Source organism: Nuphar pumila, chromosome 1, assembly GCF_984573655.1.
Source record: "Nuphar pumila chromosome 1, dmNupPumi1.hap1.1, whole genome shotgun sequence".
Taxonomy (NCBI): Eukaryota; Viridiplantae; Streptophyta; class Magnoliopsida; order Nymphaeales; family Nymphaeaceae; genus Nuphar; species Nuphar pumila.
This window is the reverse complement of record NC_143249.1, coordinates 179,661,046-179,733,134: the sequence shown is the minus strand read 5'-3', so window position 1 is coordinate 179,733,134 and position 72,089 is coordinate 179,661,046. Positions and strand designations below refer to the sequence as shown.

The following is a 72,089-nucleotide window of genomic DNA, read 5'->3' as shown; positions in this document are numbered from 1 at the left end:
CCACTACAATAAACCAGTGGATTAGCGACGACCACATTCCGTCGCTAACCGGCTTAGCGACGACAAGGCGACGGTATGCTTACGTCGCAAATTTTTTGACGCTAACTGGCGACGAAATAAATTCGTCGTCAGGTCCGTCACTAATTGCGACGGACTAACGAGCGATGTATTCCGTCGCCAATCCGCCGGTACTAAACGACGACCTCAGCTTGGCGACGGATTTATGTCCGTCGCTAGATTTATATCCATAGGACAGATGTTTCCGTCGCTAATCTGTCGCAAACACGAAAAAAATAAAAAAATATTATTTGAAAATTAAATACTGAGAACAGTACAATTTATATTTCCTGTAAATAAAAAACAAACTACAAAAAAAAATCATATAAAAGGAATCTACAACAATTAATCGTTCCACCTTAAAATTAACAAGTTTAATTATTTACAATTCAACAATTATAATTAGGAAAAAAAAAAAAATAGAACTTCTTCAACACAGTTCTCTAATCATCGCCAAGATTTTGTGCGTCTTCTTGTTCATTGCCTTTATCTGTCCCTTCAGCTCCGCTACGCTGATTATCGCTAGCAGCCTACACAAGAAAAGAACAGTCAGTATTGATAAACAAAATATAATGAAATAAATTACACACTATATGTGATTCTATCATGTGCTCATATGTGTTCTAAGGCAATAAAAAAACTTTATATATGATTCTATCATGCTCATATGTGCTCTAAGGCAAACAAAAAACTGTATATGTGATTCTATTATGAATTATATGTGTTTTAAGGCATTAAAAAAATATATGCGATTATATCATGCTCAGATGAGTTCTAAGGCAGCTAGAAAAACTCTATATGTGATTCTACCATGCTCATATGTGCTTTAAGGCAGGCAAAAAGCTATATATGTGATTCGATCATGCTCGTATGTGTGCTAAGGCAGTCAAAAAATTGAATATGTGATTATAGCATGCTCATATGTGTTATAAGGCAGACATAAAAACTTTATATGTGATTCTATCATGCTCATATGTGCTATAAGGCAGGCAAAGCAAAAAAACTTTATATGTGATTCTATCATGAATGATATATGTTCTAAGGCAACAAAAAAACTCTATATGTGATTTTGGCATGCTCATATGTATTTTAAGGTAGTCAAAAAACTGAATATGTGATTATAACATGCTCATATGTGTTCTCAGGCAGTCAAAAAACTGAATATGTGATTATAGCATGCTCATATGTGTTCTAAGGCAGTCAAAAAAACTTTATATGTGATTTTATCATGCTCATATGTGCTCTAAGGTAGTCAAAAAACTTTATATGTGATTATAGCATGTCCATATATGCTCTAAGGAGGCAAAAAACTCTATATGTGATTCTATCATGCTCATATGTGTTCTAAGGCAGGCAAAAAGTTATATATGTGATTCGATTATGCTCATATGTGTTCTAAGGCAGACAAAAAACTGAATATGTGATTATACCTGAGAGAGACCTGCAATCAAAGATCTCCTGTTCAGCACAAGATTGTTGATCTCATCTCGGAGAAAGGAGGCGACAGTGTCATGGAAGTAGTCATTCATTGTGTCCTTAATGATCTGGCGTACATCATCACCGGAAAGAATAGACTGCTGCTTGGAGCTTATGTCGGTGAAAGAAGTCTGTGAGCCGTAACTGGAAGAAGCAATAACTGGTGAAGTGTTCAGATTACTCACAAACCTGAACACGCGGCCTTTTTTGGGTTCACCTGCTGCAGTCACCCATGCTGCAGGATCAAACGATGGATGCTGAGTAGCGTCATCGTCATATCGCTCTACCATCTGTTGCTCATATGCCTCCTACAAAATAATGTTTAAAGTATGCATTAATTATTAATGATAACATTATGATAACTTGTATATTGCAATGATTATTAATAGAATAAATACATATCGTTGTCGTTTTCGCCTTCTCTGATACGAATACTCTCATGGTCTTCTATTTATGTGTTTCAACAAACACATCCTTATATGGTACAATGTCTCCTTTTTCTGCTTCCTGCGAAGTTGAAGGACAAAAGATTTAGTTCACAATTTTGCAACAATACTTATAAAATTAATATTATATATTGATGAGTTACCATTTTCTTCAGGTGGCTCTCAAATGTCTTAGATCCACCTGTGTGTAGATGGGATTCAGGCATTTTCGCTCGATTTTGTGCAGCCTTCGCATAGCGATTTCGAAATGCATCTCTCGCCCACTTATCGCACATTTCATCCCAATAATCTCTCCTGATAGTAATAGGGCCATGACCCTTCCACTGTAGTGGATTATCTATTACGCCAGATGTTTTTTTTGCTGCAGTCTTCATATTGTGCGACATGTCTGCAAATCGATTGACACTCACCTTCTGCCACACCTTCTTTGCATCATTTTCTTCCACCGTAGTTGCGAAGCGATTCAAAGCCTATAAATATTTTCAGAAAGTTAATAGACATTACTTAAAAAAATTAAATATGAAACACATTAACTATGAGAAACAACTGTATATTGTGAATGATGACCACAATCTGTCTAACACCTCCTTTGGGTACTCTTTCTATTGAGCAACCGGTCTTGGTAGATGCTGAAGAAGTGAATTTCTAATCTCCCGTACTACTTCTTGTGGCTCAAACCTCGTGTTGCACATGAATTGGTACATAGTAAATATCAATATAAAATATTTATAAGATATGCAATAATTGAAAATGAAATACTTACGGTCGATTATCGATATACACTATTCAAATGAGTCTTCTTGTGTCAGACTGAGAAGACTCTGCTTCCTGTGTTGGCTTATGACTTGTGTGATCAATTGGTGTAGGTGAGTCGTGTACAGGCAAAACATCATCTGTAAAAAAATACGTTAAAAATTCTCAAAATGTGCATTTGAACTAATCAAGCATCCAATTAGTTAAATGATATACCTATCACAGGAGTCCGTGAAGATGAAGGTTGGGCCTGGCTACTACTGGATGAGGGACCACTGTAACCTCCATGAACCATATTCTAACAAATAACATATGTCATACAATACATTCAAATAATTCACATCAAGTATTACAATACATTCAAGTCATTCACATCAAATATTACAATAATTCAAATCATTCGCATCAAGTATTGCAATACATTCAAATGATTCGCAACAAGTATTGCAATACATTCAAATCATTCATATCAGGTACTGCAATGCATTCAAGTCATTCACATCAAGCATTGCAATGCATTCAAATCATTCGCATCAAGTATTCAAATCATTCACATCAAGTATTGCAATAATTCAAATCATTCGTTGCATAAATTATAATACATTCAAATAATTCAAATCATTCACATCAAGTATTGCAATGCATTTGAATCATTCGTATCAAGTATTACAATACATTCAAATAATTCAAATCATTCACAACAAGTATTATAATGCATTCAAATAATTCGTATCAAGTATTACAATATATTCAAATAAAATTCTTAATCATTCACATCAAGTATTGCAATACAACTCATTCATTCACATCAAGTATTACAATACATTCAAATAATTTAAATCATTCACATCAAGTATTACAATGCATTCGAATCATTTGTATCAAGTATTACAATACATTCAAATAATTCAAATCGTTTACATCAAGTATTGCAATACAACTCATTCATTCGCATCAAGTATTACAATATATTCAAATCATTCAAATCATTCACATCAAGTATTACAATGCATTCGAATAATTCGTATCAAGTATTACAATACATTCAAATAAATTTTTTAATCATTCACATCAAGTATTGTAATACAACTCATTCATTCATATCAAGTATTACAATACATTCAAATAATTCAAATAATTCAAATCATTCACATCAAGTATTGCAATGCATTTAAATAGAGGTTTGTATTACAAGATTTTGCTCACTAGCTTGAGAATTCTTCCTTGTCACTTGTTTGACTTTCTTTTTTTTGTTCTTCTTTTTCTTCATTGTTTACCCATCCACTTGGTACATCATTTGGATCACATTCCTCTATGAATGTTTCATCGGCCAATAGAGATATGACATGCATATCATGCGCAACATCGTGACCATAAGCAAAGTCATAGACATCATCTGATTGATAGTAATCGATGTCTTCAGCTAACTCATCTTTTTGTAATTGATCATACTCAGGGTATAATTTGGACTTCACCTTGCAAACTGCCCACCATTCATTTCTATCTGACTTTTTTTATACTCGGATATGAAGTATAATAAACTTGTTGAGCTTGCGAGGCTAATATGAATGGTTCATATGTTCCAAACCTGGATTTATGATTCACCTCCACAATGCCTGAAACTTTGTCGAGTCTTGTTGCAGTTGGATCAAACCAATGACACTTGAATAAAGTTACCCTGTTATTTATGCCTAAGTAAGTCAACTCCATTATTTCCTCTATAACACCGTAGTAATCATGTTCATTTTCACCGTAGCTGCTACCCTTGACACATACGCCACTATTCATCGTTGATTTATTTATACCATAATCTTTTGTATGGAATCGATAACCATTTACGATGTACCCGCTATAGCATTGCACAACTTTGGTCGGACCATTTTCTAAATCACATATTTCTTGATCTTTAACATCACCATGGCAGACATACGCACAGACATAAACAATGATTGTGATCACGATCAATTAAGTAACTTAGTGTTGTTTATAAGCACAAAATTTATGTTAGCTTCTTTACCAGCTGTTTCAACCACTCCACAAACTTAGTTTCACGTTCTTTTTGTACTTCTGCATCAGTGAGATGTGAAACTTCTTTTTGCAACTACAGATCAAATCGTCTGCAAACCACAAATACTTATATTACCGAGCCATGTACCCACATATAGAACATAAAATGAATTATAATTGTGTTGTGTCTACATATACTTACTCGATATATGGGTCGATTGTTGAGCAATTAAAAAGAATATACATGTGTGTTGCGTCTTGCTCTCGATCTGTCAAGAGCCTTGATCGGCAACTACCAAATGCATGCCCAAGTGGTTAAAATATCGACAGCTTGTCAGCTACAATTACTTGTTCTCCATCATCGTTACGGAGCGGGCGTGTGTAACATGTTGGAATATGAGGTTCGAAGTACACAAATGAGAAATTTAAAATCTCTTTTAAAGTGTACGCCTCACAAATAGAGTCTTCTACTCTTGCTTTATTACAAACCTTTTTTTTTGAGGTCGAACATGCATCTGACAAAAATATATATTTCAAATTTTAAATATCTGTCATTAAATAGTCAAATATAAAAAAACATATACCTTTCAAATGGGTACATACATCGATATTGCACAGGGCCACCAACCCTTAGTTCATATGGCAAATGTATGATCAAATGTTCCATAACATCGAAAAATGCTGGCGGAAATATCTTTTCTAGCAGACAAACAGTGGTGATGACAGAGTCCTCAAGATTCTTTACATCTGATACTACGACCTCCGATGCGCACAATGTTCTGAAAAATCCGCTTAACTCAGACAATACCCCCCATATAGGTTTGTCTAACATATCATAGAATGCTAGAGGTATCAATCGTTGCATAAAGATATGACAATCATGGTTCTTCAACCCATATAACTGTCCATCGTCAATCTTCACAGCCCGAACAATGTTAGAGACATATCCATCTGGAAATCTCAATTGTCTCAACCATTAACATACATGTTTTATTTGATCAGGTCCGAGCACGTACTTTGACTTTGGTTTCAGTACTTTGCCATTATACTCTTTGAGTTCCAATTCTGGTTTTTTACATATTAATTTTAAATCCATACGGGCCTTCGGATTATCTTTCGTTTTTCCTTTAACATTCATTACTGTATTAAACACATTATCAAACACATTTTTCTCCACATGCATCACATCCAAATTATGTCGTATTAATAGGGTCGGCCAATACGGTAGTTCCAAAAAAATATATTTCTTCATCCAATTGTGATCCTTCCCAAATCCACGAAAGGGTGTAGGACTGCGAGCATCTGTTAATACATCTAAAAAGTATTGCAACCTTTTTAAAAACTCTATGCCAGACAATCTTGAGGATGAACCTTCCGTTTTAGTTGTGCCTGCTTTAAACACATTCTTTTGTCGTCGGAATGGATGATCGTTGGGTATAAAACAACAATGGCCCTCAAACCAGCAAGGCTTCCTTACATGCCTCAATCTAAAAGCTTTTAAATCCTCCATGCAATACGAACATGCCAACCTCCCATGTGTGCTCCAACCAGATAGCATACCATATGCAGGGAAGTCACTGGTCGTCCATAGAACAATGACCTTCATGTTGAAATTTTGTTTTTTGTGGGCATCATACGTGGTAACACTGTCATCCCACAATACTTTTAGTTGATCAATCAATGGCCTTAAATATACAACAAGATTTTGGCCAGATGAGGTTAGAACATGGATCAACAGAGACAAAAAAAGATTTGGACATTTTATACACAAACTTGATGGAAGGTTGTATGAAGTTACAAATACTGTCCAGCATGAGTATGGAGTTGATCTACCCCCAAATGGATTAAATCCATCTGTACATAGACCGAGTCTAACACTTCGCACTTCCGTTGCGAAGTTCTGATGAGTACGATCAAAGTACTTCCAAGCTTCAGTGTCAACAAGATGCGTGATCTTGTTTTCATCGTGTCGAACTTTATTTGCATGCCATCTCATGTGTTTAGCTGTCCTTGAAGACATATACAATCGCTGCAATCTAGGAGTGATAGGAAAGTAGCAGAGCGACTTGTATGAAACTTCCTTTGATCTTGTGCTACTATTGCCTCTTATCTTTGGCTTGAACCGAGGATACCCACATGACAGACATGATATGTTGTTTTCCTGCTCCTTGAAATACAACATGCAGTGATTTGGACAAGCATCAATCTTTTTTTAACCCATACCTAGAGCGTTGACCATAACTTTCGCACGATAAAAATTTTGTGGCAAATTCTCATCTTTGGGCAACACACTCTTCACAATTCATGCACAAACGGTCAAAACATGATTGACTCAAATTATACTCGGACTTCAAATTCGTTAGTTGAAGAACTGCAGACAGGATAGTGTGACTCTCGCAACCGTTCCAAAGTGGCTCATCAACATCTCTAAGTAAATCATAAAATCTACTAGCTGTATTGTTTGGTGATTCTTCATCTACGACAATTCTTACATCACTAGAACTCATAGCAGAACCCAGTTATATTCCTGCGACATCAAATATCAAATCCGTATATGAATTATTGTGCACCACATTCACCCGTGCATCAAAATCGTTTCTAAATTCTTCTCCATGAAACGTTCAGTTCTGATAATCATTCACAAAACCCTTCCTATATAAGTGATGTCTAATGCTATGAGGTTCTACAAATCGATTATTCTTATAAATCTTGCAGGGACACCTAATCTGACCTGTGGGATCCACTGTACTGACACTTGCCGTTGCAAATTCAATAAAACTGTCAACACCATTCATATATTCATGCGATAACTCATTATCCACTATCCTACGGTACATCCATTCACGGTTTGCAGTCATTTTCTTATGATGTTACGAATAATAGCCTACCAAATTAAAAGAGAACAATCAGAATGCTACGATGAAGAAAATATCAAATTTATCATGCAATATATGATGTCATACAATAACAAGAATTTTGATGCATGCATTGATAACTTAATATTTTCATGTGCAAACTATTAATGACACAATACAATCATTTGAAACATGCTTTCATTATACAATTTCACATGAAAGTCATAATCAAATTGAAAGTAACTACATGCAAACATGGATACAATTACATCAAACATTGCAATACATCATAATCATTCATATTAAACAAATGACAAACATGTACCTGCAACAAACACACTTCAATATCTCACTAACTACTACCATGCCTAGCATGAACTCTGTACTCAAAAAATAAGAACACTTCCATATTCATAAATTAAAATCATGCTCAGATGATCTCCGAACTCCAACAAAGCAACCTTAAATATCAACAACTAAGTGAGTGTGTGAACAATAAAGTGTTACATCTAAAAAATTAAATAACATGTGATACACTTACATCACTTACTCACCACGGGTATTTACCCGATTTGCATTGTTTTTGTTACTTACTTACCACAGGTGGCTGAGCACGAGCTGGTTTCGTTGAAAAATCTGCATAAAAAAACACTTTTTAAAATGAAGTCACCATAAAAAAAAGAAACTGTTACGGCAAGGGGTCGACTCCTCTGCTGTTCCGGCAGAGGGTCGACCCCCTTACAGAACATAGGGGGTTAACTGACCCCGTGTTCGGGCAGGGGGTCGACCTCTAGCCTTTCTGCCAGTGAGTCGACCCCCTGCCGGTTCCGGTAGGGGGTTAACCCTCTGCCGGGGTCGACCCCCTGCCTTTTCGGTAGGGGGTTAACCCTCTGCCGAGGTCGACCCCCTGCCAGAAAATGCAGAGGGGGACATCGTTTACCTGTCTCCGGGCGGCGAGGTCTGCGGACGGTGGGACCAGCGAATGACGGGAGTGGGACCGACGAACGACAGGAGCGGCGAACGGCAGGAGCAACGAAAGAAGAAAAGGAAAAGCTGTTTGGGATTAGGGTTATTCGAAAATTAGCGACGGCTTAGCGACAGATTAATTCCGTCGCTAAGCCAACGTAAATCAAATTTACGAAACGAGCGATAGACTATATTCTGTCGCCAAGTCCGTCGTTAATTAACGACATAATAACTTTTGTCGCAAACGTCGTCGCCAAATGGTGTGACCGTAATGGCAAAACAATATGTCGCAAAAGCCGTCGCTAATTAGCGACGGACTATATTCCGTCGCTATTTTCGTAAACTTTGTTCATTATAGCGACGAATGTTTTTCGCTCGTTAAGTCGTCGCTAACTAGCGACGAAAATATTCCGTCGCTAAAGTCCGTCGCTAACAACGTATTTTCTTGTAGTGAACCTGCCTAACCCGTTTATTAAATGGGTCGGGTTCGTGTTAGGGGTATGCCAACCCGCCTAACCCGTTTAATATACGGGTTAGGCGGGTGGGCCAACCCGTCTGCCAACCCGCCAACCCGACCTGTCAACCTGACCCACCAACCTGACCCGCGAACCTAAGAACCCGTTTACCCGACCCAACCCATTTATTAAATGGGTTGGTGGGTCGTGTTGGGTTACCCGTTTATTAAACGTGGCGGGTTCGTGTTTGCCACAACCGACCCGTTTAATAAATGGGTCGAGTTCGGGTTGAGGTATGCTGACCCTTCAAACCGTCGGGTCGACCCGCCAACGAACATATCTTGTTGAACTGATTGGATCTCAGTCTGGTTTATATATATTTAAACCGGGTTCAGATTTAGTGGGTATATGGATCCTCTAAACGAACATATCTTGTTAAATTAGACATGCATGCTTGTGCCGATCCAACCATGATTAGTACTATTTGAGTATTGGATAGAGTCAGATAAAGCCCAGCCTACCCACAACCCAATCTGCCATAGGTGCAGAAAGTTTGGAATCTGTACCACGTCCAGAACTGACAAAATGATCCAGAAAAGTGGTTCTAGTACATATGAAGACCTCTCTCTCGAACACACCTTGTTGGTAGGAATGTCAATGGATTGGGTTTAGGTCAGATCTACAGTTGAAGCCCAACCCAATTAGACAGATTTGGTATGCATATTTGCATCCAAATGTGAACATAGATACAAACAAAATCTGAATCCGATGGATATTCTGACCTGATTACATATAAATATATTTGATTGGATAATAGGATCTGGATTGGGTATTTCCTTTTTTGAAGTGATTCTAAATCCAAATCCAATTAGGTTGGATTAGTAATGTCCCTACTTGTTGGCCGGGTGATGCAGAAATTAGGGCGAAACACTACCGAGTTTATAGGGCCCATTCGAATCCATTTTGGTTATTTGAGTTTTTTTAAATTATTTAAGTAAATACCTAACTCAGATCTGAAGTAGGATTAAAGTTTCTTCCTCGCTAGGGATGGCAGTGGACCGGGGGAAAGCGGGGCCCCGCCCTGTTTGGACCGGGGATGAAGGGTATGAAACGGGGATGGAGGCGGGGACGAAGGTTAAAATCCATCCCCGTCCGGGGGTGGAGGCGGGGATGGACTTGCACTTTTCCTCACCCTGCCCCGTCCCCGCCACGATCCCCGCCCGGACCACTTTTCCCCGCAATATCCCCGCCCCGCCCCGCCCCGCCTCATCCCCGTTTGAACCGGGGATGGAAGACATGAAACATGGATGAAGGCGGGGTGGAGGATAAAATCCATCCCCGCCAGGGAGGCGGGGCGGGGGTGGAGGATAAAATCTTGAGGCGGGGCAGGGGTGGAGACCTTGTCCCCCGCCCCACTGCCATCCCTAATTATAAATATTCATTATAGAGAGGCATATAGAGAGGGAACCTTGTTAGGGCTCAGTTATATATATATAGAAAGAGAGAGATGGGTCAGTGCCCCATGCCTATCACCGGTGGATATAGGTTTCCAGGTTGTTTTTCAAAAATCTAAGCTTGCAAATGTGTTCTGCATGATGAATTTGTTAGGAAATCACACTTGAATTATGTTTTTTTGGAGAAAAAAAGACAATTTTTAATCATTGAATATTTTTAAAAATTATAGACCGTTCATTTTTTGAATCTTATAAAACCCTAACTTGGTGCTCGAATTAGCCGATCCAAAAGTCCATTCCTCATAAAATCAAGCATGTAGAACACATATGTAGGGTCAGCTTTTTGAAAAACTAGAAACAATCTTTCCAAAGCTCGGTGGGCACAAAAAGGGTCATTACACTTAAGATATATATGTTTTATATGTTACACTTAATAGGACATATTTTATGCATATATTTTATATGTATCCTTCTTTTTGTATATATATTATGCATTTTTATTTTTATATGTTATACATAAAAAATATATATTTTATCTATATGAACTCTCCCAAGCCGAGCCGATTTGCTCATAGTTCAGCTCGCCAGCTATACAAGCTGATCACAAACGAGTTAGTAGCCTCTAATCATGCCCTAGTTTAGTTTAGGGGTGCAAATGGATCAGATACGGGTTGGATCTTGTCATATTCAATTTTGTATCCACAATGCAACCAATATATTTAAATCTGAGACTGGATCTGAATCATATCTGATGAGATAGGATTGAATCCAGATCTAAAATCTGTTTGATAACACTGATAGGGCTGTCAACAGGTTGGGCAGGTACCTGACCCAACCCGGAATTCTCAGATATGGGCATAAAAAGTGCCAACCCCAATAACATTCGGGTCCACCCAAACCTGAACTGAATAATGAAGGGCCAGGTTTGGGTTATGAATTTTACTGGGCACCGACCAGACCTGGCTTTTTTGTTGGGTACCTGATCAGACCCGAGTGTTTTATATGTATTTTAAGTAAAAGTAATCTTCTTAAATTATATGGATCCGAGATTGGGATTTCATTTTTGTGACTCGACAAAATCTGATCTCACTTTGTTATTTCAGCGGGTTTCAGGTACACCCTGTTGGGTCGGGTAACTGACCCGTTGATTGCCCTAAATACTGAACCTGCCAAAAGAAATTTTTTTTTAAAAACAAGCTCTTTAAAAGTAAAATAAATGCAACTGGATAGGATTTTAATTCAAATTCAAATTAGATCCGACCTATAAATTCTGATCCCATTCCAACCCAAATCCAGTTCGAGTGCACATCTGGACCCTATCTTAAGGTTCTAAATCTGGTATGAATATATCAGATTTGGATCGAGTAACTAAACTATATCCAGGAGTATGCAGGTATCTTTGATAAACGTGTTCGTGTCGGTTCAGTGTCGTGTCTTTTGAATTATACGACACGAGACACGCACGCGAGTGAAGTCCCACACGTTTTATTTAAAAAAAAAAAATTAAACCGGGAAAAATAAAGTCGCCCGGACGACTTTGTTTTTACTCTGTAGTCTGTACCACAGGTTTACTGATTTTCGTAAGAGAATGGGGAAAATGGGGAGAAAATTAAGGGGGAGGACGGAACTTCGCTACGGCGTCGGTGGTGATCGATCTGTTAGGTTTTGGCACGCAGAAGATTAGGGTTTCTTTTTGCTCTCTCTCTCTCTCTGATGGGGAATTGTTGGGAGAAACCGACGATGGAGGAGAATTCCGTGCAGGATAGCGTTCAATCTTCTGGTAATTGTTTTTCTTATTATGATTCTTCTGGCCTTCGTGTTCTCTGTGCTTCTCTCTCTCTCTCGATCTTCTTTTGGTTTGGTTAGTTGTGATTGTTTTTTTTGAAAGAAAGTTGTGATTGTTGTTCAGCGGTGTGTGAGATTTTTTCTTCGTCTATGGTTATGTGGATTTTTCTGCTTTCATTCGGGGTGTATATCTCTTTGTTCTGCTTTCGTTCGGGTCTTTTTTAGTTCCTGATCGCCGTCGTCATAATCATATGATGATCGTCCTTCTTTATCGGCTATCCTTTTGTGTTTCTTTTTCTCGTGTTTTGAAGCGTGAAGTTTGTTGATAAAGAGGGAAAATTAATGAATGATTACAAAACCAGGTAGGAAATGGATTGATAAATTCTAATTGTTTCTTTACTGTTTATCTTTTGCTTTTGCATTCATCGGATTAAAGCAAGAGATCATGAATTAGGGCATCTATTAACTATGCAAATAAGAAATCCCTCGGGTTATGCTAAAAAAAAGCCTCGGATTTTTCTATGAAACAAGAAAAAAACATTCTGGAAACTTATGAATACATGATCTTGAGTAGGACTGATGCTAAAGATAAAACTCTTCTGATTATCACATGTCATCCTTTTGCTCCTTATCAACGTTATCATCATTGTCGTCATCATCATTGCCATTATCTTGATCTCTGTTGATTAAGGTGAGAACCTTTTGTATATGCACCATTGCAATAGTGCCAATTTTCGAAAGACATTGTCAATCTCTCTCTCTCCAGGCAACTTTATGAATATGTCAATTTGTTTTTTGTTTTATGAAAAGCCAGTGAATTGTACTTTGTATGTTTTAGTGGTTTATGTGAAGATATTATAGTGTGCATTTCTTAGTTTCGGGCTTAGGCTATAAAATATTTCTATAACAAAAAACTTTTTCTGCAGGGCTTCCAAGGTCAGGCAGTACTGAAGTGAAGTCTTCTGCTACCTCTACCCAAACGTTATCGTCTCTTAGTGACAGCACTTCGTCCACTAACATTTCAGAAGGACAGATACTCCATTCAAACAATTTGAGGGTTTTCAGTTATAATGAGCTGAGAACCGCGACTAGAAACTTCCGTCCTGATAGTCTTCTTGGAGAGGGCGGTTTTGGGTGTGTATTCAAAGGATGGATAGAAAAACATGGACTGATTGCTGCCAAGCCTGGATCGGGCATGGTAGTGGCTGTAAAGAAGATGAGCAATGAGGGACTGCAAGGGCATAAAGAATGGTTGGTAAGAAACTAGTTTAGAATTTTGAGTACCAGTTATAGGCATCTGGCATCCTGTTGTGTTGGTTGATAGCCTAAGGATGTCCCTTCTTTATATTTTTCTGATAAGGTATCCAAGTGTGAAGAAAGCAACTTCATGGAACTCCTGTAACTTTTGCTTCACATTTGGATAGGCTGAAGTTAATTATTTGGGTCAACTTCACCATCCAAATCTGGTAAAGCTGTTGGGTTATTGCTTTGAAGATGATCACTACCTACTGGTCTATGAGTACATGGCAAAAGGCAGCCTGGAAAACCATCTTTTCAGAAGTGAGTGCATTGGCTTATTCTACCTGCCTTATGCTTGGGATAACTAATTTTATGTGGTTTTGAGCTCTTTTCTTGTTTTCAAAGGCGTTAAATGCTGTGGGTTTTTTCTCTCTGTGAAACCAAAACTCAGTGAGAACTACTGGCTGGTTCTGTCACTACACTTTTATCATGCTCTTCATGTGCTTCCTTATTTGATTTTAGCTGCTCATGAGTTATAAAATAATCATGATCATGAAAAACCTGACCTAGATCATGCTTATGCTTTTGATCAAGATTTTTTAGCAACCTGCAAAATTTTGTTATTATCTTTAGTTGTTAGTTTGTTACAGGTCCTGCCACACCCTGCCTATGCATTCTTCTGATTTGTTTAGCTTTTTCTTTCTTAAATTTCTTACAGAAAATTAATGTTAATTTTTATCTAGATTAAGCTGTTAGGCAATGTCAGTTTGATGGTTATTTCTGTGAGAAATCAGATGTGGGAGTCACCTTACTATCGTAGCAAGAGATATAGAGAGAGGTAAGAGGGAAGAGAGAAAAAAAAAATGTTGGGCGGCAATGGGATCTTCTCCCCTTTCCATTGATATTTATATGCTGTACAAGTGGTACAATACAGTACAGTGGTACAATACAGTACAGTATGCTGTACAAGTGGTACAATACAGTACATGAAATATATCCATTTACATATACATATTTAACAGCCTCCCTCAAGTTGAGGATGATCTTCAATCATGCTCAACTTGCCCTTAAGTAACCAAAATTGATGACTAACCAATCCTTTGGTGAAGATGTCTGCCACTTGGTCTTCTGATCTGACATACGAAGCCTCAATTTCTTCTGTTTCAATCTTTTGTCTAACAAAATGCTGATCAATCTCAATGTGCTTCGTGCGACAATGATGAATAGGGTTAAAAGAAATATTAATGGCACTTTGATTATCACATAAAAGCAGAGAGGAAGAGATGGGTTCATTCAACTCTTGAAGAAGATGCCGTACCCAAGTGACATCAGCTGTCCCTGCTGCCATTACCCTGTACTCTGCCTCAGTGCTGGATTTAGCAATGGCCTTTTGTTTCTTACTACTCCAAGTGACAATATTTGGGCCAATGAAAACACAATATCCTGAAACCGACCTACGCTCATCAGGGTCCCCACCCCAATCTGCATCACAATATATAAGTAAACGGTGTCCTGTAGTGAAGCTTTCATCTTTGTGATAGAGCAATCCATCTCCAATAGTCCCTTTCAGATATCTGAGAATACGCTTAATACATTCCATATGACAATCAGTGGGAGCATGCATAAACTGAGATGCTTGATTTACAACATAAGCAATGTCAGGTCTTGTAAATGTAAGATATTGCAACATACCAACAATGCGGCGATATAAAGTGGAATCATGATATAATTGGCCTTCTTTTGCACTAAACTTATGATTTAAGACAGATGGGGTGCTGAGAGGTTTACAATTAATCATACCAGTGGTGTGAAGAATGTCAAGAGTATACTTGTGTTGACTTAGAGTGAGTCGATCATCTTGCCTATCGACTTCAACTCCCAAGAAGTATCGCAATGGGCCTAAGTCCTTCATCTTAAATTTGGCCATGAGTAAAGACTTGACCAAGGCAATATGTGCATCATCACTCCCAGTGATAATGATGTCATCAACATATATAAGAACCCAAGTAGTAACATGATCATTCTTATACATAAATAAAGAATGATCAAGTATACTCTTAGAAAAGCCATGCTGCTGAATTTCCATGGAGAAACTCTCAAACCAAGACCGAGATGCCTGTTTTAAACCATAAAGAGACCTTCTCAATTTACAAACCCATGTAGCCGCATCATGTTCACTATATCCAGGAGGTTGCTCCATATACACCTCTTCCTTCAAGTCCCCATGTAGGAACGCATTCTTGACATCCAACTGGCTAAGAGACCAACCATGCTGAAGTGCCAAAGTGAGGATCACACGAATGGTGCCAATTTTGACAACAGGGCTAAAAGTTTCCTCATAATCTTGCCCATATTGTTGTGTGAATCCGCGTGCAACAAGGCGAGCTTTATATCTTTCAATGCTACCATCTGGTTTACGCTTGATCTTGTAAACCCATTTAGAACCAACAACATTTCTATCAACAGGTCGAGGAACAATATCCCATGTATGACATTCATGAAGTGCTGCCATTTCTTCGTTCATATCTTCAACCCAAGCTCGAGAATGGGCTGCCTGATGGAAAGTAGACGGCTCTTTCTCTTTGGCCACATTGGTTAGAAACAACTGAAAGTCAAGAGAAAAATTGTTGTAACTAACCCAACGATGGATAGGATGCCTTTCACGTGTGGATCGTCGAAGAGGGGGAGCCTCGTGAGATGGAGTTGGAGGGGCTCCTCGACGAGCATAAACCAAACCTGAAAACCGTGAAGGTGCATCCTGGATGATGGAGTTGTCTGCTTCAAACTGAATTGGTTCATCAACAACAGGATCTCTGATAGAGTCATATAGCAAAGTATCACAAAGCCATGGATCATAAGTAGTTTGCTCATATACCTGAGAAGTATCACAAGTGCTGAAATGGTCATCATCAAAAACAACATTTCTAGACACCTTAATCTTACCCAAAATAGGATCATAACATCTATATCCTTTATACCCATCGGCATATCCCAGAAATTTGCACTGAACTGCTCTGTCCTGAAACTTGTTACGTAAAGAATGATCCACATGGGCATAACAAATGCATCCGAAAGCATGCAAATCATCATAAGAAGGGTGAGAACCGTGAAGCAAATAATAAGGAGACTGATCTCCTAATAATTCCATAGGCAACCTGTTAATGATATGCACTGCAGTGTGAAAGGCCTCAGTCCAAAGAGAAAGAAATATCAATATTGTGCATCATACTTAACGCGGTTTCAACAATATGCCGATGCTTACGTTCTGCTACTCCATTCTGTTGTGGAGTGTAAGGACAAGAGGAGTTACGTGTGATGCCATGGTCCTTTAAATATTCACTAAAATCATGAGATATGTATTCTCCACCACCATCACACTGGAAATAAGTGATATTTGAATTGAAAAGGTTCTGAACAAGAGCATGGAATTGTTTGAAAAGTTTGAACACTTCAGATTTAGATTTCATAAAGTAAATCCAAGTGTAACGAGTGAAAGAGTCAAGAAATAACACATAATAACGAGAGCCAGATAGAGATGAAACAGGAGCTGGGCCCCAAACATCAGAGTGAATAATTTCAAATGGCTTGGAAGCTCTTTTATTGATACTTTGAAAGGGAAGTACATGACTCTTGCAGACATTACAACTAGGACACTTATGATCTAATTTGACTTTGGGAATAAAACCCTGAGAAGACAATTTGTCAAGGAACCCTTGACTACAATGACCTAACCGACGATGCCAAGAAACTGGCTTATTACATTGCATAACAGAAGAAGACTGACTCAAATAAGCAGGAAAAGATGGAGTCACGGTAGATGACGTCTTCAAAGTCCCGGGGGCTGCTTCGAAGACGTACATGTTTCCGCGTCGTTCACCCTTAGCGAGCATCTTCTTGGTTCGAAGGTCCTTAAGACAAACAGAAGACGAAGTAAATTCCATGGATGAATTTGTTTCATCAACCAATTTAGAAACAGATAAAATGTTTTTCTCTATGGCAGGAGTGAGTAAGACATTTTTCAATGGTAGTGTAGATTGTGACAAAGAGAGAGATGCATTTCCAGTATGAGAAATAGGGTGGTGGGAACCATCTCCCGTGACAATAGTGCCAGTGCCAATATAAGGAACCATGTTGGAAAGTTTACCTGCATCAGAAGTAACATGTGCGGCTGCTCCAGAATCAATATACCAAACTCCATCATCATTCTGACGCAAATTCATGTTGTTAAATGCAGTCATCAGAATTTGTTGCACATCATGTGGCAACCCTGCACTCTGTCCCTGATCAGTACCCTGATGTGCTCGAAAATTTCCCTGCGGCTGTCCCTGAAACTGTCTAACATTCATCTGTCCAGCTCTTGGTCCTGGCCTCCCTGCCTTGTTGCGATTCTGTGGGTTGTGCCAATAATCTGCTTTCACATGGCCACACTTGTTGCAATGGAAGCAAGTAGGGACACGGGTACCTCTAGTGGCAAGTGGAGCAGTAGGAGTAGGAAGGAGTCCTCCACGGCCCATATGAGCAGCAGGTGGACGAAATGAGGTAGACCCAGATGTAAACATGACAGGATGAGGATCATCAATAAGATGATCTTGAGTCAAACTAACTTCATACTGTAGGAGTTTGGCCTGTAAATCCTCAAAACATGGAAGTGTAGAGGCAACCTGTAATGCAGTGCAACACATACGATATTGGGGCCCAAGGCTTCCCAATACCTGCTGAACAACATCTCTGTCAGAAACAGGATATCCAATAGCGGCCAACTGATCAATGATAATTTTGATATCCCCTAGAAATTCAGTAATGGTCTTAGTTCCCTTTCGCATAGATTGGAACTGCCATTTCAGTTGAAGTGCACGTGATTCAGAAACCTGTGAATAAGAGTGAGCAAGATGTCTCCATAGTTCTGCAGCAGTAAAATGGTCAGAGATAGTTTGTAATATACGATCAGATAACGTGGCAGTCAAATAGGCAACCACAGATTGGTCCTTCTGAAACCAAACATCATACGCAGGATTTGGAATAGCAATGCAACTCACCTTCCCATCATTACCAGTTAGAATCCATAAGGAAGAAGATCAAGGATGAATCAAACAGCACGACAAAAATTCGTAGGTTGTACGGACAGAACCGTACGGACATAAATTTTTGAGTTTTGGAAATCACGATTTTTCAGTTAATCGTGCAGAATGTACGATTTATCAACTATATTGCAAGAAATAGATAAGAAATCACAAGAAGTTTGAGAAAAGAGGCACTTTTGAGAAATGAGGGTTCCCAAATTTGGGGAAAACAGAAATTAAGGTTGATAAAATTGGGGATAACAGAATATGTAAGAAGGAAAAGATGCACGATATGAGGAAATGAAGAAACGACGTCGAAATATAGTGATTCAACGGAGAAACAACAGAGAAAAGATGGAAAAAACACTTTCCTTGAGAACGCCCAAAAACGCACGTCAAGGTCCTTAGGGGCCTTCCAGATGATCGTGATTACCACGCCCTTGGCTCTGATACCATGTGAGAAATCAGATGTGGGAGTCACCTTACTATCGTAGCAAGAGATATAGAGAGAGGTAAGAGGGAAGAGAGAAAAAAAAATGTTGGGCGGCAATGGGATCTTCTCCCCTTTCCATTGATATTTATATGCTGTACAAGTGGTACAATACAGTACAGTGGTACAATACAGTACAGTATGCTGTACAAGTGGTACAATACAGTACAGTGGTACAATACAGTACATGAAATATATCCATTTACATATACATATTTAACAATTTCCATACTCTAGGATTTATTTTTGTAGGATATGTCAAATCTCACAGCCAGTTGCTACTGACACCAATCTCTTTTTTTTATTTAGTCTTGGGATTAACACTAAGAGGGTAAATGTAAAGCCTTACTAACAGCTGAGTTATTCTTAGGGCTTATATGCAAGATAATTTTACTAACTCCCTGTTTGGATCGCTTCATAAGTTGCTCCTTGTCATTTATGGTTATTTTAAATAGCAAGTTTTGGTGTTTGGATATTTTACTTTTATTTTTTAATGACTTCTTTTATAAATTTCACCCTTTTTTTTAAAAGTAGGGGGCGACCTTTTTTTTTTACAACTAATTTTCTTCCATTCCACCCCCATCATCCTCATTTACCACCACTTCTCTACCATTACTATCATCACCACCTTTACCACCATTACTATTATCACCATTGCCACCACCGTCATCGCCATTACCACCATCACCATTACCACCATCACCATTGCCATCACCAATATTACCATCACCACCACCACCCTTATCACCATTGGCACGACCTTCATCCACCATTACCACCACCATCATCATCATCATCACCACCACTACTACCACTACCACCATTGTCATCATCACCGTTACCGCCACCACCATCATCCTCCACTGCCATGAGGTCCAGGACCACCACCATCTACTGTCACCATCATCATCATTACCCACTAATCTTCTTTTTTTCTTCATTACAATTTAAACAGCTGGTGATCCAAAGATTCACTTAATTAAAAGTAAAGGTAAGATTCTACTTTATAAAATGTGCTTAAATTTATATATGTACTCAATAAATAAAAATAGATCCAAACAAGGCCTAAGAGATTGGATTTTATTACTTGTTTATTATCTAAATATTGATCATTTTTCTTGCAGGAGTGAGCAGGCATCAACCACTCCAATGGGTGATAAGAATGAAAATAGCTGTTGGAGCTGCTAAAGGTCTTGCTTTTCTGCACAATGCTGAGAATCCAATAATATATCGTGATTTTAAGGCATCTAATATCTTGCTTGACTCGGTATGTCCCTTTCATATGCTTGATGATGGTTCTTGAGTACTTAGTGTTACTTGTTTTCTTTAGTGATTTATCTTTATATTAGCAGTTGTTTTCAAGTTCCCTTTACAAGAAGCAAACGGAAAAAAACTGATTATTGTGCTTTTACCTTTCACATGTTTTATACTGATTGCACATTTATTGTTGGTGTATACAAATTTGTTCATGTATATCATGTCTGGCAGTTTAACATTACGTATTTGTTTTGGTGATATAATAGTTTTATTTCAATGGATAGTGAATCTTTTGATTATGCAACCTAGTGTGCAAATTTCACATTCTTTTCATTGAACTTCATGTCATGAAAATTCACACTTGGAAATTGGCTTTTAACTCAGAGTATTAGGGTATTAATCAAATTTCTTGCTCACAGTTTGCGTTGACTTTGCATCTAAGAGTTGAGTTCACATGCTGACTCATACTTGACCAAGTTGCACGAGACTTGGACAAGCATCATCTTCTTGAGTTTGATCATAATGTCTCAAGACTTTAATCTTCATTCAAACTTGTGTTGTTGATGTCACGTGTTAAAATATATGGTTATCATATATATATATATATATGTGTGTGTGTGTGTGTGTTTATATATAGCTTATGTCTTTTGTAATGCCCACTAGGGGCAATTTAGTCTTTTTGTTCTCATATAAATAGTCATGTCTACTAGGGACATTTTTGACTTGTTTTTCTTTTTTTCCTTTTTTTTCCATATGACCATTGGGGAGCTGCCAACGACTCTTTGGGAGCCATCCTTGGTCCTCATGGGTTGTATAAATAGGGGCCTTTGCCCCCTTCATTTTTAATTCTTCTAAAAGCATTTCAATACATTATTTTTATATTTTAAGTTATCTCTCTCTCACATTGTGTGTGTTTGGTGCCTAGCCCTTTGTGGCTTATTATATTTTGCTCATTAGTGGCTTCTTGTTTAAGTGCTGCTGTATTCTTTGTAGTCACTTTGAGACATTGTTCTTTGCACTAGTGTTTCATTACATGGTATCAGAGCCCCTAAGTATTTGAGCCATAGTCACAAATATCAATATCGGCTATATCATGGTGAGGCTATTTCTCACGATATTATTGGTTTGGTGATAAATCTCGAGAATATCGAGAAAATTTCGGGTCTTAAAAAATAAAAAATAACATAAGTAAAAAATTTTCATGTTTAGACATAAAAGAGCATAAATAATAAAAGAAATAAGTAAAATATGTAAAATAATTAAGAAAAACATATTTAAAATGTAAAACTAATTGATAATATCACGATATATATAAATTTTTGATATTTTGAAAATATCATGATATTTTACCTTTAATGTCATTTTTTCATCATATCCCGATAATATCACGATATTTTCAAAATATCGCCGATATCTGTGACTATGTTTTGAACACTCTTGAGACTCTCGTATTGTTTTTTGTGTGTTTGTGTTCTGCACACTTATTCTTGTCCTCCCTTCTTCCTTTTTTTCATAATGGTCGATAAAAATGCAAAGATTGATCTCTTATTCAAATTGAATGGGACTAATTATTAGAATGTGGGTGGATGCTATGGAAAACAACCTCAAAGGTAAGAAACTTTGGGGATATGTATGTGGCACAGTTCCGAAACCTCAACTAAAGCTCACCAAAAAGGAAGAAAATGAAGAAAAAACCTTTAATGATAAAGAAAAGGCCAAGGTCATTCAAGAATATCAATCTAAAGTTGAAGATTGAGAAAGTGAGCATTTCAAAATATTAGCATGGTTCATGAATAATGTGGATCTCAAAATTTATGCTAATATAGCCAAATTTAAGAAGGTAAATGAAGCATGGCCTTTCATGAAATGTATGCATACTCAAAGAGACCTTACTAGGCATTTCTTTTTGCAAGAAAAAGTGAGAGAAACCAAGAAAGGAGATATGAGTATTAGAGATTCTTATAGCACTTTATCCCCTTTATGGGATAAACTTGCTCTCCTTGAACCTCGTTGGGAAGGAAGTGTTATTGCCATGAGACAAGTGCAAATGGAGAAAGAAATATTTTTTCAATTCATTTATGGGCTTCAACCCGAATTTTGGCAAGAGGATCTCTACTTCATAGGTCATCAACTCCTCTTAGTAAAATTCTAGGCGATCTATGCCAAGAAGAAACTCTCTTGGTTCTAAGAAAGGATGTTGATGAAGTTCATGCAGTATCCAAATTGGAGAATAATATGAGGACATACAAACCTCCTCACTTTTGAAAAAACAACTATAACAACAATGGTGGAGAATGAGAGATTGTGTGTCATTTTTGTAATTAACTGTGTCACCTTAGACCCGATTGTCCCAAGCTTAAAAGAAAGTGGCTTCTGTTGTAGATAACCCAAGCAATTCAAATGAAGAACCAAAAGGGATAGAGACATCAAAGACTCCATTGCTCATCTTACAAAAGTATTTGAACAATTTATAAGAAATGACTCTTCTACACCTTCTACTTTTGGTGTCATGGTTTCATCAACTCTCGGTATGTCTTCTTGGATTCTTGATTCAGGTGCTTCCTTTCATATGACATCAAATGAACCAAACACTAACTCTTTTAAATTTTTTGTTTCTACAACCGATAGTACATCCTTAGATATTGAAAGAATAGCAAATCTTGAAAAGACTTTGAGCAATGATAAAGAATTTTATGTTAAAAAAATTAGAAGTATTTCAAAACTTAAATCTTTTTTCGATTTCTCAAATATCCAATTTCGGTTATAGTGTTTATTTTTCATCTTCAAATTGCTATGTGCAAGGTCTCCAGTCCGAGAAGTGGATTGGGCAAGGCTATAGAAAAGAAGACTATATTATATGGATTTTTTGTCATTACCATCTGAATCCTTTTGCAATCATGTTCAAACTAAGGATGTTGTCACTTGGCACAAAAGGCTTGGTCATCCTAGTCTCTCTAAGTTTTATCTTTTTCTTTTTCTTTTAAGAAATTTTGTAATGAAAAAGAATTTCATGCAATGATTGTATTCTTGAAAAAATGCATTCTCTTCCTTTTCAACATAACAAATTCATTTTGAAAAGTCCTTTTGAGCTAGTGCATTCGGATGTATGGGGACCAACACTCGTTATGTCTAAAAGAGAATATTCATATTATGTTGTTTTTATTTATGATTTCACTATATACACTTGGGTTGACTTTCTTAAAAACAGATCTGATGTTTTTTCTATTTTTAAAGAATTTCATATCCTTATTCAAAATTAATTTCAAAATAATATAGTTATCTTTAGATTCGATTCCGGAGGAGAATACATGTCAAATGAGTTTCAAAATTATCTTAAACAAAATGACATTATTCATCAAAGATCTTGTTCCAAAACTCTCCAACAAAATGGCCTTGCCGAAAGAAAGCATAAGCATCTTATTGAAACCATAAGAACTCTTCTCATTTCTAAAATTGTTCCAAAGAATTTTTAGGCCGAAGTCGCTCTTTTCGCAATATATCTTGTAAACAGGATGCCATCCTCATCTTTAAAAAATGTTTCTCCCTTTAAAAACTTATTCAAAATATCTCCGGATTTCAAAAGATTAAGAATTTTTTGTTGCAAATGTTTTGTTCTTTTTCAAGGAAAAGTCAAACTCTCATCGAAAGCTTTTGAATGTGTTTTTATTGGCTATGGTGAAAATAAAAAAGGATATAGGTGTTATGATGTTAAAAATAACAAACTTTATACTTCAAGAAATGTGACTTTTTTTGAAACCAAAATGGATTTGAACATTAAAAACCCAAGAAAGATGTTGCTTATTCCTTTTTATTTGACTTATTACCTAAAAATGACTCTAAAATTTTAATGATACAATTTGTGATGATGAAATTGTTTACGATAAACAATTCTCATCAAAGAAATGATTATCCTAATGATATTTATGTGTATATTCGACGTGAGGGAAATGAGAGCATCAAAATGCTTTTGACATATATTCACAAAATCTTTCTTTAGATGACCAAATAGAGGAATCCCTACCTAGACGATCCTCTAGAAGTATTAAACCTCTTAAAAATTGTTATATGATTCATTTTCCCCAATTTATAGAGCTTATCTAATGATGATCCATTTCCATCATGAGCCTTTAAACTTTAAAGAAGCTAAGCAACATTCACATTGGGTAGATGCAGTGAAACTAGAATTAGAAGCACTCAACATTGGGTAGATGCAGTGATATTTATGTGTATATTCGACATAAGGGAAATGAGAGCATCAAAATGCTTTTGACATATATTCACAAAATCTTTCTTTAGATGACCAAATAGAGGAATCCCTACCTAGACGATCCTCTAGAAGTATTAAACCTCTTAAAAATTGTTATATGATTCATTTTCCCCAATTTATAGAGCTTATCTAATGATGATCCATTTCCATCATGAGCCTTCAAACTTTAAAGAAGCTAAGCAACATTCACATTGGGTAGATGCAGTGAAACTAGAATTAGAAGCACTCAACAAAGCTAACATTTAGAAAACTGTAAATCTAAAAGTGATGGGTCATTGAAAAAATATAAATCTAGGTTAGTTGGTAAGGGGTATGCACAAGAATATGACATTGATTATGAGGAAACTTTTGCTCAGGTTGCTAGGATGACTAGTGTAAAGACTTTAATAGCCTTAACATCTATCAAACAATGGTCTATCTACCAATTAGATGTCAAAAATGCTTTTTAAATGAGGATCTTTATGAAAAGTCTATATGGATCCCTCGTCGGGTCTTGAGATAGAGAAAAAAAAAATCCTTAAGCTTAATAAAGCTCTTTATGGTCTTAAACAAGCTCCAAAAGCTTGGTATGACCACTTTAGCAAAATTGTTCTTGATAGTGGATTTACTTGTTATACTGATACTGCTATTTTTGTTATTGTATGTTGATAATATGATCATCACTTGGAATTATAAAAGGGGAATTGAATCTATTAAAAATGTTTTTAAAAATAATTTTGATACGTCTGACCTTAAATTTCTAAAGTATTTTTAGGAAAAACACATCTGCAGGGTTGGATTCACACAATAAAAAGTGCCAAAAAATACCTCATTCACACTCGGTAAACATATTCTAGTGACTTGTAAGTAAATAATATATTGATTGAGCATTATTACTGTCTCTAAAATTTGATTTCTTGGTTCACCGGCGCCTCTTTGCTTAATTTATCTGAAACCAAATGCAGAAAACGATGAGGGTGCCACTTAGCATGGGAAAGGCGAGCATTATACAGTGAATATAAAAAGGAACATCCCCTCCCAATGGAAGTCACTTTCCCTTGAAAGGGAGGCCCATGAGGAAAAGTGATTCTCTAGTGTAAACCCATTTTGATAGAAAACTTTTTTTATTATTTTTGGCATTTATTATGTAGACTCCACAACATATTTCTCATGAAAATGTTTGTTGCACCCTCTTTAAGACAGACGGTCTCTTTCATGGGAAAGGGCATGAAAGTTGCATATTCTCCTAGAAGATGTGTTTTTTCTCAAATGAAGCTTGCATTAGATATTACTGGATTAACTAACGAAAAGAAATTTGGAGATTCTAAAAGTTATAAATGCTAAGATGAAGGCAATGATGGAACTTCTTTAGAAAACCGCACTTCTTATCGTCAATTGATTGGATCTCTAACATATTTATCTATTACCAGGCCAGGCATTGCTCGTACTGTTCACAATGCAAGTCAATTTCAAAATGCTCTTACTACTATTCACATGGCTGTTGTTGTGCGAATTATTAGATATCTTAAGGAAACAATAACAAAAGACTTCTTATCTTCTTTTTCATATGCAAATTTAATTGCTTATATTGACTCTGATTGGGGTGGTAACCCCAATGATCGTATTTCTACCACAGGTTATTGTATTTTTCTTGGAGAATCATTAATTTCTTAGAGATGCAAGAAACAACAAAATGTTTCACTATCTTTCACAGAAGCTGAGTATAGGGTGATGATCACAACTACAACTGAACTTGTCTGGTTAAGAAGGCTAAAAAATATAGGAATCATCATATCTATTCCTTTGAAACTATGTTGCGAAAACAAAAGTGCAATCTATATTGCCAACAATCATACCTTTCTTGGACGAACAAAGAACATCGAGATAAACTGCCATTATGTTCGAGATGAATTTTTGCGAGGCACTATTTAACTACCATATGTCACTTCAGAGTATCAGCTTGTAGATTTTTTTACCAAAGCTTTGTCATTTCCTCGGTTTTCCTTTTAAGCAAGCTTTCAGTGATCTCACCATCAGTTTGAGGGAGACTGTTAAAATATATGGTTATATATATATATATGTGTGTGTGTGTGTTTATATAAAAGGGTCCATCCCCTAAGAGTCATTGGGACCCTCTCCAACGGTCATAAATATGACTGTTGGAGAGCTCCCAACGACTCTTTGGGAGCCCTCCTTGGTCCGCATGAGTTGTATAAATAAGGGCCTTTGCCCCATTCATTCTTAATTCTTCTAAAAGCATTTCAATACATTATTTTTAAAAAGATGTCATTCACGATTGGGTTTGGATCTCAGGATCCAGACCCAACTCGGTTTTATTTTAACACATGTTCATTAATGGCATGATGTAATTTTATGTTATTGTGTAATGGGTATTTTTGTACCCTAATAGTTGTATCACCATATATTTAATGCAAAGCCAATACCGCGGACCCTAATTGGGTTTTCTGCAGCCACCGATGCCTCTCTCCCTCTCTACTCCTCTTCCTCTTGTGATTGACAGTGGAATACCATTTTCTAACATGGTATCAGAGCTTGAGATCCTTCCTTGAAGATCATGTTCTCCTATGAGCATTCAGTCCAGCCTCTTTGTCCTCTTTTAATGTATTTTTCTCTATGTTCATATTGTTTCTTCTTTTCCTTCATAATCCAAAATATTTGATTTATTCTTCTCCTCTTGTTTCTTCTCTCACTGTTCTTTCTTTCATACTGCTGCATCTGATTTCACCCATACAATAATCTTGCCCAATCACATAATATCAGAGTTCATGTTTGCGTGATTTCAAAGATTGAAATCACGTCAAACTTGTTCTTTTCAATCTTCCATATTGACGTCAGAACAGAATCTGACCTGAATACGATCTCTGTTCTGCCTTGATTGATTAATATCATTCTATCTTCCTCTCTACTTTGGAATTTCCCCTTTTTAGAAAGAAAACATGTTAAGGAAAGCACATTATTTTCATATTAACGTGTTTTCTTACTGATTGAATACTTATTTTTCTTTAGAGCAGGTTATTATTATTTAAAAAAAGAAGGAAAAGGCAGCCGAGTTCTCTGAAATTCAATTATCTGTTCTAAATTTTATTTTGTTTGCTCTAAAGTGACTTCTCTTTACGGTCTCTTAATCCTCCTTGTTTTTCGCTTCCCATTGACTATGGATTCATTTTCTTCTTCGCAATCTGGCCTTTCTTCCAACTTTCTCAGTCAGCTTGTGTCTGAGAAACTGAACAATTTCAATTTTCTAACCTGGAGGAGACAAGACATCCCATTCATAAGGAGTCAGGATCTTTCTGGACATCTGGATGACTCTGTTCCTGTTCCTCAAGAGTTCATATCACAAGAAGGCAAGAATGGGGAGAGTGACACTTCAATTACTTTCGTTAGAAATCCAGAGTATGTATCCTGGATGAAGCGAGATCAGGCTTTGATTGCCTACATCACTTTCACTCTGTCATAGAAGGTGCTTGTGGCAATTCCAGATGACTGCCCAGCTATGCAGTTATGGCATCGTCTTGTTCAGACATATTCTCAAGTTTCTTTGGCTAGAATTTTATTTTTAAAGAAAGAGTTTCAAATGATAAGGAAGGACTCCATGACTGTCATGGAGTACTTAAACAAAATGAAGACTATCACAGATCAGTTGGCCATCGTGGGTTGCGCGGTCAGTGACAAAGATATGGTGCAACAGACTTTGAGCGGGCTGGGGCCCGATTATCACATGCTGGTTACTTCTTTGCTGTGTTTGCCAGACTTACCTACATTGGAAGACCTTCGTGCTAAGCTCTTACAGTATGAGATGACCTTGAAGGGATTCTCCGAAGGTATTCACAACCCCATTGGAGCACACGATGTTCTTGCCACAGGAGTTACCTATGGTCGAGGACGTGACAGGTATGAATCTCGGGAAAGTGGAGGTCAAGAGAAGAATGGACAAGGAGCCCGTGGAATATTACCTACTCCCAGTATGTCTCCCAATCTGCAAAGGCAAAGGACAATACCTACATGCTTTTTTTGTAACAATAGGGGGCACATCAAAGCAAATTGCTGGTACAACCCGTAAAATAGAGGAAAACAATTGGAGACAAGAAAGAAAACAAATACATTGAAGAATACCGGAGAAGTCAAAGAGTTGTTATTATCTGCCTTGGCTAAATTGAATATCAAACAAAATGATCAAGGTACTTGGTATGTTGATTCTGGTGCAACCACTCATGTCACTGGTGATGCTGGTAAGCTTCTAAATCTTGTTTCTTGTGTTGGTAGAAATATTATTGTCACTGGAGATGGGTCTCATCACTATATTTCGCACATTGAAAATTCTGTAATTCCTATGTTCAACTCTTCCATTGCTCTTTCAAATGTAATTCATGCTCCTAATATCAAGAAAAATATTGTTTCAGTCTTTAAGCTTGTCGATGACATTAATGCTTCAGTTGAGTTTACTCATTTTTCGGTTCATGTTAAGGACCTTCACACGAGGAAAACGTTCGCTGAAGGAAAACGACAAGAGAATATGTACGTGTTCCAAGAGAATCCTTTCTCTCGTGTTTAACCTGTTGATTCTATCTTGAAGCTCAGATCATCGTCTTCAGTTCCTCCTAAGAGTGTTCTTAATATTTCTGAATGTATTGAGTCGAATCTTTGGCATAGTCGTTTGGGTCATTGTAGTAGTCGTTTTATTGATAAGCTTGTTTGAAGCAGTCTTATTCCCAAGTCAAGTCTGAATTTAAGTGTCGATAATGAAAAATGTTCTAGTTGTCTTCAGTGTAAGAGTCATGTTCTTCCATTTCATTTCATTAATAAAAGATCTTCAAGTCCATTTGAAATTATATGTTCTGATGTTTGGGGTCCAACTCCAGTTCCTTCCATGTCTGACACCCGATATTATCTCATTTTTTATAGCTATTCTCGATATACATGGATCTTCTTTATGAAAAGTAAATATGAAACCTTCAAATTGTTTCAGAATTTTCATTCCTTTGTTCAAAATAAATTCTCTGAGAATATTACTTGTTTCCAATGTGATGGAGGAGGTGAGTTCTCTTCAAATGACTTTATTAATTTCCTTCAGACAAATGGAATGAGTAGGCAGGTGTCTTGCTCTCATACACCTCAACAGGATGGGATTGCTGAACGGAAGCATCGCCATATAGTCGAGAGTGCAATGAACATGATGCATGATAGTAATCTTCCAGTTACTTTCTGGGCAGAGGCTTTTCATACAACAGTCTATGTCATAAATCGATTGCCCATGAATATCTTGGAAAACAAATCACCCCATTTTTCTTTGCATGGTGTGCATCCAAATTATCATGATTTGCGTGTATTCGGGTGTGTATGTTATGTTCATGTTGACAGTTCAATGCGACACAAGTTTCAAGATAAGGCCTTACAATGCAGATTTGTGGGATATGCTGATGATTACAAAGTATACAGATATTATGATCCCGTGAGCAAGCACATCAAGATATCCAAAAATGTTGTGTTTGATGAATCAAATTTTGGTCATAATGTTGACACTCCTGAAATTGAAATTTATCACCCTTGGTTGAACTCAGATCTCTTTTCCAGTATTGACGGTGTTTGTTCTTCAGACTGTAATTAAAGAGATGAGGAAAACGTGTCTACTGCTGCGCAAAGAACTCAGGAAAGTGTGATCTCTGAACCGTCATTGGCCCTCGAAAGGTATAAAGGCATTGTTTACTCTCGACGTGAGAAGGAGATATTCCCCAGCTCTAATCAGGAGTTGAATTCTCCTTCTGTTTCTATTCAATCACCTGTTCACGGAAGGTCTACCCGGCCTTGACATCCTATTGATAGGTGGGTTAGTTATCAGAACTTCACAGTGGATTTTCAACTTTTTTTAACCTCTTTGGGCAAGGAAGATCAACCCAGCACATTTTATCAAGCAATAAATTCTAAAAGATGGATTGAAGCTATGAAAGATGAAATGAAGGCTCTTCATGAATGTGGCACTTGGGATATTGTTCTCATACCACACAATCTAAATATGGTTGGGTCAAAGTGGGTGTATAAGATAAAATATAAGCTGGATGGTACTATCGAGCGATACAATGCTAGATTGGTTGTCAAAGGCTTTACACAAGAGCAAGGACAAAACTATGACGAGACCTTCAGTCCGGTGGTGAAAATGGGCACTATCATAGTCATACTGTCATTGGCTGTTGAGAACCTGTAGTGTAACGCCCCAAAATTTTAACCCAAATTTAAGAGGATTTTTTTTTTTTAGCGAAAACAATTAATAATATAGGGTTAAGTATTTCGAGACATTACGGTGGAGAGAAAACCCAACACATTTATTTCATTTCATTTATCAATGAAAATCATCAGAGTTTAAGTGATATGAACAGTTAAAATTTGCAATAAACTCAAGCAATCCCTGAAACAATAAATCCAAAAATCTCGATCCGACGCCTCATCCCGCAGCCGCTCATAAACCCTATTCTTTACCTGAAAAATAGTAAATTGATTGGAATTAGACTACCACGTCTAAGTAGGAAAACTGTAACACTTAATGCAGGTATATCATGAGTCCAGTATGAGATGTGGGTGGCATGAGTGATTTTCAACATATACATAAGCAAGTAAGCAACAACAGAAATCGACAGTAATATACAGGAGCAGGTAAACAATTATGCAATAACAATAACTGAGCAGGTAAACAATTATGCAATAATAATAACTGAGCAGGTAAACAATTATGCAATAATAATAACTGAGCAGGTAAACAATTATGCAATAATAATAACTGAGCAGGTAAACAATTATGCAATAATAATAACTGAGCGGGTAAGGCATAGTATGCAACATTAATAAGCAAGTGAGGTAGGCGATGCAACAGCAATAACAATAACCTGCATAACTTTCATGTAATAGTTCAATCACCTCGTATTTACCCATTTCAGGATTTCAGATCATTACAATTTCACAATATAAAACATGCTGAAAAATATGCAAATGTCTCTTTAATGACTCCATCACAGTGATACCTATCTGTTCTAATTGATGTTTATCTTTTCTTATCCCACGGGTACACGTGGGCCAAGGCAACCATCTCAGAAGAAAACGTTCGGGGGTATATTATTCAAGGGTATTTTATTAACCCGAACATTTTAACTGAGACTGAAATCCCAAGGGAGCGGTCAGTGACCGAGAGAACCTCCCAAAGGCCAAAACCAAAATAGGATGCATCCCTAACTTCTGCAGAAGAACAAAGAGCTACCACCTAGGACATATTGGTAGTCCGGGTCTCCCCCCCCCAACTCCGAGGACTGGGGACCAACGAGTCGCTTTACGCTCGAACAAATAAACGCGTCCCGAAGTTTTGTACCACCTACCCTCTCCAAGGTAAGCCCGAATCTGAGTGGGTTAATCTTTTTATTTAATTATTTTCCCGAAGTATAAGGCATTTACCCAACTTCCTTCTACTACCTTAGCAGTAGATCCCAACCTTAATCATTTTACCAAGGTGAATAAACCATCAAAATCCTTTTTCCATATTGATTGCTTAAACCCACTCAAAGTGCTCTGGTGCCTTTAAACCAGTCAAGCACACAAGCCTCGGTACCTTTAAACCAGTCAGGCCATACAAATTAAATTTAAGTTTCTCATAAATGTTCTGGTTATTACCCAAAGTGCTTCGGTGCCTTTAAACCAGTTGAGCACGATTGCCCCGGTGCCTTTAAACCAGTCGGGCAACAACCTTTATGATTAAGTTTTCATCATTTTTATTGCCATAGCACACAGGCTAATAGCCCAAATACCCGTATCGGGTAATCCATTCATATTGCCCATTAGGCAAAGCACAAATCCATATGTCACTAAGTACATCATCATACGTTTGGAACCAAACTAACAACCTCATTCCTCAAACACAGTTAACATACCGCATATAAGCAATTCAACTCATACACTTTCTGACGAGAAGCAATGCAATTTAAGCATGTGGTATTTCATGTAAATCAGTCACAGTACTAGAGAAAAACGCAACTTAAAGAACTCTATAAAGTCCAACCCACAAGAGGGTACAACGCATTGAACCGCACATGTTTACAGGAGAAAAATTGAATTGGCTAGAGAATAGAGAACCGTACATTTAAAGGAGGCAAGCATATCGTAGCATCTCATTAGTAAGCACAAAAAGAAACAGCATACATCAAATTAATAAAATCTACACATAAACCATTTGGCATAATATAGTGTGCAGCATATAAGTAGGATATCTTTTCCTTTTTCTTCAGGCTAACATAAGAAAAATTAGATCCATCAGTATCATCAAACATACTTGCTAGTTTGCCAACAACATGAATTAAAAAAAAACAGAATCAACTTAACTTTGCATACACATGGATCAATGTAGCTCCTACACATGACATGTATATAAAGAGACAAATTATGAAGGTCCAGCAAACCAAATCCTTTGCAACAATGATATTAATAAAGAAAGCCAACCAAGTACTACACAACTGTGATATTACACAAATACACAGTAGCATAGGAAGGTCCTAACCTTGCATAGGAAAAAAAATGGGGTTCTACAATATCGTGCTATTATGTAAAACATGACTGTTTAATACAGAATGTAGATCAAACATAGACTAACTTCAAAATTTGTTTTAACAAATATCTATTTCTAATGCAAGATTTAAACTATTCTTAAAGAAAGTAACTGAAATCTGATAACAGCAGAAATATATATAAATATCCTTGACTCTTCCATGAGCTGGAGTAGCTTCTTACACAGGAATATTATCGACCAACAAGAACCGTCAATATAAAAAGAAACTACAGACCAATCAAGGAAGTATGCGTATTACAGATTCTTTATACGTATATATGTATATATATATATATATATATATATATATATATATATATATATATATATATTGTAAAGCAAATCAGAGATTACCAATCCACATTATGTTTCATGAAGCTAATCAAGAAAACCTGCTTGATATAGTATCATTATATGTTTTTTTTCTTTTAAATAAAAATAAAACAAAACCAAAATCTGAAGTTAACATTTCCTGCTAGCTATTTGAGGAATCTAGAATCTGATATAAGTTTACATAAGGTAGAAAGAACAAGTGCGGGCTCAAGAAATGGGATTTATCAAGAAACTCCCAAACTTCCAAGAATGATTATTTCTATTAGTTTTGAGCTTAAGGAATCTCTTAACTTCAAATAATTAGTGCAACCAATAACAGGACAATGCATGAACAAGACAGGTAGGAGAAGTATTCATACAGCTTACATCCTGACCCATGTTTAAAACCCCAGATTATAGATCATTGATACCTTTACGTGCACTTTAAAACTTTACGCACTAAGCCATCATGAAAGCAGCAATTCCAGGCCAGATCATTTCAATCAATATGGAGTTGAAACATAAAATCATAAAGCACACAATATTTTTTTTTTCAAGAAGCAAAAAGAACACACCCTGTGCATTAATCGTTCACCAATTTTCTCTAGTTAAAACAAAACTCAGTCCAAACAACATGACAGGTCTAGAAAAGCCAATGAAAGTTGAAACATGGATAATTCTACCAACTAATGGCATCAGATGTGATTTTTGCTAGCTAAAAGGTAATTCAGAGAATACCCTAATTCAGCATCAGCTATCAAAAGCAAGTAAAACACAGCAGCCATCCACATAATCAAGGTTAAGGCCAGTTCACAGAAAGATCACAAGGTTCAATAAGTAAATAAAAATGGCATAAATCCCAGACGCAATCAATACCACATAAAAACAAAAATGCAGAAACTCTACACCCCATGTTCGACTCAAGACCCACCAACCAAGAACTCCCTCAACATACCCTTTGCTCATATGTCACAGTTACCGGAAACCCCTACTCACGGACTTGGGTTTTTTTTTTTTTCTGCGTGACTAACCCAACCACACCTGGACTCAATCCATGGCCTAGCAAGAAGAAATTACAAAATCCCTACCTGTTTCGGCGCTCATAGGTTGCTGTCGTAGAAGGAGGGCCGCCGGCTCCGGTGAGGGTGACTGTTGCAGCGAGAAATCGAGAGTCGAGGAAGTATGCGAGGGAAGGGGAATCGGCAGCGACACTGCTGGTTGCTGGAAAGGAAACAAGAGAGAAAGTGGCAGCGGCGTTGCTGGCAGCTGGAAAGGAAACGGGAGAGGAAGCGAGGGTGTTGGCTGAGGCCATCGGTGAGCAAGAGGGCAGAGAGGGGTGGGGCTGCAGTGAGAAGAGAAAAGGGGTTAAGTAGGAGGGTGTGCCCCCGAAAAGGAAGGAGGTTACCTCCTTCACTCCTCTTGGCTGCGCACCTACGTTCCCCAGCCACCCCTCACGACGAGTTAGGGTTAAAAAATGAACCCTAACACTTGATTTATCGGGTAGGGGCCCTTACTTAACGCACGGTAAGGTGCGGGGCGCGGATCGACCGGATCCAGGACCCGCGATCTTGCCCCGTTTTGAATATGCAGCCCATCGATGGTTTGGGTCCGATACTGGGACCCATACGGATCCATATATTTTTATACTTGGTATTATTATTACTATCTTATTTATATATATATATATATATTACATTCAATTGGGTACGGTTTCGGTCTGGCCACCACCGAGACCCGCGACCCAAAGCTTTTAATGAAACCCCCTAGTTGGGAAATTTGGATCCGTCTAAGGATTCAAAATGTTACAAGCTTTGAAATACCCTATTCTTAATACAATTGGTTTATTCTTCGATACGATCTTGTGGGTCTTTCATAGGTTAATATAGATCCATTTACGTTATCCAAAAATTAACATAAATTAATATGGATCCAAGATCCATTGTGCTTCATCAATTCTTTTAATAAATTCGGATCCAGAAATCCGAAGTTTTGATCATACTCTGGTTTAGAACTATGGATCCAAATGAATTATTATGGATCCAGCTAAATGTACATTGATCTTTATGGTTTCAATACAAGGATCTAGATTAATATTGAAATTCTGATATCGAAGATCCAAATGAAATTTTGTGGATCCGAACATCGCCTTAAGCTATACCAATTCCCACTAAAGTGTTGTAGAAATTTTCCCATTAAATCCGATTTTCTTCAAGGATCCAAATAGGTTATCCAAGATCCAATTACGAATAAATAATTAAAACAATAAAATATTCGTGTATCACCTTAATGACTTAAAATCTAAATTTATTTATCTGATAAAAATCATGGGTATTACATGTAGACTCTCAGTCAACTGGATGTGAAAAATGTGTTTCTACATGGAACTCCGAATGAGGAAGTATACATGGAGCAACCCATTGGGTATGCAGAAGGAAACTCCAAAGAATGCGTGTGCAAGTTAAAGAGAGCTATATATGGCCTGAAGCAGGCTTCTCGATCTTGGTTTGACAGTTTCCCTCTTGAAGTGGAAAAATGTGGTTTTAGTCGGTCTCTTCTTAATCATTCTCTTTTCATATTCAAATGTAAAGATATAGTTACCCTGTTAATGATACATGTTGATGACATTATCATTACAGGTAACTCTAATGAACATATTGATCAGGTTAAAGAACTCTTGAATCATAGGTTCTTGGTAAACTGCGATATTTTCTTGGAGTAGTAGTAGACAAGACTACTGAAGGCATGACACTTACCCAACATAAGTATACCATTGATGTTCTTAGCAAGACAGATATGACAGATTGCAAGCCCCTGCGCACACCTAGTGTACTTCATCAGAAACTCAGTTTACAAGATGGAGATTTGTATGATGACCCTACAGGATATCGCAGGATAGTAGGAATGCTTCAGTACCTTACCTTCACTCGGCCTGATATTGTCTATTATGTCAATCAAGTATCTCAGTTCATGCATGAACCACATATTGGGCACATTGGAAGCTGTTAAACACATTCTTCGATATTTGAAGGGAACTATTGGAGATGGTATTGTGTACAAAAAGAGTATGCGTGGCCATCACATGCATGAACTTCTTACTTACACAGATGCAGATTGGGCAGGAGATCCAGATGAGCGTAGGTCTGTCTCAGGATAGTGTGTTTGCATTGGCCTGAATCTTGTCTCCTGGAGCAGTAGGAAACAAAAGGCCATAGTCAGGTGTGACAATCAAAGTGCCATCAACATGTCATTTAATCCTATTTATCACAGTCATGCCAAGCATATTGAAATTAATCAACATTTTGTACGACAGAAGGTTGAAGAGAAGGAAATTTGATGCAGAGCAGGACCGGATCGGGCCTGTACCGCGTGACCCAGGCACGACCAAGGAACCCGACCCAAAGGGGATGGACGATCGAACACAGAAGTTGGATCCGATCGCGGGCAAGGTGCCTCGATGCAGGGACGTGACCCTGCGTACCTACTCCAGACGAGGGAAGGCCCAGGGTGTCCCAGATCCATCAACAGAGTGAAGACGTCTCGGGTCCAGGACCGGACTCGAGACCCGAGTCCACTTGCATTCTTTAAATACCCTATTCTAGGGTTGCGTGGGTAGACGTGATTGAAGTTTCAACAACCACCTTTGATATTTTTTTCTGCAGTTTTTCCTTTGGACTCTAGTTTCCTTCATTGTTATTTCCCTTTCATGAGTGTCATTCTATTGTTGCTTAAAGTGTTACGGAAATAAAGCAAGCACCGTCATTTTACAGTGATTATTCTTTTGGTTTTCTGCACTTCGCACGACCGTGGGAGCTGTGCCATCATCTTCTGAAATCGAGTACGTTTGAAGCCGATCCTCCTACTGCATCAAGTGGTATCAGAGCACCAACCCTCCTCTTTGGTCAACGCTATGGCGCAAGAAGCGAGGAACGATCCTACGAGCGAGAAAGAACAGGAGAAAACCAACAACGAGGATCCGATGATGCGGATGATAAACATGATCACCAAGATCCAAGAAAATCTGCTACGCATAAGCAAAGACATAGCCGGCATGTCAAAACGTATGGACTAGGTCGAAGGCCAGATTGTCGCCCTTGAGTTGCCGATGGAGCAACGCGCGACTTCAATGCAAAGAACGGGAGCAGAGCTGGATGACGGCGCAACCGATCGTGTGAATGCAATACTCGCGGAATCAATCCAGCTGATGCACCCTCATTATGTCCGCGCCACCATTTTGCATATGGTATCCTCTCTCCATCCAGAATCGGTAGCGGCTGTGAATCACACAGTCGGTACCTTCCAGCCGAACCAGGGGATCACGACAGGACCCCCCATGCCTCGGGTGCGCTACAACCCTGGCCTCAAGCCACGGTGGTTGTGTAGCAGGCCGGGCCTGGTCTGTAGGACACCAGCGTCACGCTGGACCCTGATGCAGGCCCGGGTTCATCAGCCCGACCCGGTAAGAACTCCCCTTCCCTCCTGAGCCCGTGCGTGGAGGCCCTGTGGCCGCACACCCGCGAGCGAGAGCAGGGGGATCCCTGTGGATGGGTCCGGACCGGAGTTTGTGACAACAAGACCCAGACCCGGATCTTGAGGACCATCCTTTGGGTCCCAAGGAGCGGGTCCGAGTCTTGAACCCCCATACCCGACCAACCCTGTTGGGTTCGGTTCGCGGTTCGCCCCGAATCAGACCCAACCCCCTAGTCTTAAGCCCCAAAATAGATTCAATACCAACTGAAACCTATATCGGACCCGGATGGAGCTCCAGTTTGAATTTGAGTCGGGTCAAAACCAGACCCATCCTATTATGGATCACGGATCGAGTTCTAACCAAGCCTTTTCGCACCATAACTCAATCCATGATCCTACCTACCCCATTTTGGGTCCGACGAATAATTTAGGACTTGACCCGATCCAGATCCAATCGGGTGAATCATCCCAGTATTACACCAACCAAACCCAATACCCATACCAGACCCAATCCGTTAACCCGTCCCCGATCCAGAACCCGGTACCCTACCCGACACACTACCTCTACCCTGACCCAACCCATAACCTGAACCCATATTATCCCATTTCCACCAACCTAGAACCCATAAACCGACCAACCCTTCCACCTTTAGTAGTACCTCTTGTTATACCGGTGCCTCAACGCCGACCGCAAATGGCTCCCACCCACGGGCGGGCCAGACCGAGACAGATTCAGTAAGGACCGGTGCGGCCTGAGCGCCGACCACACATCATGGGAGTTTGCCAACACCAGCCTCCAGTCGAGCAGTACCGTGACGAAAATGATGCTGCCGTGATGGACGATGAAGCCTTCTGGAACGAGCACCCTGCAGGAATGGTAGAACCTCGTCAACAAAGAGCGCCAGAGCACCCCTCCACCTACGGGGTGAAGCTGGACCTTCCAGAGTTCGCAGGACGATTCGACGCCGAGCAGTTCTTCGACTGGGCTTACGCCGTGCTGTTTTTCTTCGACTACCACATTGTGGCTGAGCCTCGCCATATCTCTCTAGCATCCACTCGATTGAGGGGCCTAGCGCAAACATGGTGGGTTGAGCTGCAAAGGTCGAGGGAACAACAGGGGCAAGAGCGAGTGCAGACATGGGAAGAGATGCAAAGGTTGATGCAGTCCAAGTTCGTGCCTTCAGACCATGCCAAGAGAGTCTACAAGGAGTACCTGACCCTGCGTCAAGGCACCCGTACCGTGGCGGAATACACTGCTGAGTTCCATCGTCTATCTGTGCGAGTGCAGATCGAGGAGACCGCCCGCCAGCAGGTCGCGATGTATATTTCTGGCTATGTCACATAGGTGCGGGTGCGACACGGGTGCGGCGCAATTTCAAAAATTTTGGACACGGAGACTCAACTATATATATATATAAGACTCGGTCAAAGTTGTGCCCCTTAGGGGACATGTGATGAGTTGTGAAGCCTGATTCAGGGTTTTTTTCCTTACAGGAGGGGGGGGGGGGTTCCCCCCGGCGCGGGTCCCGCTGGACCAAAATGACCCTGGGTGCGTTGACCACACCCAGGGTCGGGTTGACCGAGTCCGAGCCGCACTCGTGTCGGTGCGTGTCGACGCGGGTGCGTCGACCTTGGAGCCGAGTCCATGTGACATAGATTTCTGGTCTTCGTCCTGCTATTTCTGATGATTTCAGTTGTGTCACAGTCGAGTCGTTGGATCAGGCCAGCAATTATGCAATAAATGTGGAGGAAAAATTGAAAAGGAGGCAGGAGTATAGAGTCTCTCAGAGTGACCAGTCCAGTCGACCCAAGTTGAGTTTATCAACCAGGGGAGCGAGCTCCCCAAGGAAGGAAGACTCAAAGTTTACCCCAAGAGCAGACTCTAGCAAGCCTGACTAGTCTGGACCAGCCTACCATACCAGGTCCAAGTCCAAACCTAGTGAGTCAATCATCCGTTGTTTTAGGTGTTAGGAGTTAGGACACGTAGCGTCCAAGTGCCCCACCGTGAACAAGAACGCCCATTTCATCAAGGGTATTGTTGAGTCCGCATCCGATAGCGACACTGAGGGTGAGTCATCGGTTGAGGGAGAGAATGAGAAGGAAGTCGTAGAGTTCGACGGTAACATCGAAAAATTGTTGTCCATCCGTCATGTTTTGACCGCACCCCGAAAGTCGACCCCTGCAAGATGGTTGCAGAATAACATTTATAGGACCGGTGCAACTGTGAGGGGCATGCGTGCGATGTTATCATTGATACTGGGGCTTGTGAGAATATGGTTTATGAGAGTGTTGTGTCCACCCTGAACCTGAAAATGGAGAAATTGTCCCAACCATACAAGATGGCATGGTTCAAGAGGGGAAACGTGGTGCCCATCACCCAACATTGTCTCGTTTAGTTTTCTATGGGGGAGCATTACCACAATGAGGTGTGGTGTGATGTAGCTCCTGTGAGTGCGTGTCATATTCTTTTGGGACGTCCCTGGCAGTTTGATCGTAAAACCATTAACGATGGCCACAGGAACACGTACTCATTTAATTTTAAGGGTCATAAAATAATCCTTCCTATCAAGGAAACAAGTTTTCCCACTGTGGATAAGCCTGAACGAGTTCCCCTGCTCGCGGGCCTATCATACCGGACTTTCTTGAGCTGTTGTAGGGAGGATGGTTATTGTTATGCCCTGGTGGTTAAGCCGTCTATGAGTATGTCGTCGCTCGTTGCCGCGGACATCGTGCCCCTTGTTGAGGAGTTTCGCGACATTATGCCAGACGACCTTCCTTCGATGAGGGTGGTGTAACATGCCATTGATTTTGTCCCAGGGTCGAGTTTGCCTAACCTCCATGCCTATCGCATGAACCCATTCGAGCATGCCGAGTTGTTGAGGCAAGTGCAATAGTTACTACGAAAGGGTTTTATTGGTGAGAGTGTGAGCCCTTGCGCAGTGCCCGCCCTGCTCACTCCTAAGAAAGATGGTTCCATGCGAATGTGTGTCGACAATAGAGCGATCAATCTAATTACTGTTAAGTACCGTTTTCCCATTCCTCGGTTGGATGACATGTTTGATATGTTGGCCAGTGCCTCTATTTTTTTTCAAAATTGATTTAAAGAGTGGGTACCACCAAATCCGTATCCGAGAGGGGAATGAGTGGAAGATGACATTCAAGACACGTGATGGATTGTATGAGTGGTTAGTCATGCCATTCGGGTTATCAAATGCCCCGAGTACTTTCATGAACATGATGACCCAAGTGTTGCGTCCTTGTATAGGAAAGTTTGTCGTTGTATATTTTGATGACATTTTGATTTATAGTTCTTCTTTGTCTGATTATTTGAGTCATTTGCGTCAGGTCCTAGAGATTTTAAGGAGGGAGAAGTTGTATGTCACTTAAAAAAAGTGCGAGTTTATGACGTCAAGTGTTGTATTTTTGGGTTTTATCGTGTCGTCTGATGGAGTTAAGGCGGATCCCGCCAAAGTCCGTGCGATTGTAAAATGGCCTACCCCAAAGACTATAGGAGAGATCCATAATTTCCACGGGTTAGCCACTTTCTACCGTTGTTTTGTGAGAAACTTCAGTACCATCATGACCCCTATCACAGAGTGCTTAAAGGGTACTAGTTTCCATTGGACGACTACCGCGGGAAAGGCCTTCATGCTCATTAAAGAGAAAATGACTAGTGCCTTAGTCCTAGCCCTTCCTAATTTTAGCGCAGTCTTTGAGGTTGAGTGCGACGCCTCTAAAGTGGGAATTGGTGCCGTCTTAAGTCAGAACCGTAGGCCCATTGCTTTCTTTAGCGAAAAGCTGACTCAGGCAAGGTGACCGTACTCCACTTATGATGTCGAGTTCTACGCCGTTGTACAAGCCCTTCGTTATTGGAGACATTATCTCATTTATAAGGAGTTCGTCTTATACACGGATCACGAGGCGTTGAAGTACTTGAATAGTCAAAAGAAGTTGAGTGTTAGACATGCCAAGTGGGTCAACTTCTTGCAAGAGTATACCTTCACTGTTCGCCATTAATCAGGTACTCTGAACAAGGTAGCTGACACACTTAGCATGAAAAATAGTCTTTTGATGACTATGTCCGTGCAGGTCATTGGGTTTGAGCAGTGCAAGGAATTGTACCTGACAGATCCTGATTTCCAGCAGGTCTGGGAAGAGTGTCTTTCCTCTACTAGCATGATAGACCCACGATTTGTCATACATAACGGTTACCTCTTTCACGGTAATAAGTTATGTGTGCTGGCATTCTCTCTTCGACTTCAATTGATTTTCGAGTTACATGAAGGGGGACTAGCTGAGCATTTTGGACATGATAAGACGTTCGCACTGCTAGATGAACAATACTTTTGGCCCAAAATGCGCAAAGATGTTGTCAAGTTTGTTCAAAGTTGTCGAGTGTGTCAAGTGTCCAAGGGTCGACGTCGGAATAGTGGTTTGTATACTCCGTTGCCCATCCCTGAGCGACCTTGGAAACATGTTTCCATGGATTTTATTGTGGGTCTTCCCAGAACCTTGCGTCGTTTTGATTCCATCTTAGTTGTGGTTGACCGGTTTTTCAAAATGACTATTTTTGTCCCGTGTAAGCGGACCACTGACGCCTCGTTACTAACTTCATACTACTTCAAGGATGTGTCTCGCTTTCATGGATTGCCTCACACGCTCACCTCAGATCGTGACACTCGCTTCATGAATCATTTTTGAAAATCATTGTGGGCCTTATTGAGAACCAAACTCCAGTTTAGCAGTGCATACCACCCACAAACCGATGGCCAAACCAAAGTTGTGAACCGTACCTTAGGGAACCTACTACGGAGTCTAGTTGGTGAAAATTTAAAAATTTGGGATCTAGTCTTGCCGCAAGCCGAGTTCGCCTACAATAGTTCCATCAACCGATCCACGGGCAAGTCTCCTTTTTGAGTGGTTTATGGGCGGTCACCAACCCATGTAGTAGATCTAGCACCTGTGTTGAGTCTTTCAGACCCTGCCCTGGATGCGTTTGATGCCGTTGAGTACATGCGTGATATACATAGGCAGGTCCGAGCCAAACTTGTTGAGAGTTATAAAGCTTACAAAGCTTTCGTGGATCAGGGTCGTCGAGATGTCCAGTTTCAAGTTGGTCAGTTAGTTTAGGCTTACCTGCGTCCAGAGCGTTTCCCAGTGGGTACTTATGGTAAATTGAGTCCTAGGAAATATGACCCTTTCAAGATCCTCCAGCGATTGGGTCCAAATGCCTACCTCCTTGAACTGCCTGAAGATTGACACATTTCGCCTATGTTACATGGGTGCGGGTGCGGGGATGCGGTACTTTCAAAAAACCTGGGTGCGGGGGTGCGGCAAAAATATAAAAATATATATATTTATATATATTTATAAAGTCCAAAAGTTGGACATAAATGACTCTGGGTGCGTTGATTGCACCCAGGGTCAGGTTGACTGCATCGGGTGCGGGTGCGGCACCTAGTTGGAGAATCCCTATGACATATAGGGCAAAAAAAAAATTCTTGGCAATTTTTTTTAAGTCCAAAAAATTGGACCAAAATGACCCTGGGTGCGTAGCGTCGCGTTGACGTGGGTGCGACACCCTGCTAGCCGAATCCCTGTGACATAGCATTTCGCCTATCTTCAATGTATCTGATCTATATGGTTACTGTGGAGACAACAAGTCGTCAGAGTCGACTTCTTCCCAACCGGAGGAGAATGATGCAGAGCAAGACCGGATTGGGCCTGTACCGCTTGACCCAGGCACGACCAAGGAACCTGACCCAGAGGGGATGGACGATCGAACCCAGGAGTTGGATCCGATCGCGGGCAAGGTGCCTCGATGCAGGGACATGACCCTGCGTACCTACTCCAGATGAGGAAAGGCCCAGGGCATCCCAAATCCATCAACAGAGTGAAGACATCTCGGGTCCAAGATCGGACTCGAGACCCGGGTCCATTTGCATTCTTTAAATACCCTATTCTAGGGTTGCGTGGGTAGACGTGATTGAAGTTTCAACAGCCACCTCGGATATTTTTTTCTGCAGTTTTTCCTTTGGACTCTAGTTTCCTTCATTGTTATTTCCCTTTCATTAGTGTCATTCTATTGTTGCTTAAAGTGTTACAGAAATAAAGCAAGCATCGTCATTTTATGTGATTATTCTTTTGGTTTTCTGTACTTCGCACGACCGTGGGAGCTATGCCATCATCTTCTGAAATCGAGTACGTTTGAAGCCTATCCCCACGCTGCATCAAAATTGAACCAGAATTCGTTTGGATTGTTGATCAAGTTGCTGACTTGTTTACAAAGGGGCTTATCAAAGACAAATTCTGGATGTTAAAAGGCAAGTTGTCCATGGTTCAAAACCATGTACAACTTGAGGGAGGGTGAAGAGATGTCATTCACGGCTGAGTTTGGATCTCAGGATCCAGACCCAACTCGGTTTTATTTTAACACATGTTCATTAATGGCATGATGTAGTTTTATGTTATTGTGTAATGGGTATTTTCGTACCCTAATAGTTGTATCAGCATATATTTAATGGAAAGCCGATACCGCAGACCCTAATTGGGTTTTCTGCAGCCACCGACGCCTCTCTCCCTCTCTACTCCTCTTCCTCTTGTGATTGACGGTGGAATACAATTTTCTAACAATTTTTATATTTTAAGTTTTCTCTCTCTCACATTGTGTGTGTTTGGTGCCTAGCCCTTTGTGGCTTATTGTATTTTGCCCATTAGTGGCTTCTTGTTTATGTGCTTGTGCATTCTTTGTAGTAACTTTGTGACATTGTTCTTTGCACTAGTGTTTCATTACAACATGGACACTAGACTTAGCATGCATGTCTTGTGCCAACCTGACATACACACTATGTCACATTAGCACTTCACTTAGCATGGGTATCACGTGTCAGACACAATACCACACTCAAAAACACCAGGACACTTCATGGATATTGTGAAACTTGTGTTGGACAAAGTTAACATTGTGTCATTAATTTTATCTATTCTCTTTTACGGTCTTGATTATTTATTTTGTATTTACTTGCATTTTTTTCTTTCAAAAATTCTCATCAATTACATCACATTTCACTTTCAACGGTTTTATTATTTGTTGTTATTAATTATACTGATTTACAATCGCCTACTGAAGAACTTGCATTTGAGATAATATTCATGTTTTATTGCTTTAGGATATATATATATATACATATATATATATGTATATGTATATATATATGTATGTATATGTACGTATTTTAATAAATTTTGGTCAACTGGGGTCTTTGGCCCTCATTTGACCATTCTCTGTAAGTGGCATGTGTCATGCCTTTGAGGCACGTCTGACAGTGAGGCATGCACCCCAGGGCATGTGAGACGCACACATCTTGAGGCAAGGTGTGTTTTGCACTTCAAGACACATTTTCAATAACATTGGTTGCTTCCTGATCTGGAGATGGATCAACCTAATCACTTGGTAAGTCTTGGTTTTTATGGTGTGAGCATTGGGTAGGGTGCTAGGTGGTTTTAATGAGGGGAAGGATGGAGGAGAGCCACTCTTGGATACAATGAGAGAATATGCTGACATCTTTATCATCTTCCTTTGTCTTTTCTTTTCTCATAGTGAAGAAAGATTGATCTTTTTAATAAACGTTAAGAGAATTTCTGCAGTCCTTTTGATCTTCATGAAAAGTGAAATGAGGACTACGCAAGAATGGGTACAGAGAGGAGAATCCAGTAAGGATGAGATCTGCCAGATGATGATGTCTTGCAGTATGTTTCGCTGTAGGAAGAGCACACCATGTAAAAATGGTAAGATATACAGAGATGGTCAAATATGTCATGCAAACAAGGAAAAAAAGAAAGAAATTAGGACATGTCTGAGCTGAGGAAGAGGATTTAAATATAATGTCCTTAGAAAGCACCCCTATTTGACAAAAAAGCTAGAAAATCATCACTTTATTTAGAGCATCTTAGAGGAGACAGTAACTTGGCAGACAGAACATTGACAAATTCTAGTGGAACTAGTGATATTAAAATACTGGATATGAAAACCTTAAAACAAGACTATATGAGCCTATGAGGCAACACATTATTATGCTAGCACAGTACCATCCCTAATCTTTAAGTGCATGTGATTTTTTATGGCTCTTTGATTGACAAAACCATTATAACATGAGTAAATTATGCCTTTCCCTTCCAAAAATAGTAATATAATGCTGTTATGCCAAAATCCTGCTGACTGTTTACGGGAGATATGAGATGTTTGTATTATTGGCAAATTTCTTTCTAGGAATAACCCTCCAATCTTGAAATTGTGGCTTGATAACATGATTTTCTATGGGAAGTTAATAGCTTTCATTTTTCCCCTCATCATTTATTACTTTTATGTGGTGTTGGGGCTAAGTACCTTGTATGATAAAGTTTCTCATTGTACCTGAGGTGGAATTGGTAACTTCTCCGTAGTGGGTTGTCTAGACTCTAGAATCTAAATCATTACCTGCTTCCCTTTCCAGAACTATAATGCAAAACTTTCAGACTTTGGTTTGGCAAAATATGGACCTACGGGTGATCACACACATGTTTCTACACGTGTTATTGGTACTTATGGTTATGCTGCTCCTGAATATGTTGCAACAGGTAATTATCCTTATCTTGATCATCTCTGGCATGAGCAGCACTCAAGTTTAAAATCATATAGTACAGACTTTTATATTACTTGGTTTACAGTCCATTTCTTGATGATGGCTTAGCATCAAATCCAAGCAATGTATCATTTGCATGTATGCTACTTTCCGCTTCAGCTTGGATTGAGATGAGTGGGCTGTAATGCTAGTTATATTCTTTTGAATATGTTTATGACTGCTGGGATATGTTATTGTCCTTCACAACATGATTTTAGATGATCAGAGTTGCATCCCTCCATGGTATATTGTAAGGTCCATCATATTTATTTGGTACGTGTTCCAATTCTATTGCATGGACGCATTCACTGTGGAAGCTTCCAGTGGAGGTAGACAACGGGTTGGCTGCCAGTGGGCACAGGCCACCTGGCCCGCTTGGGCTAGGCCTGGGCTTGCCGTCCAAAATGCTGGCAGGGCTGGGTTATGACATGTTGAACGCTATGCATCTCTCCATTTCTTTGTCTGTGTTTTCCTGTGTTTCACTTTAATGTGCTTAAGCATCTTTTCCACGTACGTGTGAAATTCTGAACGCAAGAAGAGACCAACTAGATTATTCAAGCTTCGACTAGAAAGGGTTTTGCATACACTTCTATTGCTTAGGATGCTCTACAAAATACTAGTACCTTGTCCCATATTCTGTGTTTGATGATTTAAGTGTCACAGAATTAATTGTAAACAGATCTTAAAAGGGAAAAACATGAGGTTTATTAGGCATGAACATGAAATGAACTACAAAGTTCCGTGTCCAGACTTTAAAGTGTCCATATTGCCAAGCATCAAACATGGACATCGTTGGTTGGTAGGAAGGTCAAGGTAGCATCGTCATTGCATATTATGTAGGTTTCATCTCATCCAGTTAAAATGTTTTCCATTGTTCTTACAATTGAACGTTCTCATTGAGCTGTCTTATGAGTGTTGCAACTAAGTTAATCAAATGTAAAATTTTCTAGGATGTATTTTTTGTCTGCTAATCAGAAATCATATGTCGGATTATTTTGTTGTCAAAGGCCATTTGACTGCAAAGAGTGATGTGTACAGCTATGGAGTTGTCCTGCTGGAATTGTTGTCAGGAAGGCGAGCTTTAGACAAGAATAGGCCCTCTGGGGAGCAGAACCTCGTCGAATGGGGTAAGCGTTACATGGGCGACAAGCACAAGGTATACCGGATCATGGACAATCGGCTGGAAGGACAGTATTCGATGAAGGCAGCTTATATAGCTGCAAGAGTTGCCCTCCAATGTCTCTCTTCGGATCCAAAACACAGGCCTCACATGAATTCCATTGTTGAGACGATTGACCAGTTACAGAATATGAAAGAACCTGAAAGGCCTCCTCCTCAACTTGTGAAGGGTGATTCTGGCTCCAGAAACCAGTCTTACACCAAGGGGTATACGGTCTAGTTTCTGTTCCTTGCCGCCCTGCCTACCTTTCTTATCTGTGGTGGAGAAGCTTCAATTGATGCAGCCATGGTAAAAGAGGTGCATGATAAATCTGCGGTTTGTTTGTAAGACATGTTCATCGAGCTTCTTCAACTCTGTAAATTATGAGAATGATGAATATTCATCTGCTATGTAAATCTTTTCTTCTGCGCTTTTGCCTTTAATGTATTTGAAGTCTTCCTCTATGGATGCATGTATTTTGTTCCTCCAAATCTAAAAAAACAACCTTGTAAACATATTTAGCGCGCATCTTTGATGAGCCACAAAAACAAAAGAAAAGATATGGGTTTTACATGTGCAAATATAAACAGATTGGATTGATACAGATCTCATGTAGATCGGATGGAAGTATCTAGGGCTGGTAAATAAGCCAAATCAAGCTCGGCTTGTTAGGGGTACAACCTTTCCTGGGCTCAGCTTGTCGCGGGCTAAGCTGAGCACAAGCTAGCTTGTTTTCTAAAGAAATTGTTTTTTAAGTGTTTTACACATGTATAAAACCTATATAATATTGTAATATATACTATATATTATATATTTATATATAATATATAAAACGAGTTTATACAAACCAAGCTAAGCCGCGCTTCCCCTGTTCGTACACAGCTTGTATACCTAAACTAGCTGGCTTGTAGCACGGGTCAACGAGCCCAACTTATGAGCTGAGCCAAGCATTTCATGAACCGACCCTAGCTGCTCGTCTCGTTTCCCAAATGCATCTATCAAAACTCAAACCAGAACCCCAAAAAGTGTGATCATGTAAGTACGAATCTCAGCTGCACATACATGCATTCGGATCTTGTTTTAAGATTAATCTCCCAAGTCCTAACATAATTGTCAAGATGGAATGGAGTTCCTACCAAATCCAATCCGATCTGAACATACATTAGAATCTTATTTTAATATCCATATCCAAGAGCAGTGTGGGATTTGGATTGGAGTTACTACAAAATCCGATCCATTTGCACCCATTCATGCTAAAAGAGTCTTCCCATGGTCTGATACGGAAGATTTGGCTCGAAACCTTGGTAGTTTCAGGAATCTCTGTAATTCGAAGGTGTTCCCTTGATTGGATTTTCTGTTTTTCTTTTTCCTTTTTTTTCCTGCTCTGTTATGGCATGAGAAGAAACCTAGTTTTTAGATGGACGAAATTGAACTTTCTGAGATGACTCCATCCCCCATCATCTTTTTTGGACGGTATTTCTTCTTATAATAAGGGTATTCATATCAATATAACATCTTCAGGGTGGTCTGCTGCAGCTTTTTTTCCCTCCCCATTTTGTCTTTTCCATATCTTGGTTTTTAAAATATCAGCCTTCATGATGTAGAACGGCAAGCTGTATTTAGTATTTACCAATCATTATGTGGTGAATATTGGCAAACAAAAAAGAGCAAGCCACCCCAAATCTTGTTCAAAAGAGACTATAATTTTGGTTTTCTCTTGGTTTTTAAAATATTGGCTTTCCTGGTGTAGAATGGCAAGCTGTATTTACCAATGATTATGTGGTGATATTTTTGTTGTTGTTGAAAGTAAAAAAAAAATCTTGGTAAACAAAAAAGAGCAAGCCACTCCAAATCTTGATAAAAAAAGTAAAGAACTATAAGCAAAGCGAAGACTTTGGTCACAGAAACACAAATAACAAAATGGTATTTTTGGGTTTTGAGTTTTGACATTAAAGTCGAGATTCAGAGTGTGAACCATGTCTATGTTCAGTCAGAGTGAGAAAGGTGGTGCTGGTAATTTTGGTTGGGGTAAGAGTGCGAATCCAAGGCCTTGACTGGTAGTGGACGATTGACTTTGGACTAGAGATAAGGAGGGGGTGCCATAGAATCTTTCAGTGCATTAAAATCCCTGTTATTACCCAAAACAATGGCATTAAAACACCTAATTGAAAAAAGCAAAAGCCAAATTAAAATAAAAGAGAGCTATAAATGCCCATTAATAGCAGAGCTGAGGGAGAATAGCTGTGGCTTTGTGTTCACAGTACTGGAAAACTGTGCTCTGCTGGGAAAGCGTGCGTTTAAACTTGGCAGTAAACCAAGAATCCATTCTCTCTGCATAGTTAACATATTAAAAGGAAGGAAAGAAACAGAGAGAAAGGGAAATGGCTATAGATAAAAAAGCCTAAGAGACAAGGCTCAGTCTGCCCCGCCCTCTGATATTTCATTCTCCCTCTCTCTCATGCTTTAGATTAGAACAACCCTAGTATCTTTCTGTTTTCTGCGGCTGAAACTCATGCAGAGGTGAAACATAAAGTCAAGAAGGTGGGTTTCTTTCTGTTTTCCTTTCTTGCTCTTTTCTGTGTTTTCAGTACTTGGTTCTTTTTCTTTTCTTATGCGTTTGTCGGGAAGATTCATGATGCTGGTTTCTAGTTTTTATACTTTGCTGATGTTGTAGCTTATTGGTTTTCTGTTATTGTTTTTCTTTTTTGTTCCATTTGGATTGGTAGGTATGTATAAGAACCAGTTACAAGAACTAGCACAAAGGAGTTGCTTCAATCTGCCATCATATGCATGTATCAGGGAAGGGCCAGATCATGCACCAAGGTTCAGAGCTTCTGTGAACTTCAATGGCGAGGTCTTTGAAGGGCCAAGCTACTGCACAACTCTGAGGCAGGCTGAGCATGCTGCTGCTGAGGTAGCACTAAACACTCTTTCTACAAGAGGCCCCCCTAAGTCTCTAGCTGCAAAAGTACTTGTGAGTTTTCAAAGCCACCATGTTTTTTTTTCAGTATATGCACTTGACGTATAACTTGATTTAATTTTTGAAATGCCCATTTAAATTTACTGGATTCTTCCACCATCTTTTGGTGTTGGTTTTTGTCTACTGTTACATTGTTCAGGATGAGACTGGAGTTTACAAGAACTTGCTTCAAGAGACAGCCCACAGGGCAGGCTTAAACCTGCCTTTCTATACCACTGTAAGATCAGGCCCAGGCCATCTGCCTGTCTTCACTTGTATTGTGGAGCTTGCTGGTATAAGCTTCAATGGTGACCCAGCAAAAACCAAGAAGCAAGCAGAGAAGAATGCTGCCATGGCTGCCTGGTCTGCCCTCAAACAATGTATGTCTTTACACAATTTTCTTTCCATTTCTTGCTTGCCAAGCTTTACACTCTCAGCAAAGGTGAAAATTGGTTTTGTTTTCGTTGTTTTTTCAATGGGCTGTTGTGATCTTGATAGTTGTACATTTGCAGTGCCAAATTTGAACTCTCTGTCTCAGACGAGCAAGGAGTCTGATAATGGTGAAGACCAAGAGCAAGTAATTGTGGCTCGGGCTCTCTATGTACTGGGGCCTAAAGATGAGAGCAACAAACCAGTAAGACAGAGGGAACACCAACAGAATCTAGTCAGGAAAAAAATGATGATGAATTACAAGGATAAAAGTCTGATTCATTCCCCTGCTTCTTTACAATATCAGCAATGGAAATCTCCAGATCATTTATCAGAAGTAACAGCCTACCCAACTCAGCAGCAACCACAGCCACAACCACAACCACAACAGCAAAGTGTTTCATTACCCCTCTCTGCTCCTCCACCATGTTCAAAAATTCTACCCCCAATAAGCATCTTCCAACAACAGAAGCCCAAAGAATCACCATCTCAACCAAGTGCTTCAGTTTGTTCAAAAGAACCATCACAACCTCTCTTTACACAGCCCCAAACCAGAGTCATTCCTGTACAGATAAGGAGCAGAGCTCAGATCAGAATACAAGAGATCCGTCCTCCCGTGGAAGAACATCAGAGGGATGAAGAGGAATGGCTTAATGGGGGGAAAACAGAACTTCCATGCAAAACCATTGAAAAAGAAGCCAGTGCTTTCAAGCCCAAAACCAACTTTTCCAGGCCTTTTTCAATACCAAATCTCCAGCCTGATCAGAAATATCAGCAGGCACAGATGAGACTACCCAGGAATTTCAGAATACCCCCACCACCTTCAATGCCTCACAGGTCTCCAATCCTTCCTCCAAGGATGTTCTGTGGCACAGACTTCCCTGCACATGCAATGGCTCCTGCTGTTCAAATACGTTCAGTGATACCAGTGTGTGCTGCACCACCAATTAGGCCTCCCCCTACTCCAGAACAAATTCATAAGCAAGAAGCATCTTGTTCAAATACACAGGACATCTCAGAGGCAGCTTCAAAGATGGCCAATCTTTCCATATAAACACCACCACCACCATCAAAATTCTGCAACTTTATCATGGATATAATCTTATAAAATTGTGTTAATTTTGAAGACCCAGTGTTCTATGTTCTGAGGTTGTGACAAAGGAAATTTTGTGGGTTGGATATGAATGAATTTTTACTGTAGGAAAGCTTGAGTGGTTTTCTCTGTTTTCACCTTTTTCTTACTAATAGTGAAAAATTGTGTAAGATAATAATACCAAGGCTGAATAATGGGGGCTGCAGGTGGTGATTAATTAAGAGTGAGAAAAAGGAGTGGGCATATATATAGAGAGAGGTGTTTTAATGAGGGCGTGCAGGGGAGGGCAGATGGGAGCATTCAATGCTGGCCGGAAAACAAACAAATGGGGTGATAAACGCAAGCGTTAAGTTGTGGTCAGGGCATTAATGAGCTGCTCTCTCTTCACTCTCCTCCATTAATGCTGGGTCCGTATAGGGAGTAAGATTGGGGTGATCGCTCCCCTCCCTTTCTCCACTCTCCCTGCCCTTTCCTTGTATTTTTAACATCCCTATCTCTGTAATTCCTCGAGGCCAACGTACGAGCAGACCCTTTGGCATTGACTGTTGGGAATGTCTTTTTTCTCTTATCCTTGTTTGTTTAGAGGAAAGACAAATTCATATATATATATATATATATATATATATATATATATATATATATATATATATATATATATATATATATATATATATATATATATATATATATATATATAGAGAGAGAGAGAGAGAGAGAGAGAGAGAGAGAGAGAGAGAGAGATGGGTAGGTGCCTGACGCTTCTTTGGAAAGATTGTTTCCATTTTTTTAAATCTTAATTATATGGGAATCCAACGCCAAGTTAGGTTTTTACAGCACAAGTTAGGTTCTTAAAAGATTATAAAATGGTCTACAATTTTAAAAAATATTTTGCTTAAAATTTTATTTTTCTCAAAAAACGTAATTCAAGTGTGATTTTCTAGCAAATTGATCATAAATAACACATCAAGTCAGATTTATTTGAGAAAAAAATGATTTTAAGGCATTAATTATTTTTTGAAATTGTAGACCATTGATTTTTTTAATCTTATAAAAACCTAGCTTAGTGTTAGAATTGGATGATCTAAAAGTCTGATTCCCACAAAATCAAGCCTTTAGATCACGTCAGATAAAACAATCTTTTCAAAGCTCAGTAGGTAGGTAGTAAGTAGGCACAAAAAAGCATCAGGCACCTACCTTTGCTATATATATCTATATATCTATATATATATATATAGCAATGGTGATATACCCGACCCGTATCCGTTAGGCTTTGTTTCGAAAACACGACCTTACAAATGTATCAGCATGATTGATTCACTATTCATCGACTCTTGGATCATGCATTTTTGATGAAAAAATGGTCTTTAGAGACTCTAAAGTTTTAAAAATTTGTAGACCATTGATTTTGAAACCTTATTAAAACCAGGCTTCGGAATCAAATGATCCAAGACCCAAGCATGTAGAACACATTTATAAGATCAGAATTTAGAAAAAGCACATTTTTTTTTTTAAAACCCATATGGGTATATATATACATGAAAACTTACCAACCACATGTTTTATTGGATTTTTGGTGTTTTTTTTCAAAATCTTAAGATCCATATGTTTTTTTTATAGGAATCAGATCTTGGAGCATTTGATTCCGATGCATAGACAGGTTTTATATGTTTCAAAAATCAATGACATACAATATTCATAAATTTTTGAGGCTCCAAATACCATTTTTTTATCCAAAATTCATGATCCAAGTGTCAATTTCTAGTAAATCAATCATGTTAAACACATATGTACAATCAGAATTTTGAAAAAAATACAAATTTTTTCCATGGGGTAGGTTTGGCATGTTTTTAGTGGGTAGGTTTTCATTCCTATATATATATATATATGTGTGTGTGTGTGTGTGTGCGGAGAATGATAACCTAGCCACTAGAAAACCTACCAAACCTACCCACTAATAAACATTTTATCAGATTTTTGCTGTTTTTTCCAAATTTTGTCCATACAGATGAGATCTATGTGCTTGTTTTTATAATAATCAGTTATTGGAGCATTTGATTCCGGTGAATGGATAGATTTTTATAAGGTTTCACGAAAATCAAGGGCCTACCATTTTCATAAATTTAGAAGGCTTTAAATACCATTTTTTTCATCTAAAATGCATGATCTAAGTGTCACGTTTTAGTAAAACAATCTTGCTGAACACATCTGTATGGTCAGAATTTCAAAAAAGAACATTTCTTAATAGGTGGTTTTCATTTCTTTTATATATATATATATATGTGTGTGTGTGTGTGTGTGTGTTGGCTGTAGAAAATGTTTTACCGTTTTAGGCCACCGACACCAATTCAGGTATACAAGCCTAAGAAAATTACGGGAAAGGATGAAATCCTCTGCCAAGTCTGGTTAGGCTGTTGAGAATCTATTTTCAGCTGTATGCAAATTAATGATGGTGATGATATGTGGGTATGGACTACTTGTACCAGCACCTTGGTTAAGCCTTTGATGTGGACCAATTAGTTTTTTTTTTCCTATTTCATGGTCATGTGGGACATGTTTCTTTCATGATCTTTGGGTCCCCTAACACTTGGGTTGTCAGTTAAGTTTGATGGGTGCTAAATGGGCATCACCCTCTTATGTTTACAGCTGCAAAATTTGTTTGGTTTACTTAATTTTCTCTGGCATCATCAATGATAGAAATTGGTGACTTTCTGCACCATTCCAGTCCCCCCACAAAGCTGGTTTGGTAAACTTTGTGAAAGACTGCCATGCTAAAGGGTATTTGGGTGCTCACTTAGTCAAGCAATAGAATGATAGGGTAAGTAGGAAACTATTGAGCTGAAAATCAAAGGTGCAAGTTGTATCAACTCGTTTCGACAATATAAATGTGTTCAACATAGTTTGTTGGACAAGGATCTGACCTTGGATCAGTTTTTTTCCAACGTAAGAACACAATTTTTGGATTTGTGATTTTTTTTTTACTCGGAGAAACCGTTTCAGGCGCAGAGACCGAGCCACGCTGGTTCAGCCTGCTGTACTTTGGGTCTTTGTCTATGTCAACGTAAAACTCCGAGGGCTTACTCATCGACCACAGGGAGTCACCAAGCTTCCGCTTACGCAGAAGGGTGACGCCCATGGGATTTGAACCTAGACTGCTGGTCAAATGGTCTAGGCCACAATCCCACTAAGCCAAACCCCTTGGGTCTTGGATTTGTGAAATTTAGTATATTGTAGGTCATCAATTTTTTGAAACCCTTGGAAAATTAATCGCATGTTAAAATCATATGAATCAAAACTTATTCCATACTAAAAAAATCATGTAGACCACTTTTTTTTTATTTATTACTCAAAAAAAACACATCTGGGATCGAAGACCTGGTTGCACTGGCCCAGCCATACCTACAATCGTGGTCCCATATGCATAAAACTCCAAGGCCAGAACCCTCGCCCCCAGGGCCTATGTTAGGTGTCGGCGTGCGTATGCGGTGACGCCCACATCAATCGAACCCTGACTGCCCGTCTGATAGCCAAGCCCAACCTAGTCATCCAACCCCCTTGTGGCTTAATCATTTAGGTCACTTATATAGAGTAAAAAAGAAAAAGAAAAATCAAAACAATATGAAAAGTAGGTGGTTCTACTAAATAGTACTGTGCCTTCGATAGAACCAAATATTTAGCCACTGATAATAATGGCAATAGCAGTATCACGTAAATGAAAAGAATTCAACATTCAACCTAAGTACAAACAAGCTTATTTTTTCATTGATAACTGAGGAAAAACTGCTTTGCTCACTGAGTTCATTGGCCTAAATCCCCAAGTTTCCCTTGCTCTCCAAGAAGTACAACCAATTTTATGCAGCAAATGACACACCCATGGAGTTTCGAACTTGTGACAGCCCGTTAACTTGTAACATTCACAAGTTGTCCTTGCCTTCTTAGCCAATAACAGCTATTTTAATGTCTATTATTGGTCATTACCAAATTTTAATCGGTGAATAAAATGCTTTATTGATAGCAAGGCCCATTATTTATGGAGACGACAATAGCATTTAAAAGCAACACATCAGTTGGCCAGTGGGGGTGGTTGTGAAGGTGCTTAGATGAAGGTACCAGATCAAGCCTCACTGGTGCACGGGTCGGCCACGTAAGGCAGGGTGATCGTGGAGTCCCACCCAAGGTTTTCTTTGCTTTGGCGAGGGTTCCTTATCATAAAAATAAGCAACACATCAGTAGAACCAACAATATATATATATATATATATATATATATATATATATATATATATATATATATATATATATATATATATATATATATATATATATATATATATATATATATATATATATATATTAGTAATGCTACCATGGTGCTCGGGAGCACCTACTCCCCACCTCCTACTTCTCAATCAAACCTTATAGATGTATTCAATATAGTCTATTTGATAGAAATTATGCTGTACATTCATATTTTTTGGACATAAAAATAAGGGTTTTTAATTGTTGAAATTTTGGAAAATTATGAGCCATCGGTTTTGAAGATCTTGAAAACCTACATGTATGCTATAATCCATAACTTGTTTTCAACTAAAAAGAATACATGTAAATCATATCTATAGAGTCTGATGACTCTGATCAAGGCTCAAGAATTATGAAAATTTAAAACTTCTATTAGGTGGGAGTGGGCCAAGAGCACCCCTACTCTCTCTCTCTCTCTCTCTCTCTCTCTCTCTATATATATATATATATATATATATATATATATATATATATATATATATATATATATATATATATATATGATAAGGTTCTCCAGGAATAAGCATTCCACCTAGTAGAAACCATAAATTTTCATAATTTTTTTGTTGATTCAACTTTACAAGTATGATCTACATTCATTGTTTAATAGAAAAACTGAGTTTTGGATGATGTGATTATAACATGCATATAGGTTTTTTTAAGATCATAAAAAAACAATGGCTCACAATGTGCTAATTTTTTGACAAGAAAAATCATAATTTTAAGACCAAAAACTATGATCCAAGGTATGATTCTTATCAAATAAATTATGTTGAATACAACTATAAAGTTTGATTGAGAAGATACAACTTATATCTATGGTCTTGTTAAAGTGGGAATAAGTACTCTCAAAGCACCAACGGTAATTTTAAGACCAAAAACTATGATCTAAGGTATGATTGAGAAGATACAACTTCCCACTTGTTTGTTAGGAGCTGTTAGTGCACGTTACCATGTGTTGGGACGTTGCAAATTGAAAACCCAATAATATGTTGTTTTACTGGTGGGAGTCTGCCTAACCCCAGCTTGCCTTTCAAAAAAAAAAAGTACTCACAATACACTCTATATGAGTAGTGGGAAGCTACCTTATCAGTTGGTACCCGATTGCCTAGGACCATTAATTTTCTGTTTTTTTTTTTTGAAATTCTGACCTTACAGATGTGTTCAGCATGAGCATGATTGATTTTACTAGAAATTGACATTTGATCATTTGATTCCGATTCATGGATAGATTTTTACAATTTTAATATTTTTTTGAGGCTTCAAATACCGCATTTTCATCCAAAATGCATGATCCAAATATCAATTTCTAGTAAATCAATCATGCTGAGGTCAGAATTTTGAAAAAATACCAAAAAATTCTTAGTGGGTATAGTTGGTACTTTTTCTATCTTGTAGGTTTTCATTTCTCGTATGTATATATATAGTCACTAAAATATGAGAACTAAAAATATGGGTATTTCCAACACTGTTTTTGCAAATCCAACCATGTGGATGTACTTGGAATGGTGAATTTGCTAGGAAGCAACCATTGGATCGTGTATTTTGGATAAAAAAATATGATTTTTGAATGCTTGAATATTTATGAAGATTATGAGCCATTGATTTTAAAGCTTTCAAAAAAATCTCATTTATGAATCAAAATCTAATGATTCATGAGTGTCTTCTTATTAAACCAAGCATGTAGATCACCATAAGGGGAAAGCTAAGAAAGGTCACCGCTGCCAATAACTGTGATGAGAATCCAGGTTAATCATTAGGGAAGAAAAAGACTCGAACACCATGAAACAACAGCATATTGATATCCGTTATGAGTTTCAGAATGCAATTTTTCATCATCAAATCCACACAATGTTCCTTTTAAGAGAAGAGAGTGCAAAATTGATTCATCAAAGATGAGAATGGAACTCAGGAAGTTGATTGAGATAAAATAGTGTCCGCACGTAATCGCAGAATGTTATGCACAAAGAACCAAGGTAAAAGGACGGCTGCTTACTACCACAATACTCAAATAAAACAAAGAATTAACCTTTATACGGTTTTAAAGAGAGTGAAATGATAAAGACTGCCTAAGAGTATCCTTAAAAACAAAGCAACATATGCTAATTCATAAATACATGGGCATTCAAATAGTTTTATGATGGAAACTGCAAAATTCAAAAACAGATTTAGTAGACAACAGACACAATCAAATCACTGCATAGACTGAAAACGCCGCATGATGATTTGGCTCATCTCTATATACCTCTGAGCACAATTGGTGAGACAAGTTGCTTCACTAGAACTGAACTTGCTGCCTGGAGTGCCAGTTATGCACTTGTCCCAGCATACACTTGTGAGTTTCCCCACCATTTCAGTCACCATTGCTTTCTCCTTCTCTTGCTGCAAAACCCACAGTAATCCCACGATGTTAATAAAACCAAATTTGCAGCATGCTGATATAAGCGAGCAAAAGTTACCATCACCTGCATAACAGGTTTACAAGTACCACTTCTTGCAAACTCACTATGCTCGTATATTATGTTGAATAACAACTTGAGAGACCAGTGCACCACTTTTAAAATGGTAAAAAACACTCTTGGATAGAATACATTATCCACAGAAAACTTCCTTTTTCTGGATCTAAAACTGAAACTATTGATCAATAAAAAAGAGCCTATATAGGCAACATCAACTGCCATGCTAACAGAAAATTAAAAAAACGTTTTACTTTCTTTTGGTTTTTAAAACCAAATCCACCAACGAAAACTAAGCAAGATCACAAATAAACATGGAAGGCTCGACACTCCGAGTCATGATGCTCATAGATGAAGCATAATTCCAACATATCCATAGAGGCACAGCATGAAAGCTGAAATTACCAGTCACTAATATCAGTGAGGCGCTTACAGAGAATTTAAAAGTAAGCGGTTTTTCTTGTGAAAATCTTGGAATTCTTTAAAATAACTGGAAGTATAAGAATGTGTTTCTTTACCTTAGATCATGTTTTCTTACAATTTATTGCACATTTCTAGAAAGGATGGAATTTTTTTATCTTTGAATTATTATAATTTGAGCTGATTGGCTGTTAGACTATTTGATGAAAAAAGGCTAAATAACAGATATTGACTTTCAAAAAATTATTACCAGATATTAAAAAATCACTCTCCTTTGTCCTTGCTAAAGAACAAAAGACACGTGACAGCATCTAATCAATTGATCTGTTGGAACTAATGCCAGGTGCATAAAGATAGAGCTTTCAGTATTTCAGAAACTTTCTCTACGGATGCAAACAATGTCTGTGGAATTCAGAGTCACAAGGGGCAGTTGCAACTTGCTTTTAGACCATCAAATCCATAAGTGAGTAGGCTGATTGATCTAGGTACCTCTATGACCACAGACTAGGGCCACTAGGCCATCAATGCACTGGCCATCCACACAGTCACTAGGTTGAGCCAGTTGTTTGTCAAATCACATAGCATCTCTTAAAACAGTTGAACAGATTGTGAACATAATTGCTTACATAAGTATCAAGTAGTGCAACTAGGGAAGGGCAACCCCATGCAATCAAATTTGACTCACCAGGCAAGCATCTTGAGGCAACACCACATACTCCCCATAGAAACCACTCTTGTTAAACAGTGGAAAAAATAAAATAACATGGTGTGGTGCATCAACAACATAACAGAAACCCAATGATTAACATATCTATTTACCTAAAAGGGAAAAACATCAATGACCAAACAGCAACAACACTCAAGTTTGGTTTTGCAGTCCATGCAACATGGGTTGAAGAAGATTTCCTGGTAGTGTTTCAATTACACAACAGAAAACCCAAAACCTTAAGGCAGTCAAATTGGCAATTTGGGCAGTGAACCCCAATTGAAGCGTGGCATGGTACCCCAAAAGCTCAACCTTGCATTGTCCCACCTTTGTAGTTGGTCACGCTCTTGAATTTTGCTCAATCGCCTGTAATATGGCTCCAGCATCCTGAGTCGATAATTAAGTCATGATCATATATGATCACCTTGATATTTGAAAACGATGTTAATGCTACCTCATCTTACATTTTTAGACCAGTTCCATCATGAGGACTTCGGGTTTAACCCCAAATAGCATGTTTTTGTTATTTTTTAATGCTTTATAAGTGTTTATTATCATAAAAGCATGACTTTTTACATGCACTTGATGTTATTTAAAGTTATGCATGATATTTAAGCATGAATTATGATTAAATTCATAACACATATGATGTGTTTTCATCAAAATTTATTTATGCATACGAGTTAAAGCATGAACATGTATTTTTTATGATATAATACATATTTCGTCATGAATATACATGCATTATCATGTGTGCATGGGCATGCTCCATAATACGAATATGTTTGTAGTAAAAGATCATGATTAACTGACTCATGCAATCACCAAAGTGATTTGAGTTGTGTTGATTGAGGATTCTTTGGACCGTGTTAAAATTTAGTATTATGATTGTGTGACTTTATGAAACAATGATTATACCCAAAGGTAGGTCATTATGTTCCAAATTCACACAGGGTGTAATAGTAGATGGCGTACACTTTTATCAATATATTTTTAAAAGGATATTTTGATGAAAAATATTTATGAAAGTTGGTCACCAAATTTTAAAAATTCAACTCTCACAAATAGTAAGAACCGGGATCGAACATGAGGAACGGGTTGATAAAACTTCGTATTCCACAAATGCTAATTATTTATTGCCTTAAAAGAAAAAATTTGAATTAACTAAAAATATAAAAATAAGATGTAATTAGGAGTTATTACAAACCCAAGAACTGAATTGAAATTAATTACAAACCCTTAATATAGTAAAAAAGATCTTAATTAACTAGAAAAAGAAAAATACAAAAAAATAAAAATGAAGTTTTTTTGCCCTTTGCCTCTTCACTTTAGATTCAAATATACTTCACGTCAACACTTTGGAATCAACAAATTAACAAATGATGCCTCCCTACAAAAACAATTAACGAAAAAAACAAAAATACTAAATTCTACACTAATTTGAATTAATACGCGAAATTACAATTCTACCACTAGTTATTACAGAATTCGCTGTCAAAACAGGTTTATGTAATTTGACTAAATCAGGTATCAATTGAATTAAGATCATTCTCAAAATTTTCAAATATGTTCTCAACATGTAAACGAAGAGAATCCAATTTACAGAATTGCAAAATTCAATATAAAACTCAATTTATTAACAAATGAACAACTTTGAAACACTAGAAATTGCTGTCAAATTTTCTAAAAGCTTCCGGTATTTAACAGATTTAGTATAGTAAAACAGATTGAAAATGAATGAAAATTTCACAACAGAAATTAGATTCGTTCATTAATCCAATCAATTTTATGAATGTGGATTTGGAGTCTGGAAGCTCCAGATATATCAAAAACAAAAAGCAGAAAAATGCAGGAAATAAAAATTGCAGAAAATAGAGATGTCGGAATATACGGCCAGAAAAACTCTAATCGTGCAATGAAAAAGAATCCAATTTTGCTGCATTTTTGCAGAGAGCAAATAGACTCAAACACGAATTAGATCCAATTTACGGATCGTAATTTGGAATCCAAAATCTCCATTTCTACAGAAAACAAAATCTGACAAAAAATAAAATCAAAACAGAAACTAAGACTTATTGATTTTCCCTCTTTGATCCATTAGATTGAATCAAAGAGTGAATTAATCTAAAAGTCTAGCACTAAACTAATATCTAATTAATCTAATTACAAAATTGAATCAAAAAAATAAAAATTAACATGCTGAAATTAAAATCTATGATATGAGAATGATTGATCTAAAGCTATAATTGAATTGAAAACAATTAAGCATAGATCACTTCTCTTATTTTTTATGTTTTTCAATAAAAGGGAAGAACAAGAATGAAAACTCAAATTAGATATAGATCCATTGATTGGATATAATCTAATTTGATCTAATCACAAATAAAAAAAATAAAACTATGCTGAAATCTAGAAGGAAATCAACTATCTACTTCAAGAGAGCTGATCGGCGTCTTGAATTGCGCAAGGAGCAATTCAAGTGGTTGATTAGATCTTGAACATGAAAATTATGCAAAAAGTAAATTGCAGCAACTAAATGAATTACAAAAAATTGCATAATGATTAAAATAAACTAAAGAAGAAAAGAAAAAACTGAGATTACACAAATTCATGCATTTTCATGCATGAATCAAAGAAAGGGGTAAAGAGAACTCACCAAATCGCAAGATCCAAATGAATTCGAGGAATAGGGGTGAAGAAGAATGGCCTTCAACGAGTTGCATATGTCCAAATCGCTTCCGAATTGGCTCCCAAATAGATCTCCCTTGCTGGAAAAGAAAAAGAAAGAAGAAGAAGAAGCAAGAGAGAGAACTAGTTGGAATAAACTAGAAGGGGTAAAGAGGAGAAAGACCAAATGACATGAAAGGGGCTGAAGACCCCTTTCACTTCAGCCAATGTGTTCTATTTATAGTTAAAGAGTTAGGTTTACAAATAATTAACTACTTCCTAATTTATTACTAATTTCCAAAACACACCTCCTAAGTAGAAAATTTGCAAAAAAGGGGTTTTGCGTCAATTCAAAGAGATTTTTCTAAAAAGTTATGAAGTGAAATGAGTATTTGCATTTGTTGAACATGTTTGAATTGGATCCATGATCCAATTAATATGTTTTGGACTAGATCAAGGTCTGAATTGCCTTGGGATTCGCTCCAAAACTGTAAAACGGCTGTAACTTCCTCGTTTTAACTTCAAATCGCACAAAATTCGAACCATGGCTTCTTTAACCCTGAAACATTATAAGTATGAAATAAAAACCAATAAAAGATGTTTAAATGCATGATTTTATATATTAAAAATGAATGTATTATCATGCCTTATCAGTAGATGTGTATATCAGCCCATAAAGCATGTTCGTAACTAAAGGTACAATATTGAATTGCCTCTGGTTACATGATCTGCTAGTTTCACCGATTGAAGTAAATTCCTTATGAATTGAGAAGACGAAACAACTATGAGTATTATCGTTTCCACCAAAGTGAAACGATAATGACCCAATTGTACTTGTCTCAGAAAAGATAAATAATAAAGGGTCTCACATTTACCTTTTCAATATGAATCTCATATAGAGCGATTAATCTCTCACTTATACGAAGAATAAAACAACCACTCTAAAGGTTGTCTATGAGAAGTGAAAGCGCTTAAAATAATGTCTACGAGAAGTGAGAATGTTCGAATAATCTTAGCTCGTTGCTTTTTCAATCCTGAGTGGCTAAGAATATTCGAGGTGCCATCACTCACTGTAGGACAATGAAGAAATTTTTAAAAGTCATTGGGGCAAAAATTATTGATTCATACGAGATTTTATCTCAGGCCATTCTATGAGATATTGCGGAAATATAAAGAGTGCATACAAGCACATACAACAATGAAAAAGAGACAATATCACAAGTCCACGAAGGGACAATACAAGCACAAGCCTTTAAAAATGCAACAATATACAAAGCCTCTTATTGAAAAGAGAGAGAAGCTCTCAAGAATGAAAAATATACAAGGGGATCACCCCTATTTATACAAAAGGAAGAGGAGAGAAGAGGAGGCAAAATGCCTCAAAAGGAGAGCCAAAAAGGGGGCTCCCATGGAGTCGTTGGGAGCCCCCAACGGTCACATTTGTGACCATTGGGGGCTCCAACGACTCTATGTTGGAGCCCCTTTTTGTTATTTAAAAAATACAAAAAATAAAAGGAAAAAATAAAAAAAGAAAAATACATTTAAATGAAAACTGAAAATAGTTGTTTTCTAAAACAACTATTGTGAAATTACAAAACTACCCCTATCGGGTATTTTGTAATATACAGAATATATATATATATATATATTAGATACATTTTAACACCCCCCTCAAACTTTACGGGGAGATGACGGAAAGTTTGCCAAGAAGAAACATGAAGCGAGGAGCCGGAAGAGCTTTAGTGAAGAAGTCCGCCAACTGATATTCTGAAGTGACATACGGAAGAGAAATAGTTCCTCGCAAGAATTTGTCACGGACATAGTGGCAATCCATTTCGATATGTTTTGTACGCTCATGAAAAGTATGATTGCTCGCAATATAGATGGCACTCTTGTTGTCGCAACAAAGCTTTGAGGCTTCGGTGATATCAACTCCCATGTCTTTAAGCAAACTGCGAAGCCATACAAGTTCCATTGTCGTGGTTGCCATAGCCCGGTACTCAGCTTCAGTGGATGATAGTGAAACTTTCTGCTGCTTCTTGCATCGCCAGGCAATCAAAGAGTCTCCTAGAAAAACACAAAAACCAGTAGTTGAGACTCGATCATTGGGATTACCTCCCCAATCTGCATCAGTATAAGGAAGAAGAGGAGGATAGAAATAGCCCTTTATTGATGGTATTCCGAATGTAGCGGATGATTCGGAGAACAGCACTCATATGCACAGTTGTAGGAGCATGCTGAAATTGGCTAACAGAGTGAACCGCATGAGTGATATTTGGTCTGGTGATGGTTAAATAGGTAAGAGACCCAATGAGTTGTCTGTAAGGTGTAGGATCTTCCAGAAGAACCCCATCCTCCAACCGCAATTTGGCATTAATAACCTCGGGAGTCTCTACTTTCTTATCATCGGAAATCCCAGACTTAGAACATATATCTGCAGCAAGCTTCATCTGTGACAAAATATATCCTCTAGAAGAATATGCAACTTCAATTCCAAGAAAATATCTGAGAAAACCTAAGTCAGACATATCAAAATTATTTTTTAACATATTTTTAACATTAATAATACTATTTTGATCATTCCCAGTGATAATCATATCATCAACATAAAGCAACAAAATTACGATACTAGAACCTGCATGTTTAACAAAAAGAGCAGTGTCAGTATAACAAGAGTGAAATCCTAACTTTATCATGATATCACTGAAACGATCATACCAAGCCTTAGGAGTTTGTTTAAGGCCATATAATGCCTTTAAAAGCCGAAGAGTTTGACCTTGCTTAAGATTTATTCCGGGTGGCGGATCCATATAAACTTCTTCACTTAAACTTTCATTTAAAAACGCATTTTTTACATCAAGTTGATAAATAAGCCATTTTTTGGTTGATGCAACAGCTATTAAAGTCCTAACACTGGTCATTCGAGCTACAGGAGCGAATGTTTCTTCGTAATCAATGCCATATTCTTGGGAGTATCCCTTAGCAACTAATCTAGCTTTATATCGTTCTAAAGAGCCATCGCTTTTAGTTTTAACTTTGAATACCCAGCGACAACCAATAGGTTTTTTGTGTGAGGGTAGATTAACTATTTCCCAAGTATTGGCCTTTTTTAGCGCATTAAGTTCAACTTGCATTGCTTCAACCCAATGAGGTATAGATTTAGCTTGATTATAGTGTGCCGGTTCAAAATAAGAGTGTAAGGTTATTAAACATGCCCGATAGTTGGGAGTTAAGGAATCATAGGATACAAACCTATTTGGAGGTATTGATATTCTAGAAGAATGCCTAACTTGTGGTTCCTCAGTGGATTCAGAAATTTGAGAGTATTTTTCGAGGGCACTAATAGGATTTTCTTGATTTCTTCTTGAGTAAACATTTATATTGGTATCGCTATCATGAACATTTATATTAGAATCACTATCATTTGAGGGTGTTATGTCAAGAGGGGATACCTCACGAGAATCATCAATGTTTTCAAGAAAATCTTCTTGTATGTCATCAATAAGATCATATAAAAATATATAGTCAATTTCATTTGTTTCTTCTAGTTTATCAAAACTGTTTTCTTCTATTAGAAATGTTACATCTTTTGAAATATATAATTTATCATTCTTAAAATCATAACATCTATACCCTTTTTGATTTTCACCATATCCTAGAAATGCACATTCAATTGCTTTTGGAGATAACTTATCCCTTTTGTGTGATAAGACAAAACATTTGCAACCAAAAATACGAAGATGATTGAAATCGGGTGAAAATTTAAAGAGTTTTTCATATGGAGAAGCATTTTTTAACTTAGAAGAGGGCATTCTATTGATTAGATAGATTGAGGTTAAGACGGCTTCGGCCCAAAACTTCTTTGGAATATTCTTAGAAATAAGTAATGTTCTATCGGTTTCAATAATGTGCCTATGTTTCCTTTCCGCTAGGCCATTTTGTTGGGGAGTCCTAGGACATGACTTTTGATGGCAAATGCCATTTTGGGTTAAATAGTTTTGGAATTCGTGAGATAAGTATTCGCCACCGGAATCGGATCTTAAAATAGATATGTTACTTTGAAATTGATTTTGAACCTTTTTATGAAAATCTTTAAAGAAAGTAAATACTTCCGATTTATGACTAAGAAAATAAATCCAAACATACCGAGTAAAATCATCAATAAACGTGACATAATATGAATAACCCCCTTTAGACATAACCGGAGAAGGCCCCCAAACATCCGAATGCACCAATTCAAAAGGCCTTGATGAAAGAAAAGTTCTAGTTGGAAATGGAATAGACTTCATTTTTCCAAAAATGCAATCTTTGCAATTAATTTCTTTTTTCTTACAAAATTTGTTTCCAAAAGGAAAGAGATACATTTTGGAATAACTTGGATGACCAAGTCTTTTATGCCAAGTTGCCATGTTTTTTTCTTGGACATAAGAACAAAAAAAGTTTGTAGGGAGATCAAGATGGTCCATATAATATAGGTCTCCCTTTCTATGGCCTTGCCCAATCCGCTTCCCGGACCGGAGATCCTGCACAAAGCATCCATTAGATGAGAAAGATATTTCACATCCATGGTCGGCAATTTGATAAACCGAAAATAGGTTTAAATTTAGTTTAGGAACAACTCTTACTTTTGGAACACAAAAATTTTGTGAATCTTTAAAAGAACCAATACTTGAAATTTTTAAAAAAGTTTCATCGGCCGTAGAGACACAAGAGTCCTTTGAATTGGTGCAAACATCAACGAGTGCATTTTCATGAGGGGTCATATGAAAAGAAGCTCCGGAGTCAAGGATCCAAGAATACGTACCGGGTGAAGATGATGAAGCAATAGCCGCACCCGATGTGGAGGAAGAAACTTTTAGCATTTGTTGGAGAGCCATAGATATTTGTCCAAGAGTTTCTTTGATGTCATTGTTCTTGCCTTCATCTTCTTTGGTGGTGGTTTACTCAAGAGAAGCCACTTTAGGCTTGAAGGTTCCAATAAGCTTAGGACAAGCGGGTCTAATGTGACCCGACTCATTGCAATAATGACAAACAATCATTTTTCTTCCTCCGTTGTAGTTTCCTTGTTTCCCAAAATGAGGAGGCTTATAGGTTCTAACATTATTACCCGGTTTGGATACGGCAAGGACTTCATCAACATGCTTACTCATGCCAAGCCTTGTCTCCTCTTGAGTGATTTCGGCAATAGCATCCTCAATAGGAGGAAAAATAGATCTATGGAGAAGTGAAGATCTCACTTGCTCAAATTCGGGACGTAGCCCAAAAAGAAATTGAAACAATCGCTCTTGTTCCATTTGTTTTTGCCTTAAATCAATGTCTTCCATAGAAACCCATTTTGGCTCCAAGAGAGCCAATTCATCCCATAGTGGGTTTAAAGCACTATAATAGTCTTGAATGCTAGAATCACCTTGCTTGGTGGTTCTAATCTTTTCTTGCAAGAAGTATGCTCTTGCAAGATCCTTTTGGGTATACATACCCTTCATAAAGGACCAAGCCTCATTGGCTCTACGGAATTTAGCTATATTAGCACATACCTTAAGCTCCACATTATTCATAAACCACGCAAGGATTTTTGCGTGATTGCTTTCCCAATCTTCCACTTCCTTTTGATGACTTTCAATGGCCTTGAGGCGAGCATCTCCTTCAAGAGCCTTTTCTTGACCTTCTTCAATCTTCGTGAGCATAAGCTTAGGTTCCGGAACGGAACCCATGACAAAACCCCAAAGCTTCTTCCCTTTGAGATTATTTTCCATTGCCGATGCCCACATCATATAATTCTTTCCGTTGAGCTTGAAAGAAAGGTCAATTTTTGTCTCCATGATGTTGCCAAGAAGTGAGAAGATATCTATTAGATATGAAAAAACACGAACCACACCTTTCCTTCAAGAATCGAGTGGCTCTGATACCATGTAATGAGATATTGCGGAAATATAAAGAGTGCATACAAGCACATACAACAATGAAAAAGAGACAATATCACAAGTCCACGAAGGGACAATACAAGCACAAGCCTTTAAGAAGGCAACAATATACAAAGCCTCTTATTGAAAAGAGAGAGAAGCTCTCAAGAATGAAAAATATACAAGGAGATCACCCCTATTTATACAAAAGGAAGAGGAGAGAGGAGGAGGCAAAATGCCTCAAAAGGGGAGCCAAAAAGGGGGCTCCCATGGAGTCGTTGGGAGCCCCCAACGGTCACATTTGTGACCATTGGGGGCTCCAACGACTCTATGTTGGAGCCCCTTTTTGTTATTTAAAAAATACAAAAAATAAAAGGAAAAAATAAAAAAAGAAAAATACATTTAAATGAAAACTGAAAATAGTTGTTTTCTAAAACAACTATTGTGAAATTACAAAACTACCCCTATCGGGTATTTTGTAATATACAGAATATATATATATATTATATATATATATATTATATATATATATATATATATTAGATACATTTTAACAGCCATATGGATTAGAAGGTTCATTATGGATCTTGGTATAATGGACTCTATTAGGAGGCCACTAAAGATCTTATGTGATAATGAAGTTGTCGTATGCTTCTTGAATAACAATAGCTCAACCTAGTGTCGACACATGTAGTTAAAGTACTTTGTTATTAAAGAAAGAACTGAGAATCATCTAGTATGTACATGTTCTTCTTTGACCTCCATTATTGCAACAGAAACCTTAGTATCCTAGTCTTTAGCACTCTCATTTCAGTCTCTAAATGTCGGGGTTGTGTTTCCTTCAACAACAGTAGTCTTCCTTCTTGCCAAGCATGTTAGATGTTTACAACTTTGATCGACAGTGGTAATACTCAACAGTTTTTCGATACTTTTCTTGTTGATGATCTTCAGGATTTCTTTGCCAAGCTCCCGCCCTTTGGTTTCTCCTCCTTTGTTAGGTAGATTCAATCATTTCCACTTTATTCATACTTTTGGCCCCTTTGCATTGTTCTTTCTATGAAGGCTTTTTCATTTTTTATGGTCATACCAGTCACTTAATAAGAGTCTCTTGATTCCTAAGCAGACTCTCCAACTTGATGATAGATGGCTATGTCATCCAGCATCAAATTGCTATCATGAAACCACCACCTCAGGTCTCATCTGATGATAATTTGTCTCATCCTTGCTTCTAGATCTAGTTGAGATATCTCTCGACAGAACATCTTCACTTTCATGAAGTATTTGTGACCTATATTGATCCTTAGGCGATCAAGTTAAGCTTGTGCAAAACCGACTTCTATTGTATGTGCCATTTTTTCAGTTTTTTAATGGGTGTGCCGAGTTTTGATTGGTGTTAGAGCATCACCAAGTATTTTAGAGTTTTAAATCCAACTGAATTCCTCATCAATAAATAGGTGACCTGTATACCATGTGTATAACTTATTCCCAGAGATGAACTAAGGTTGGATTTCCTGTGTCCTTTTTGGACATTAATTCTATGCTTGCATGCTAGGTATGTGATAGTTTTATTTGTTTGCTTAGTTTTTATTTGGTTATATATTTAGGTATTGAGGCCAATCTGAATTAGTCAGTGAGTGCAGAAACTCTATCCGAATCTTCTGCACATTTCCCTCAGTAATCAAGGTTAAGACCCAGTACTGCAATAAGGGTATCAGAGCATGCTTCAAATGGGGCTCCCAACTTTCACCTTAAAAAAAAAACTCCGGAATGTACAAACACCAAACAGAACCAACCCTCAAGTATGATGCCATAGTCTTATGACAACAATATGTGAAAGAAAATTACGTGATGGTGTTTCAACTACACAACAACAGAACCAAATCCTCAGCACCGTTACATTCACCTAAAGAAGCAAAACCTTCATGACCCAATATTCTTGATCTACAAGCTTACAAAATTTAACCAAAACAACGCTACCAATCACTACTCTTCCTAGATCATTTTCCCCCTTTCCGTCTGAAAAATGGCATCTCACCAAAAATTTCTTCAATACACATCAAAACAACCTCTTTTCTAACTACAGCTACGGAAAATTCTGCTCAAGAACTAGAAACTGCGAAGTAAAAAGGTATATAAGATCTGAATTTTACCCATAAATGAAAGAAACCGCCATTCGTCCATCAAAAACCGGTAGATTTAGGAACAAAATCATCATCTTCTCACTAAACTTCTGAAAAAATTCAACAACAAGCAGGAGATAGAGAGAGAGAGACAGAGAATGTGTGTTACCTCGAGGAATCTCTGCAACTCGGCCGGTTCGATGGAGGAAGAATCCATCCCTCTCTCCGAGTAGTCTGGTCCACCTTCTAAAACCCTGACGGCGATAGACACCTTAAACCCTTCTCGGGTCGGGTTTGGTTCGGACTCAGGTGGAACCAGATTTGGATCCGATTTTCAGGTACGGTGTCGGGTCTGGATTCACTCTAATCGGGTTCACTATAAGAAAATACCTGAACCCGACAAGAACCACATAAACCAGACCCGGACCATATCCGGTAAAATAATACTTTTTATCAGTTTTACATTGAAAAATTACGGGTCTTAATCGGAACTCTGGTCGTGCTTGGGTCTGGTATAAAAATTCACAAGCTATACCCGGATTCATGTATTAATCGAACCTTCGGCTCCAGACTTAGGTCTTAATTGGGTCCTCTTATTTATCACCATACCGGGACCCTATAGGGTTTGGTCCGGGTAAAACCGACCCATTGACACTCCTACCAAGTATCAGATACGGTTCGGATCATGGTATAAGTCAATCTGAAACAAGATATTTGGCAAGAAGTCCGAATCCGAACCCAAATCCAGAAATTGAGCTAGATCCGGTTCACTGAATTCTGATTCGAATTTTAAATGACTAATGGATTAGGAAAGAAAGAGGGTTTACATTGAAATTACAAGGTCGATGTCAGGTGAGACATAGCTCGTAGAGCGGGCTGACTCGGTCTAGGCTTCGCCCCCGACCGAGACAAGTCACCTGTGCAAGGCGGGACAGAGAGTCGGGCTCTGTCTCGGCCTGTTGTACTCGTTGTCTAGGTCTATATCTTTCCAGACCGAGTCGGTTTGGTTTGGCTTGTTGCTCTATGTCTTGGCAATATTCTAGACCGTCTCGGTCTGGGCATTCAGATCATTTGGGAGCGAGACAGAGAGTTATCATCCAATGAGCTAGCTAAATCAGTTGGGCTTTTGTTCAGACCGAGTCGTGTTTGTGGGAAGCAAGACAGAAAGCGAAAGCTTTTTGTCCCGATGTGTATGTTGGATCGAGTTAGGACATGAGTAAGGCGGGACAGTGACTCGGCCTGCTAAGTAGACCAACTCGGTTTGGGTTCACCTAGACTGAGTCAGGTTACAAGAGAAACGA

The 72,089-nt window shown here is 38.2% G+C and overlaps 3 protein-coding genes across 3 annotated transcripts; 2 read left to right on the top strand and 1 right to left on the bottom strand.

Annotated features, from left to right (window-relative positions):
* The first annotated feature begins 12,040 nt into the window (after nt 1–12,040).
* Nucleotides 12,041–48,256, top strand: LOC149851484 (receptor-like cytoplasmic kinase 176). Its single transcript, XM_090000917.1, has 6 exons — nt 12,041–12,249; nt 13,181–13,509; nt 13,679–13,814; nt 20,168–20,310; nt 46,417–46,540; nt 47,592–48,256. The coding sequence occupies exons 1-6, from the start codon at nt 12,183–12,185 to the stop codon at nt 47,981–47,983; spliced, it is 1,191 nt and encodes a 396-aa protein (XP_089857043.1). The 5' UTR covers nt 12,041–12,182; the 3' UTR covers nt 47,984–48,256.
* A 1,855-nt stretch (nt 48,257–50,111) lies between these two features.
* On the top strand, nt 50,112–52,402 carry LOC149851483 (uncharacterized). The gene is made up of 4 exons (XM_090015208.1): nt 50,112–50,284; nt 50,470–50,717; nt 50,863–51,082; nt 51,215–52,402. The coding sequence occupies exons 2-4, from the start codon at nt 50,472–50,474 to the stop codon at nt 52,183–52,185; spliced, it is 1,437 nt and encodes a 478-aa protein (XP_089871334.1). The 5' UTR covers nt 50,112–50,284; nt 50,470–50,471; the 3' UTR covers nt 52,186–52,402.
* A 6,109-nt stretch (nt 52,403–58,511) lies between these two features.
* LOC149851482 (mitochondrial import inner membrane translocase subunit TIM8-like) lies at nt 58,512–71,026 on the bottom strand. The gene is made up of 2 exons (XM_090015207.1): nt 70,958–71,026; nt 58,512–58,901 (listed from the first exon to the last, which is right to left on the bottom strand). Exons 1-2 carry the CDS (start codon nt 71,003–71,005, stop codon nt 58,713–58,715), a joined length of 237 nt encoding a protein of 78 aa, XP_089871333.1. The 5' UTR covers nt 71,006–71,026; the 3' UTR covers nt 58,512–58,712.
* Between the last annotated feature and the right edge of the window lie 1,063 nt (nt 71,027–72,089).

Excerpts from the sequence above, each read along its gene's own strand:
- LOC149851482 (XM_090015207.1), bottom strand. The coding sequence starts at position 71,005 with ATGGATTCTTCCTCCATCGAACCGGCCGAGTTGCAGAGATTCCTCGAG. Across the intron at positions 58,902-70,957 it reads AGTTGCAGAGATTCCTCGAG|CAAGAGAAGGAGAAAGCAAT; the intron begins GTAACACACATT and ends TGGGTTTTGCAG.
- LOC149851484 (XM_090000917.1), top strand. The coding sequence starts at position 12,183 with ATGGGGAATTGTTGGGAGAAACCGACGATGGAGGAGAATTCCGTGCAG. Across the intron at positions 13,815-20,167 it reads GGAAAACCATCTTTTCAGAA|GAGTGAGCAGGCATCAACCA; the intron begins GTGAGTGCATTG and ends TTTTTCTTGCAG. Across the intron at positions 46,541-47,591 it reads TCCTGAATATGTTGCAACAG|GCCATTTGACTGCAAAGAGT; the intron begins GTAATTATCCTT and ends TTGTTGTCAAAG.
- LOC149851483 (XM_090015208.1), top strand. The coding sequence starts at position 50,472 with ATGTATAAGAACCAGTTACAAGAACTAGCACAAAGGAGTTGCTTCAAT. Across the intron at positions 50,718-50,862 it reads CTCTAGCTGCAAAAGTACTT|GATGAGACTGGAGTTTACAA; the intron begins GTGAGTTTTCAA and ends TACATTGTTCAG. Across the intron at positions 51,083-51,214 it reads CTGGTCTGCCCTCAAACAAT|TGCCAAATTTGAACTCTCTG; the intron begins GTATGTCTTTAC and ends GTACATTTGCAG.